Source organism: Lycium ferocissimum, chromosome 12 (genome assembly GCF_029784015.1).
Source record: "Lycium ferocissimum isolate CSIRO_LF1 chromosome 12, AGI_CSIRO_Lferr_CH_V1, whole genome shotgun sequence".
NCBI lineage: Eukaryota > Viridiplantae > Streptophyta > Magnoliopsida > Solanales > Solanaceae > Lycium > Lycium ferocissimum.
In genome coordinates, this window is record NC_081353.1 from 34,460,034 (window position 1) to 34,532,122 (window position 72,089).

At 34.0% G+C, this 72,089-nt stretch overlaps 3 protein-coding genes across 3 annotated transcripts; all 3 read right to left on the minus strand.

The window, feature by feature from the left end:
• Positions 1–2,581: 2,581 nt before the first annotated feature.
• Positions 2,582–5,525, minus strand: LOC132040518 (F-box protein PP2-B10-like). The gene is made up of 3 exons (XM_059431174.1): positions 5,197–5,525; positions 4,103–4,224; positions 2,582–3,125 (listed from the first exon to the last, which is right to left on the minus strand). The coding sequence occupies exons 1-3, from the start codon at positions 5,455–5,457 to the stop codon at positions 2,708–2,710; spliced, it is 801 nt and encodes a 266-aa protein (XP_059287157.1). The 5' UTR covers positions 5,458–5,525; the 3' UTR covers positions 2,582–2,707.
• Positions 5,526–16,774: 11,249 nt separating this feature from the next.
• LOC132041196 (pleiotropic drug resistance protein 1-like) lies at positions 16,775–25,376 on the minus strand. Its single transcript, XM_059432027.1, has 19 exons — positions 24,821–25,376; positions 23,702–23,822; positions 23,440–23,613; positions 22,897–23,056; positions 22,689–22,765; positions 21,741–21,794; positions 20,970–21,644; positions 20,346–20,662; positions 20,109–20,269; positions 19,923–20,026; positions 19,688–19,844; positions 19,430–19,605; positions 19,018–19,350; positions 18,607–18,897; positions 18,433–18,516; positions 17,991–18,352; positions 17,727–17,898; positions 17,186–17,440; positions 16,775–17,100 (listed from the first exon to the last, which is right to left on the minus strand). Exons 1-19 carry the CDS (start codon positions 25,183–25,185, stop codon positions 16,843–16,845), a joined length of 4,296 nt encoding a protein of 1,431 aa, XP_059288010.1. The 5' UTR covers positions 25,186–25,376; the 3' UTR covers positions 16,775–16,842.
• Positions 25,377–43,090: 17,714 nt separating this feature from the next.
• On the minus strand, positions 43,091–46,460 carry LOC132039239 (3-hydroxyisobutyryl-CoA hydrolase-like protein 5). The gene is made up of 14 exons (XM_059429770.1): positions 46,386–46,460; positions 46,190–46,273; positions 46,024–46,092; positions 45,881–45,944; positions 45,602–45,759; positions 45,368–45,452; positions 45,053–45,138; positions 44,763–44,884; positions 44,616–44,676; positions 44,064–44,162; positions 43,676–43,777; positions 43,535–43,576; positions 43,301–43,413; positions 43,091–43,190 (listed from the first exon to the last, which is right to left on the minus strand). Exons 1-14 carry the CDS (start codon positions 46,458–46,460, stop codon positions 43,091–43,093), a joined length of 1,260 nt encoding a protein of 419 aa, XP_059285753.1.
• Positions 46,461–72,089: the final 25,629 nt, after the last annotated feature.

Here is a 72,089-nt window from a genome sequence, read left to right on the forward strand (position 1 = left end):
AATGACAGGAGATTAGATATTAAATTTCAGTAGAGTTAAAAATACTAAATGGTTATTTCTTCCCACTTGCATGAGCTGCAGAGTTATCTGGTACTAGGAGCGGAGCTAAAGTGGGAAGGGGTTTAATTGAATTCTTTTGGCCCGAAAGTTATATTGTGCAAATAGGGCAGAAGTTGCTTTAATAGGGCAGGTTTTTTTTATTATTATTATTGATATTAAGGGGATTTAATGAGGGACAATTTTAATTTAGTGGTGAAGGGATTCAAAAGTTGCTTTAATTAGATCACATATTAAAAACTTAGGTGCGACAACCCGAGTATTTTCTTTAGGGAAAATTTTAGTAATGTCCAATTTAGCACACAAAATTACATTTGGGTAGCCATATTTTTAAATTACAAACCTATGACCCAACAAATTATGGCCGCAGCTTGTATATACAGCATTATACAACAATGTACAACTTTATACACTAATATCTGTATACTCCTATCGTAGACAATGTATAAACCTTGTATAAAAATGTATAATAACGTATAAGAGGTGTTTATACACACTTCTACGTTGTTATGCGTTATACGGGTTTATACGGTTATATAGTGTTAAAAATGTAACATAGTGTATGTGTTTTATATACACTTTACCCTTAAAAAAACACCAACATTAGAAAGAGATTTGGAAGGAAAAAATAGCATCTTAGAGTTTGATATGGGGGGAAGGGGGTTTGGCTATCTCGGGTAATAACTTTTTTTAAAAAATGGGATGAAGACTTAAAAATGTAAGAAAAAAAAACTATGGCCATTTCGGGTAAATACTTTACCCTTTCCCTTTTCTTTAATCCCCTTATATGAATTTACTGTTGTACAACTACTTTTTTTGTTTTCTTCAATGTACATATGATATGATCTGCGTTTTATACGAAAAATTATGTTCTACAACTACCTGATATTTACGTTGGTGAAGGGTAGCAAATACCTAATCAAATTCCATGCAAACTGACCTAAACACCGTCGTACAAAAAGAAAAAATCATAAAAAGTAACCACACAAATACCTAATTAAATAATTAAAATTTACACAAACTGACCTAGACACTGCCGTTACAAAATGAAGAATCATAAAAAGTAACCACACAAATACCTAATTAAATAATTAAATTCCACGTAAACTGACCTAGACACCACCATTACAAAAAAAGATCATAAAAAGTAACCACTTCAAGATAGGATTTTACCAGTTTGCCTCCATCAAGGAGAATGGGAGAATCACACATGCTAAAAAATAGCTCCTTTTTGGTATTGCAAACAGGAGGAAAATCTGATCTACCAATTATTTCTTGATAATCAGAAGGCAAAAATCTTTCCCAAATTTCATCTGATTGTATAGCAGCCTTGAATCCTTTTGATAAAATTGTTGATCTTACTGCATCTGCCGGAGTTGTGCGTGAAATAATCTCAAATATGCAGCCTTCTGGCAACTTTTCGAAATAATTCATTGGAGCAATGGACTTGGAAGAATTCATTTCACAATTTCTATATGAGTTTTTAAAATAAGGAGTTAAGGACAGTTTTTGATTCTGTAAAGAACTTTGTCCCAACCGTTTTATATATATACACATACAATTTAGCCATGAAGTATTGTTGTTATCAATGTGTAGCAAGGGAAGAGATCGTAGAAATCTATAGTGTCAATAATGTTGATAAAGTATAGATAAGCATATAATTATGTTTCTTTAATTGTAGATTAACTAAATATAATGTTTCTTTTATTGCAGATTAACTAAATAAGAGAGTCAAACTCATTCAAACAACAATAACTACTGCCACGTCAAAGGCGGAGGCAGGATTTGAACCTTATCAATGTTCGATTCTAATCTTTTTAAGTTACTGGGTTCTAAATTAAAAATCTGCGCATATTCAATGAATATTTATGATAAATACAAGATTTGAACCGAAGCTATTGAATTCATCCGAACCCGCAGCCTATGCCCTAGCTCCGCCCTGTGCTACGCCTCAAGTAAATTGGGATTGACACTATCAATGAGTCTTTGTTGTCCATATAGTTTCACTTAAATTCAATGAAAACAAATAGGTCTATAAAATAAATATAACAAGTACGAGAAGATCTCTATTTTGGCACATAAATCTGCGTTTGGACTAAAAGATTCCTAGAAAACGTTGGACCATAGCAAACGCACTAACACCACTAAAGCTTGTTCTCGACTCTCAACTAATTGGTATCACTATATGGATATATATTTTTTTTCATCATGTCCTGCTTTAGCTATGTTTAGCTATCATAACTTTCGAATTTCTTTTCATGTCATTTTAATTAGGTCTACCTCATATTCTTTTAATACCTTCATTCACCATGGTTCATGCAATAAAAACTTAATTAACTTATGATTTAACAATGATAAATTACCTATTCCCCACCTGGAGGCTACAAACTGATGCACAGGTTTCATACCTTTAAACCGATGCATCTAGCGGTTGACAGGACCAAACCATCTCATCTGTGTTACTGGACACTATTTGTTAACAAAAAACTTACTTTTTCAGTGGAACTAAAAAATAATAAAAAAATTGAGCTGAAACATTTCTAAAATCTTGAAATAAAGTAAGCCAACAGCCATAAAAAATATATACATATATCACTGTTTATATTCAAGAAAATAACATAAGCTGTGATAGAATTTTACAATATCTTCTTCATTCTGGTCTAAACTCCATTCCTTGAACAATAAGACCACCTTTTCCATGAAGACGCTTAATCTCCATCAATCGCGCTTCAACATCTCCATCGTCTCCTGTATCGTTGGAAAAACTTCCCAACTCTATTTCCATCCATCCATCAACTCGTTTCTGTGGACGTTTCATGTTATGTTTGCGTCTCCAAACTTTTTTTCCGACTAGAGTCACGACGCTAGCTCGTTCCTCAGCCTCTTTGTCGCTCACGCGATTCACAAATCTAACAACTGCATTAGCAATTTCTAGTCCCTCGTGTCCCTCTGCTAATTTGAACACTAAATAAGTAACATATTTGGTTCCTTTGGACAACATCTGCGTTCCAATTGTGCCTCGTATATCTAGCCAACTTACAGCCTTGAGATGAGCTACTTCTGAAAATCTGCAAAATAAAATGTATTGTCTCAATATCTGTACTTAATGAATGAAAACTATATATATCGTCAATGTAAGGAATTTTTGTATCGTCTTTACATGTCGTAGCGGGTAACTTATTTTATTAAGTAACATTTTAAGGATCTTACCTACAAATGTCATTTGGGAGCAGAGGCAAATCCAAGATTTCAAGAGGATGGGTTCACCATTAGCTATGAGATTTTTTGATTTCTTATGCCTTTGGTTCGTTGCAGCTTAGAGCCTATGGGATTTTTTGATTTCTTTTGCCTTTTGGGACTTGGGGTAATTAGAGATAAAGAAAAAAAAATTCATTAGAAGTAATATAAAAAAGAAACACGTTTTTTACTTTTGGGTAATTAGAATTATAGAAGAAAAAGGATTTAGAATAATATAAAAAAAAGAGTTAAAAGGCTGCTTTAGAAAATAAAAAAGCATAGAACGTGCAGGAGCTTAGGTTCGATGCCCAGTCCTTGAGGAAATAAAGAAAGCTTCTAACCAGTGCTCCACTCAGCCTAGTTTGACCATGTGTTCCTTCAGGTAATATTAGATATTTTTTCAGAATTATACACATAATATATCAAATTTAATCAAGTGACCATGTGTTCACGTGACCCAAAATTAACAACTAAATTCGCCCCTGTTTGGGAGGTCCTAATTGTGTGAAAAATTCTTTATACTGATAGTCAGTTGTGAAGTCAGGATTTCCGTCAAGAGGATTCAAGAAACAACAAAAGTAAATATGCAACGAAGCCTAGGGGATCCAAAATCTAAAATACATACATACGTTGAAAAACTTGACCTTTTATCCTCAGTGTAATTTTTTGACTAACAAAATTCAGATGAACCCATTTCTTCCTTGGCTCCACACAGGCCGATCGACAGTGTATATAACTCAAACTCGTTTATGATTAGCAAAGTATAAACCAATAAAATCATGAAATGAATAGAGAAATATAAAAGAACCTGGAGTCTGGGTGAGATATCCATTCCCAATACCATGGTGTATCGACTGCCCATGTAATAGCAAGTTCCCTTGCTGATATCATAAAACATTTCTTCCCAGTTTTCTTATCAAGTGAAAAGCTCTGTTTTTGACAAAATAAATAAATCAAATCACAGAAACAGAGCATATCAGAAAAGAATTAGCTGAAAATTCTTGTTTTCATGAGAGTAATATCCCATTTTAAAATATTCACGCTTTTATTTTTTGTCCATTAAAAAAAAAAGACACCTATTGATATAAACTTATTTAATTTTGCATTTTTCATTTAAATAAGTGTCATAATGGTGTTCATAGCCTATTGGCCGGCTAACCTGTCGAAAGCACATTATTGGGGGGTTTAGCACTTCCTACCGAGGAGGACTCTTATACAATTGGAAACCAACAACGGTGAACATACAGAACAGCCTCAATTAAAAAATATATATAAAAGAAGCATTAGAAAAAAAAAAACACAGAGAACTAAGAGTTGGACTCTATAATGTCAAGAGCACAAATTCCACCTGCAGATAAGAGGATATCAATCATAAAAGTGAATACAATGGCACATCTTGAAGCATAAAGAAAGCAAGCAATTGGATCTCAACCTGAATGAGTAAACAACCCCCCCCCCCCCGCTACCCCTACAAGTGATTAGTTCAGAACCGATCAACTCAAAAGGAGTAAAATTTCAAACTCATAACCTTCGAATCCTGGTGTATTTTAAGTCCCATTCGATACATAAAAGTAAGAGTTAATGGTCAAAAACACACATTAAGTATGATAGTTGTGTAAGAGTTTCCTAACTAAATAATCATCAATTTGTAAAACACACCTGAACTATTTCATTTTTCCTTTTTAAACTATTACCAACTAGTTTGCAAAACACACGAGAAATTAAAAAAAAAAAAAAGTGATACTTATCGTGTGTTTTTGACCCTTAACCCTAAAAGTAAGTTGACCACGTTATTTTTACGCAAAATACAACTTATGACTAAACAAAAAAAAAAAAAAATCTTTTTTTCTCAAGTGCAATTAAAAATAAAAACTAAAAAAGGTTATGGAAGAAAGGACATACCAGTTTGCCTCCATCAATGAGAACTGGAGAATCACATAGACTAAAATAAAGCTCCTTTTTGGAGGAGCAAACTCGCATGGAGACATATCTCGAGGCAATATCTTGAAAATCTTCAGGCAAAAACTTTTCCCAAATAACGTCTGATTCAACAGCGGAGTTGAATCCTTTGGATATTGTAGATGAAATTACTGCATCCTTTGGTGAAGTGAAGGAGAGAATATCAGATATACAACCTTCTGGTAGCAATCGAAAATAGTCCATTGGGAAAAAAGAGAGTTGTAAGTTTTGTTTACTTTGTGACTTGTGAAGTGTGTCTATATAGCAAACAAAGCAAACTGAAAAGCAGTTTTTTACACTGAAAAGTGGTCTGAGAGCTTTTAATATTTATAACCAAATTTCATATATTTCTTATTCATATGTCTTAACGGTCCAAAATGCACATAGGTCCGCCCCTGTTCATATGTCTTAACGGTTAAGTATTTGCTAGTCAATGACACACCTAACGTAGCAGCATCTTTCTTGAAATACTAAAATAAAATAAATAATTTAAAACGGAAATAAAATACTCCCATCGTCTCAATTTATGTAATATAGTTTAATTAGGCATGACATTTAATAAAAAATAGACCAATTTATAACACTATATGTATGTCTTAACGGTTAAATATTTGCTAGTCAATGAGACACCTAACGTACCAGCATCTTTCTTGGAATTCTAAAATAAAATAAATAAGTTAAAATAGAAATAAAATACTCCCTCTATCCCAATTTATGTGATATAGTTTGATTAGACCGAAAGTTTAAGAAAGAAAGAAAGACTTTTGAACTTATGCTCTAAAATAAGACATAAATATTTGTATGGCTGTAAATTATTTCATTAAATATAAAAATGCAAGTTTCAAGTTAAATTAGTTCTAAATATAGAAATGTATTATTCTCTTTGAGACAAATTAAAAAGAAAAGTGTATCGCATAAATTAGTGAGAGGGAGTATACACTAATACATTTTTGATATCTACCAGTTGGGAAAAGGTTTTTGTCCTGTTTGAGGACTTCTATTATTATTATTGTTATGTTATTATTATTATTAGTGTTATTGTTATTGTTATTGTTATTATTGTATTTATTTATATATATTTAACTTATTTCGACTTTTATTTCTATTTGGTGGGAAGGTGATTTGAGTTGAGCTTAAATGGAAAAGTGAGGATTTGTTCAACCAACTTATTTGGGACTAAAACGTAATTGTTATTGCAGATTATATTATTGCTAGTTTCCAAGCTTAATACAAGGTACAAAAACAAAAAAGGAAAATGCTCCTTTTGTTTCATTTTCTATGGTTATTTTACTACTTGAGAAGTCATGAAATATTTTTCTTTAAATTTAGTTTGACTGTAATATATTATCCCTTCCGTTAAATATTATTCTGGTAGATTGTAAATACAAGGGTCAACTTATTTAATTTTCGTTGTGAATTCAAATATAGAATCTGCAAGATTTTTAAGATAAAATTAACATATTTACAACAAAAATAAATAGTAGTAATTATAAGTTACAATAATTTATAATTCAAATATTTGAAAAAATTGTGGTAAAAAAAATTATTCTCGACCTTCCACACAGTAATAGTGTCACATAAAGTAGAACAGAGGCAGTAAGATTATCATTATTTTCATCTAGTTCTCACATATGTAATTTCAATTCTGAAAAAAATAATAAAGAATTTATGTCTTAATTAACATAAATTAGGTGTTTTGACTACATTTTTTTTTCCTCCAAAAATTTGAGAAAAAAAAAAAAGAAAGAGAGAAAATGCCAAGTAGTGGGGATGGGCTTAGATACACCGGACAAACAACTCATGTGGAGGAAGGTATGCCCAATTGAGTACTCAATTCCAAAAACACTTAAAAATGTTTGGTAGCGCCTAGGAAATACCTAAACATGTACTTACAATGTATGAGTTTGAAACTTTTTGTCATTCCTTTTTATTGAAATGAAACATGAAATGTCAGGAAGATACATATATATTGGGGTTCTCTGCATCATTTCTTCTCTAAACTAGGTAGTGATGGCCCGTGGCAGCACGGGCCCAACGCGAAGGAGATTATAATTATTAGCATTATATTGAATATCAGATAAAGGGAGTACAGTCAAACGTATTTGCACTTGAGTATTATAAAGTTAAATAGACTTCCAAACTCATCCAACAATCTTTCAAGAAAAAAATCCGTTTGGGATGCATGTTATGTTAACTGAATACCCTTAGAATCCTACTGCAAGAGATCACCAACAAAATGCACACACACCAAGGTTCAAAAGGCAAGTTTACTGCATATTAACTGCTCGGTACTCAACAAGATGTCCAGGGGTTTACAAGATCCTTATTTACGTACTATTTACGTATCAACAAAACGTGAGCGCATCCACTTAAAGATCAACTAAGGTGCGACGTTGTCAGCCTTGTTTGTTGTAGTCTCCGATAAAATATATTGGGACCTGTTACATGACGTAGCCAAGGTAGAAAATTACTGCCCTATGCCATGTGATAAGAAGTATATAAGAAGTTGGAGAAAAACTATGAATACATCAAAATATTGCTCATAGCTGCATAATAATTACGTGCAAGTTTTAAGTTTGATGTAGTAGCTTCTTTCAAAAGTATTAAAAGAGACTACACTTAAGCAAACAACTTTTTTATTCTACACAGAACATAAAAATACATAATTCAGCAAGATCACGTTAGGGATCTGAACATCCCAGTATAACAAAGTTCCACTAACTATTTCCATTCAAACTCTATAAACCCCTTGCCATTCCTTAAGCACTAAAAGTCGAACCTTTATCCTATATTATTAAAAGTGGGAAGCCTTTTAGTGAAAAGTCAGATTACTAAAATGCCCATCAGATGTTGAATGACCAATTTACCCTTTGCTTAAACACTAATCCTATAATCTTTTTGTACTAAAAAGTAAATTTACTTACCTTTCATTAAATAAAAAGTAAATGGTAAATAACAAAATGGTATAATTAATTTGGTACATTATTATGTAGTCATTAGGAATTGGAATAGAAACGTTATTCCAATGATTGGTATTGATGCCCTCACTTAAACACCATTAATGTATGAAACATGAATTCAAATTCAACAAATGATTTCAGAAAATAGACTACATTAGCCGAATAGTAGTTGTGTAGTAAATGATTGAGAGTTATTGTAGTAAATGTGGGTAGTGAAAAGTCTACCTAAGACATTCACCTTTAATTTTAATTTAGTAGTAAATGTGGGTAATGAAGAGCCTACCAAAGACACTCACATTCAATTTTATATATAGAAAATCTTTCATCCAAATCTGTGTCTTTTTTTTTTTTTTGTTTTTTCTTTTTTTTAAATCTGTGTCTTCATCTTGCTTTCTCCGTTTTTTTTTTTTTTTTTTTTTTTTTTTTTTTTTTTTTTTGCTTTCTCCGTTAGAATTCACGGTTGGCTGCGCTCTTTTTGTCAACTTTGATCCATATTCTGTCTTATCCGATTTGGTGAGTTAATTGGCGGAGTCACCAAACCATGCCTTAAGCAATAGACGCTTCATATATCTCTCCACTTTTGGGATGGTTAGTCTTCTCTATATCTCCAAAATTGAACTTGCCTATGAACCTTTCAGCTATTATTATTATTACAAGAAAAATAATCCTCTTTGCATGCCAGGAACTGGAAGGGTCAAAGGACTATGCAGGCATATTTCTATATGTATACTTCAGAATGATCAGGTACGAATCTTAAGCTCTGTTATGTTCGTTTTCTGTAATAATATCTCTAATTTTTGCTGGTTATTCATTTCCTACGAATGATTGTGGCTCTATACAAATTGTCTTTTGAAATCTGTATGTTGGACATCAATTTTGAGAGGAGCAACGTAGTTGACTGTATTATGATATGTCGACGGCACAAGCATGTGATAAGCCTTTTCGCTAAGCTTGGGCTTCTTGGAAAAAATACTTGCGCCAAACTAAGCTTGATTGGACGTGTCTTAGAGAAATTTCCAGCACCTAATGCTTAACAAGTTTTGGCAGATACAAGAGTTTGTTTTTTTAATACTAAAATAAGCATAATATTCTTATACGGTTTGGTCAATTGACCTACATATAAAACCAATTTGTTCCTCATGGCTTATATCCTTTTTTCATTTTCGGTTTTTATTTCTGGGTACCACGCATTGAATTGGGCGTGGGATCTGAATCTGTCATTCTTGGGATTACATGTATCATTTGAGATTAAATGGTGATGAAGAACATTAATTATACTGTCAAAACATTTGACATCGCCTGCAATCCAATCTAAGCAAAAGGTACGCTAGATTATTACAAAGAAACTTTAATTTCATTATTTTATAAATGATTAATCAGGGTTTCACGTGCAAAGCACGTGCACAAAAACTAGTCCAATGAAATACGCTCAAAACCATTTACTATCAAATTTCCATATACCCAAAAGCACTAAAATCTGTAGTCTCCTCAGCAGAACACCAAACATTTCTTCTAGCCATAAAATCTCTTTTAGAAATATGATATTGGAGCGAAATGTAAATTTCCACTGAACTACAAGTTCAATACTATTTAGTATGGTCATATAGTGGTGTAAGTTCAATTTTACGGGGACATATCACAGGTACAAATAACTCTAATAAACATAAAACATGTGATTTCTTATTGAAGTCAACAAATAGGGACATATGCATGTCCATGATCAGACAAATCTTAATGTGCTACCAGTGAAAAGAGCACCATACACTTTGGAAACTCGACATTTTAATGTGAGAAAGCTAACCGAAAAAAATTAAGGCCAACAGAACGGCAACACTTACCAAAAGGCTGAACACGCAGAAGAATATTAGCACGGACTAAAAGCTGAAACAAAGCAAACAGAAAACTCAATTAGCGGCTGACAAAGTCGTTCATGCCCACTCAAGCAAAAAAGAGAGAGCAAACAATCATCCATACATCTAGCCGGAAAATTCAAAACACAAAAAATGAAATTTGATGAAATTTACACAAATTAACTTTCCCTGAGCCCAGAGCTGGCACTTCAATGTAATCACAAAAGCACCATAATATTTAAATTCTAACAGCCTAACACTGCTACTGGTAAAGTGGTACTAAATGTTATAGAATGCTTTTTCCTTATGGCTTTACATAGTTATTTTATGCAAGACTGCTCTAACCCACTGATTAACTGAGTACTTCCAAATTTTGAACACCAAACACATCAATAGCCCAATAAACACATGCAGTATATCACCAGTCATTGCTCTACTCAAACTTTAATCATCAAATTTTTGCCTTCATTATGTTCTGCGTCTTCCTTCACCATCTTGCAGCTCCCATTATCCCCATAATTGACCTCCTCCACAATCCTTATTACCTCTTCAGCCCCACCAATATACCTCCCTTTAAAAAACACTCTTGGAGGTATTAATTCACTACTCTCTTTACCCTTCATCAGCTCCTTCAATTCTTCCCTCTCAGGATACAAAACCCCAAGGCCCTCAATCGCTGATCTCACAACATTACAAGCCTCACAGAGAATTAATCTCGTGCTAAAGAGCACCATTCAAACTCCAAAACAAAGTCGAGGTTGAAATCGTTAAAAGTCATCCCCCTTAGATTCAGGTGATAATACCATATGTACTTGCACTTGGACAAACAAAAAATTAAATTTTAAATTACAAATTTGAGTCTCTCTAAATTCTCTGTTGACTTGTGATTGAAATGGAAAAGTTTTTTTTGCATATATTGGCATGATGAACCGTGTTGAAAATTTTGCATATAAACTTCAGAGAAACATAAAGGATATATGAATATGAATGTATCATCGGAACAAGAGAGTGGTTCTAATATTTATGGAAAGATTGTGTTATTAGTTATTACATCTGTATTTGTTTCGTTATTGCCCATCTGATTCAGTTGTTTTGGTGAATCTACACATTTTGCTATCAGGGATCTACAACTTGAATAATATTTCAATTTCATCTAATGCTCGTAAATATTGTTCCAGAAACATGATGGAAGAGATAAAGTGAATACAGAAATTTTCAGGAGCAAAAATTGCAATGCTAAATTGTTGCGTTAACAAATATTATGACCATCAATCCCACAGGTCACTGCTGGCATCATGCACATATCTACTTCTGCCTTTTGATATTTTTTAGATTGAAACTTAGCAAATTGTTTACTCCACGTACAGTTAAAGCTCAACAAAACAGCTAGCAAAGTTTTGAAATCATTCAATTGAAAGACTCGCCTTTACCATTTCCTCCTATCTGAATCCAAATATGATCCAACAACTAAAATTTACGAATTATTTAACTCAAAAGACTTCACACTTCTCAGTTTCTTTTTTTTGATGAAGTAAGTGGTTGTATTGAAAAGCATCAAGTATATGCAAGAAAGTTACAGAGAAAAAAGTAGGTGATAACTCCAGAACACAAAAAAATAAGTAAGATCTGGGAGTTAAAACCTATAGCAAAAATCAAGGCTGTTAAGCCATTGAGAGGGAACTAAAGAAATTTAAAAGGGAAATTGCATCATTGACAGGGGAAAGATTGCTCCAGCTAAAAAGATACAGTAAGCTTCTCAGTTTCTTTCTAAAGCCCGAACCCAAACAATGACAATTTGGTAAAAATCACAGAAACTATAAGCAAAGTAATAGCACATGCATTTAATGCCAATTTAGACATTTATATGACAGCATAACATACATAAATCTAGATAAGAGATGCCCTGAACATATGGTAAGTTTGCAGCCGCTGCTACTGTTTAGAGGAAAAAAAACTGATATGGTGAAATATGTTTGTTTAACCTTAAAAAAAAAATATGCTACATTATTCCAGAGCTTTTTAAATGAAAACAACGACAGAGCAGTAAGAAGTTACCTTGTACCATCCTTGGACAGTTTCTTGAAAGAACCAAAGTCTTTTGTTTGTTTTCTGATTTCACACTTTTTCTCTTTAATAAGAAACATCTGCATTACATTGATCCAAGAATGAAGTTGAAAACTCAATTGTAAATTAATTTTTCTAAACCTACTGAAAAAGAAGAAAAATGCAAAAAACACAAAAAAATATAGACTATTAAGTTGGATATAAAGTGTATACATGAAAGATATTCAACCTAGACATTATCAAAGATCCGAATAAGCCGACAATGATTTTTAAATTTTTACAATTTTAAATGTGGATTTCTTTGCATTCAACCCAGAAGTACGCATACACACACATTGGATCCATAATAAAATCCCGATATTTCGCATACATTACAAGGAAAAATACAAACCTGACAATGGAAAATTTTACCAAAGCAACTAAATAGGTGTCTTCAATCCGATGTTCTGTGACGTCCGATGATAAACATACAACATATATACAATGATGATATTGGTATTTTCCTGAATTTCTCCTCAACATAATTATTAACGCCTTTAGGTATGCTCTTCATTGTGGACTATGAAATTCAACAAAATATTAATGAATAAACGACTCCTCAGGTGGAAAAGGGGGGGAAAACTAATTGCATTTAATACTTATTAGTAGTAATATTTTTAAGTGCATCGTGAAATCCTAGCAAAGAAGTTCACATTTAACTTCACATGTAAGATCATAACCAAATTGAATAAAAGACCTTATCTACTTCCATTTATCTTTTTATTGAAAGGTAAGGATCGACGACTTGACATCATTTATCACCCAAAAATCTTAAAAAAAACTAAATTTCATGATGAATTCCTAACAAAAAAGCAAGTCGATTTTAATTCCTAATTTCTAACAAAGTTGTGGATATAGAAAGTATCTTCTGAACCAATGTAGTGGTGTAAAAAAGAAATTTGTTTTCTTCTTTAACTCAACCAGCCCTCATTCTAGGAAGGACTTAAACATCTCTAAACATTAAAATCTCAACTAATGACCCATATTCTCAAGTAAAACTCCCTACAAAATAAAAAAATAAAATCTCAACAAAAACTAAAGAAAAGGGAATATATTTCTAAAAAGAATAATCTGATTTGAAAATTATTATTAATCATAAACAAACGTAAAAGAATCTATGTTTCTAGACTGCCAAGAGGAATACAGGCAAGATTTAGCTGCGATATCAGTTTCTCAAACCCATATCAAACAATTGATCACCATTGCTTCCATAGAAGAGCAATTCAGATCAGACTTGATAAAAAAAATAAAAAATAAAAATAAAAAAGAGCAATAATTCATATCAGATTAAGAAAGTCTGTAAAAGTCAGTCAAAGAGCATCATACAAAATGATAACGGAAAAAATAAGAAGATTTGCCTAAAATTGAAAGAGTAGCTAACCTGAAAAGCACATTGTAGCACATATTTCGTACTGTTAGCAGAAAGGTTTTGGCTATAAGTATTACGTCCATTGAGTTACATTGCGGGCCTTGGTACTTTTTCACATCTGTACATTTGATTATTTGTTTGTACTCATTAGTGATGGTTCTGTATTTCCTAAATAAACATGGTATTTGAGTTTATTCATGGATTCTAGTTTTACCCAATAAACACTTTCAAAGAACCCATTTTCACCTTCACCTTCAACATCTTACTCGAGAAAGATTAGAAAAAAAAAAAACTATGTATCACAAGCACACACTTTTGTAATTACCAAACAAGAACTATGGAAGGATTACAAATTTAACATATACGAACGAAATTCCTTTTTTTTTATTTTTATAAATCAAATGAAATTATTATCGTGATAAGTTTCTTTGCTCTATCCTAAATACCCAATTTAAAATTCCAGGTAAACTCTCAAAAGCCAAATAAGTACATTCACAGGTTCAATCTATAGCAACAAAATAGATCATAAAACTAACTTTGAACTATTACCTTGAATAGAGCAAAATTGGAGCTTGAAAGTAGCTGACCAAAGCCCAATTTCACGTCTCAAAGATTTCTTGGATTTTCATGGAATCAAATTTCATTATTCTAAGTTTTGGAGATAAATCACCAGGAAAATCAAAGAGATAAAGAAAAGAGAAGCTAAGTGAGATAGAGCCAGATCAAATGGAGGAAAATCAATAGCAAAAATACAGGAGTGATGAGCCTAGAAGTTGATTAGAGAAGGTCATACGTGGGTTTCTAGATGTCAGATTCAAACTGGAGGTATATGTATAAAAACTAACATCAAAGCTTCCCCAAATTCCAATTGTTAATTGTCTAACCATGAGCTTTCTTCCCCACCATCTCTGGTGCTAAATAATCAAGAGTTCCACACGTCATATGTCGATTCTAGGTTGCACTAACTATCCAAAATCAGAAATCTTCAAGACGACCTACATTTACGTAAAATAATGACTGAATATCTCATTCTTCTTTTAGTCATGTCCTAAATATTATAGAAATGTAACGTGTCATAAAGCAATCAAGGAAGTAAATCCAGTTAACCACACCATCCAGGTTAATAGTATTTTATAGCACTTAGGTACACAATAAGGAAAATTGTAGAAATGAAAGAACAACTTGTCAGGCTAAGTTTATCCCACAACACAAAACTTAAAGATTGATTTCTCAAGTTTTGTGATATCAATTGACATACATCTAACTTAAATGTACTCTTCTCCTTCAATTTTTTTAAAAGTTACTCTTCTTCTTTTGATAGCCTAGATCTTGGATTTAGGCTACAACAATGTGGAGTATCACTTAAGGACCTCGTAGGGTTGCCGGTCAGATTGATTACATGATTTTGTTCTCCCACTATCATTTAAGACTTTCTGATATCAAAACACAAGGAGAATGGTTTAAGCTGGAGGAAGATGTAAACTACTTCAAACTAATGTAATCACAATTACGTATTCAGAAATAAATGTAAAAGAAGGTCTTTTTATTTCCATGCTATGTTTGCGATAGGAAGGTCAATATGTTCATTTTTTAGGTTGCTCCCTGCAACGTCCATCATGGTTGACGGCAATAGAGGGTGGATTGATTTTTTTTTTTTTTTCCATTTAAGGGAAAATTGATAATATTAGAGGCAGAATGAATAATTTTGGAGGCACTATCCTCTAAAACTTCCTAGAGATTATAAATGGAAGTAAAGTATGGTCTTGCACTGGATCGACTAAAAACGTTTGCTCAAAAGTTACCAGATGCAAAACATAGCTGTTGCGAGAAGATCTAAAACATAATATAGTGATAAAAAAGTTAATTTTTTCAAGCAGGAGCAAATACTGAAGAATGAATGAAAGAAAAAGTCAATATTGAGCCTGTATCGAAGTAAATCATCATTATTGTAAAAGAGTATGCCAGTTGAAAAAAAACTACCTATTACTGTAGATACCCCTTTGTTTATGCTCCTGTAGCATTGTAAAGTAGCTTCGACAATAGTAGATGAAGTAAATTGGTAAATAAAGCTGGGACAAAAAAATAAGATAAAGCAGAGAAAACTATTAGAATTTTATTGAGAACTCTCTGATATCCATAAAATTTCAAATGCATCAAACACCCTTAAAAAGCATAAAAATCTATGGGGAACACATGAGAAATTCATGAAACTATGAACTTAGAATTGTCATGTGTGTACTTACTATAACTAAATTGATGCATGAGAAGCCCAATCTTCTAGTCCTCTTCAAAGATTTTCAGGTTCTGTCAATGCTCCAAAACCTGTTTCTGGTGATTTGTGTTGTTCAAGATACTCATGATCTCAGAACTGCAAATGAAAGTAGCTTTGTAATCAGAGTAACAAAGTCGTGAAATTTTTCAAAAACCACATATGAATACAACCCATCACCTCATATGCTCATACCCATTCAATTACCAGAACTAAAAAGGTAGGCCCCATGTACGATTATTCTTATCAGATTGATTAAAAAAAAACATGATTTTGTTCTCCAACCACAATCATATATATATATTATATCACTTACAATTGAAGTGAACTAACAGGGACAAGAGGATAAACAGTAAATCAGTGACAACATTTGATACTGAAATAGAGAAATTGTTTTTGATCAGGACAAAAATAAAGATTGAGAAAACCTGCAATTTCTTTAATCAACAATAATTGAAAATAATATGACCAAACTAATTAAAGAGAGAATGAATAGAAAGGAAAAGCATAAGCAGCACATCGACAAAGGAAACTATGGACAAGATCCAGCTGAAATAAATAATTGAACAAAGAGAGTAAGAAGAAAACACAAATCTGAGCTCCAAAACGAATATGAATTTATCCGAAACAAATGAACTTGTACCAAAACAATCTCTAATTCTCAAGCGGAAGAGCACCAAATCTTATTTATTTATTATACAGAGAATTGGAAATCTGAAACCTACTCATCGAATTAAGAAATCAAGAAAAGGATAGGCCAACAAATCAATACTTGGAATTGGAATTCATTAAGATTAATAACAGAACATACACTTGTTCAAGTGGAAATCTATATACAGTAATTTCAAAATCAATCTCTCGCCCGTACTTGAGGTCGAGAAAAATTCCTTATACTGACCGAATCTTCCCCATTTCACGAGCAGTGGAAACAATGCTTTCACACCTTGCCTTCACTACTAATCAATCACACCTTGCCTTCACTACTAATCAATCTTTTCTTCAACTTTCGTCGTAAATTTTCAACAGGTAAACGTCTTTTTATCTCGTCTGGAAGTTGAACGCCTTAATAGCGAAAGCAAATGTGAAGCCAAAAACAACAGTGTATCCAACAATCACAACTGCAACTATTGGAAGAAAATCATGCTCGAAGCCAAAGTAACGTTTCAAGAATTGTTCCACTGTTTCTTCATCACTAAGTTTATTCTGGAGATCTCCAAACTGTGATGCAATCAAACCGTATAAGGTCCATGCAACGGGACAACACCAGTAGTACCATCTCCACCATATGGCCATCCGCTGTTTTTCAATACGAAAACATGTCATTTTCGAGCTTTAAATCAATTTTGATGTAACAAAAAATGGAAGTGTTTCAATAACTTACGGGTCGTGGAATGATGAATCCTGAGAAAAGATTCCATACGCCATAGAAGAAGGAGCCAACAACTTGAGCAACACTTACATTTGGTGTCACAGCAACGGTCATCATACCGTAGAAAGTGAAGTACATGAGGGTGAAAAACAGGACAAACAAGTACCAAATGAACTTTGAGACTGTCCATTCAAATCCAATCATAGCGTACATAATGGCACCACAGAAAACAGCTTGCATAAATACATACGGGATTTCAATGAAAATCTGCAAGATAGAAAAAGTTTTATTAGTAATTTAGAATCTTAACCTAAAATTGTCTAGGTAAATGAACTTGTCCGACTATAACAATATACCTATACATCATGGTGACTTTACTGCTATAATAATGGATAATATTTTGTGACTTTACTGTTACAGAGGGTAAAGTTTTGTTACTTTAATAAGATCTAGAACAGTTTTATGACTTTTACTGTTAAGAGTGGATAACATGAAGTTACTTTAATGTGACAATTTATAGTGGGTAAAGCTCTGTGATCATATGTGTGCTCACCTGTCCAAAGGCATAGGGTATTGCAGAATACATTCCAGCAGCTCTTTCTCTGTAAAATACTGTACGTTCAACGGCTACAACAGGCTGTACTGATGATGAATTTTGTGTACCGAGGAAGAGAACAGTAGCATACATGCATCCCATTGCGTTAAATAGATCTTGGCTCTTACCCCTGTAACCAAAAAGATAGGCTTTCAGCATCAAGAATTCAAGGTATTTTCTAGTTAGTGTATTTGTCTTCTTTTTTCATAGTTTTTGACTTACACTCTACCACCAAGATCCCAGAACATTGTTCCGAAAACCAAGGCAATCAAGGTTGTGAATAGAAATCTGACAGCCGTATAAGCAGGATTACGCCAGTATGACCAGTGTTGCTTCCAGAGGCAAGCCATACATTGGGTCCAAAATGGTTGTGAGTATTTAGTATCGAAATACAGGTCTTTTGTGCCAGGGCGAGGCACACTCAATTCACTAATCAATGCTTTGTTCCTTTTGTAAAGGTCTGATTTCTTGTATAAATCAGTAAAATCAACCCCAAACATCATTTCCTGAGCCGAGGTTGTGACTTCTAACATCCAAGTTGCTGGATTGTAGCCATCTTTAATTTTACTTACTCCAGGCATTGACTGAACACAAGAAAACTCAGCTTAGTATTTGATCGTATGAACTCGAAAACGTAAAGCTATCTTTCACTTAGACAACTTACCTCAAAGTATTTGATCAAATGACAAGAATGGCGACCCAATGGACCAACATATATCTCTTGTCCTCCTCGTTTCATCAGAAAGAGCTGCAAAGTGGTGTTTATATTAGTATTCGATGACAAAAGTCAAGGAAAAACAATTAATAGCTTGATTGAGATTAAAAATATCAAACTCACCTCATCAAAGGCTTCAAAAATGTCGATACTAGGCTGATGGATGGTACAAACAACAGTTCTTCCTGTGTCAACAGTGTTCCTAACAGTTCTCATAACAATTGCAGCAGCCCTTGCATCTAACCCTGAAGTTGGTTCATCCATGAAAATGATAGAAGGGTTAGCAACTAGCTCCACCGCAATGGTCAATCTTTTACGTTGCTCAGTTGAGAGACCGTTGACCCCTGGCAAACCAACTAAGGCTGATCTTAATGGTCCAAGCTCCACAAGATCCATAACTTCCTCAACAAACATCTGCACAAGGATAAATAAATAGGAAATTTTATATGAATTCAGCCTTCTTTATGGAGTAGTGTTTAACTGATCTTTGGGCAAGATTCATGTTATGGAAGAAAAAATTTCATAAGAACCAACCTTTCTGCTGTTTTTGTCAACATCATGAGGTAAACGCAGCCAAGCTGAGTATACTAATGACTCATAAACTGTAACATAAGGTGAATGGATGTCATTCTGCTCACAGTATCCAGATATACGTGCAAATGTGTCTTGCTTCTTAGGATAGCCCGAAATCTTGATGTCACCCTCAATATATCCTCCTGTTTTTCTTCCAGCCAATACATCCATCAATGTTGTTTTTCCAGCCCCACTAACTCCCATCAAAGCCGTCAAAACGCCGGGCCTGAAAGCTCCACTTACACCCTTCAGAAGTACCAATTTGTCTTCAGTGGCACCCTGATCTATCATTTCCTGCAAGTATTGTGGAAATTTAGTAACATATCTGTTGAAAATGTTTCTGATCAATAACAATTCCTAGCTAGTTAGTTACCTGAGGCATGTCGACAGAGTAAATAACGTCATCAAAGGTGATGGAATGTGGTTCAAATGGAAGAACCATTCCTTTTTTCTTATTTTGACCCTCACCATTGGAATTCTCTTTCTCGTTGCTAGTTGTTTGGGCATCTTCACTGTCTTCCGGTATCATAGCTTGCGGCTTACCGAATGCTGTAAACATTCATACTAAACGTTTAATCTTTTTTTTTTTTCTTTAGGGAATAATACATGGAGAAAATCAAAAGATACTCACGGTTGAGATAAGCGAGTGCAACACTGTAGAAGAAGTTAAACACGATTGTGAATCCAATAAGTGCACCAACGCCTATCCAGTACCATGATGCATCTGGGAAGAAGCCTCGACCTTTTACAACAGCAGCTCCAAGTGGCTCAGTTCCATTTGGTGCAATCTGGTTTTATTAATTTGAGCTTCAGCATTAATATAGGAAATTAATTATTTGCACCCTGCAGTACCTAGAGAAACTTACTTTTTTCCACCTTTTTCCATCAAATTCATTCACAAGGATTGCATTCACAGAATACATCATAGGTGAAGTCCAGTAACCCCATATCCACCATTTCTTCACGTTATCTACGGTAGATAATTAACAATTTAACATTAGTCGGTTTAAGAAAGCAAGAGAATCTGCAGACATATAAATGACCAAATATACCTCGTGAAAGAACGAATCCACCCAGTGCAAATTGTAAAAGCAGAGCAAAAGATCCAATTATACTAGCAACTCCTAGGGTCCTGCCAACTGCCCCGATGAATCGAAACAACCCTGATGCCATCTGGCTTACTATTATGAGTAGCAAGAACTGTTTGAACAATCTGCAAAAACAAACTCCTGATTAATAATCACGGAGAATGGGAATCTTTATTCTGCATCATCTTTTCTTTCATGTACCTTGCGGGGTGTGGATCAAATCCAATGACATAGTAAGTGAGAAACACCCAAAGAGCAGTTTCAACTAATGTTACTGGGATTTTGAGTATCCATGAGGGAATTGCATAAGCCCATGAAGGGAAAAAGAGAAGGTCTCTTTGCTTGAAGAAGACGGGAAGTTTATAAATTATCAACCCGAGCTCGGACATCCCATTGAACATATTCATAATGACCACGAAAAAGAGAGCACCGGCATATATCCCTCCATCATCCATAGTATCTTGGTGCATCTCAGTTCGGAAAAATATGGTCATCGTGATGAGTGCCATAATTAAAAGCTGAAAACAAATCAAAATGAAGAAAGGCATTAGGACTTGCAAGCAAATATTATAAGACAAAGACTTGAAAAAATCAATATTCCCTTCATCCCAATTTATGTGAATGTGTTTGACTGGGCACAGAGTTTAAGAAATAAAGGAAGATTTTTAAAACTTGTGGTGTAAAATACGCCATAGATATTGTGTTGCTATAAATCATATCATTAAGGGTAAAATGGGTATTTTAAAGTTAAATTGTTACTTTATATAGAAAGGCGTCATTCTTTTCAAGACTGGCTAAAATAGAAAGCGTCACATAAATGGTTACCTGAAAGAATTTGAAGATGTAAACAAACGAGTTCCTCTTCATTAGCAAGAATTCTCTTTCATTGCAGACTTTGAAGAGCTGTTTCTTCCCTATACCGTACTTTTCAGTTGTCAGAGCAGCAGGATGGCTTTTGCTCTTGTCATATGAGGTTGCGAGCTCGTCCCCAAGTTTCCTCCCAACATGGAATGCTTGATATGCCTCAGCAAACTCGTTTGATGTGACAAACCTGTAAGGCTCATCCCTCCTCACCCAATATTGTTGTTGATCCTTCTTTGATGTCACTTCTTGCAAGAAGTCGGCCACGCCTTTTCTATCAGGGCATTTGAAACCCATGGATTCGAAGAAGCCAATGACGTGTTCTCGAGGGCCCTGATAGACAATTAGACCATCTGATAACAAAATAATGTCATCAAACAAATCGTAGGTCTCCGGTGCTGGCTGCAAGAGAGATATCACAGCAGTTCCATTCAAGATTTGCACAGTTTGCCTTAGAGAGTTCACAATGGAAAAAGTGGTGGAACTATCCAATCCAGTAGAGATTTCGTCCATGAAAAGTGCCTTTGACGGTCCAACAAGCATTTCACCCGTTGTCACACGCTTCTTTTGTCCTCCTGAAATACCCCTTACCATTTCATCTCCCACCATAGTATCTGCACAAATGTCTAGTCCCAAAATCTGCAGATAGAATTCACAAATCACTTAGTTATCAAATTTCTTCTGCCTTTTAATTGTCAAAATGTTAGAGAAATTATTAGATATAATTAATGTTACCTTAAGAACATAATCGGTAACAACATTAGCTTCTTGTCCCTCTGTTGCTGCTGCCTACATTGTCATCAAACAATTAAGGTCATAAACATTTACCTTGATGATAGAAAATTTTCCATTTTCACCTTGAAGCTGATTTTTTGTGTTATATTTTCCTTTTGCTATTTTAAAATAAGACTTCTGGTCATCCTTAATTAGATGTTATTTTATTAGGAATTAGCCGAGGGTCTATCAGAAACAGCCTCTCTACCTCCCAAGGTAGGGGTAGGGTCTACGTACACTCTACCCTCCCCAGACCCCGCTTGTGGGATTACACTAGGTATGTTGTTGTTGTTATTTATTAGGAATTACTAGACTATAAAAACAGAATCTTTCATAAATGCAAGGTAAGACTGCTTTACAATAAACCCGACATAGTTAGATCTTAATGCATCGGACTGTCCTTTTGAGTAGAATTCTTTTCTTTTCTTCAACTTCACTCTTTCTACCATTGCTTCATTTTCAACATAACAAATAATGAATCTTATATTTAAATGGAAAAGCGAGTTACGAGACCAGCTTTAAAATCTGGTGCAAGTACAGGTATCAATTTAGGGATTCTGCTCATTTGGTGGTGGATTCAATCCCCTTTGCATTAAAGGAGATAATTATTTTTCATTATCTTCCATGTGTTCTGGTTTTTATGTCTACACCACTTGATTTTATTTATAAAGTTCCAAGAAAAGCAAGTCCCGACATCTTAATAAATTCATGAACAATATTTGTTAATTCAGAATAGTGCGGGGGTCAAATATTAAAAAAAGATATAGTCTTCAAAGGTGGGCGGGGAGAGTATTTTAAAAAAATCACATGCAAACATGATCCTATACTATTTTATAACAAGAATTCAGTCTCATCTGTATAAGTGGGTGGGGATAATATTTAATACTTCACATGAAAAGATATTATTACCTTCATATAGATATCAATATCAGGATCTGGCTTGATATTGGCTGCTTTCTCTCTTCTTGACAGTTCAGCCAACATTTCTGTAAAACATTTCAAGAAACATCAATCAATATAGATATATATATTAGTTAAATTTCATCATAAAATGATTTTTCATTGAAGAAGTATTTTGACAAAAAACATTTTTTTTTTAATATAAAACAATGCTAACCGTAACGAGAGCCAACTCCCTGGCATCTGGCAGAAAATTCCAAAGTTTCTCTCACAGTCATTTCTCCAATGTGTAAATCATGCTGGCTAATATAAGCAGCAGTTCTTTGTGGCACAAATTCATTCATTTCATGTCCATTATATGTCACCTTCCCACTAGCCTGATTTCCGGAAAAAAAAAATACACAATCAGGTCACTTACAAGATAATTACAGGTAAATCTCTACGTTAAGCATTACTGATAACCTGGTAAAAATGGTTGATCTGCTGTCACAAGTTATAGTACAATTAATAATGTAGAAAATTTTTTACACCGTCGGTGTATTTTAACTTAAATCCTTCTGGTCTGACGGTGTTAAAAAAAAATGTGCATGATAAGGTCACTTATAGGTTATTGAACTTAAATTTCCAATACAAACATTAATTAGTAACATGACAAATATGGTAACTACTAACTAATCTGCTAACTAAATAGTGTAAAAAATCTTATAATGTCAGTGTATAGAACTTAAATTTGTATGGTATTTAGTACAAATGAACTTACCCTAAGTTCAGCATCAAGCTTTCCAGCTAAAGCTAATAAGAGAGTAGTTTTGCCAGAACCAGGAGGTCCCAAAAGCAAAGTCAATCTGCAAGGCTTAATGATACCACTCACATCATCAAGAATAGTGAGCTTCCTCTTTCTACTTGGTAGGATATGGAGAGCATTCAACATTGGCTACAACCCAAACGGAAAAAGAGTTAGTTTTATCAAACACTTACTTTTAATCAAAATTTGGAAATCAAAATTTTGGTAAGATTTTTACCTCAATAAAATTAGTGATGAAGTTGGTAAATGTAGGCAAAGCACTGCTTCCTACAAATGCATCTGCCTCAATTTTTAGATGCTCATATCTTACTTCTATTGTTGGCAAATCAAGCCCAACTCTGTAAAAAGAAAAAATATGTCAAACCACTAAAATTTTAAAATAAATTTAATAACAACTACTCATAGATGAACAACGATACCCAAAAATAAAATAAAAATCGCAGGGTCATGTCCAAGATTTGAAGTCTGTGAGTTCATAAGGAGTGTGATCTTATTACTCACTCTGTCTCATTTTTATGTGATCACGCACTTTTCTATGATATCTTTCGTTATTTAGAAAAAATTTAACTTTAAATTTCTCGGTTTACAATCATATAAAACATGTTATGACGTGTAGGTTAGACCACAAACTCCAAATATCTTTTTCTTCTCTCAAACGCCATATCCAGTCAAATACTCTCTCCGGATCAAAAAAAAGTCCACTTAGCCTTTTTTTTTGGATTAAAAAAAGAGCACTTATCAAATCAAGAAAGAATTAATTCTATTTTTTCATATTTGCCCCTATTAAGTGTTATATGATCAAATTTCAATGCTTATTTAATTAGGGTTAATTTAGTCAAATTATCTATTTTTGTCAAGAAGTTAGTATTTTTATTAAAGGTGTAAAATTCTTCAGTGGACTCTTTTTTTTTTTTTTTTTTTATCCGGAGGGAGCACATGCAAAGGTGGACTTAGGGAGTAAGCTACGGTGCATCTAATCTTAGTAGTTTCGGTCTAAATCCTATTAAAAATACCCAACAAAAATCACAAATAACATATTTTGGCCCCAGCCCCCAGTAACTTAGATAGGATATGGTAAAAGTTTGGATTCCCACTTATAAAATTCAAATCTTGAATATGCCTCCGAGCTAGGGGCGGAGCTATAACTCCAACTTTGACTATGGGTTTGGCAAACTCAATAGCTTTAGCTCAAAGTCTGTAGTTGTGTTTAAAAGTTAATATATATAAATAATTTATTAAAAATTCAATAAGTTGTATTTTTTTAAACTCATAAACGCAAAATTCTAGTTGTGCCTCAAAGACGCACACAGAAAAATAAAATTAATCATTCACATACCTGTCAATTCTATCCCTGAGTTTCCTCAAGAACTTCTCATTATCTTCATCAGCAACTTTAACAAGCCTATCAATCAAATCCTTACTTTCTTGATTTCCAAGATCATTTATATCAACTTCATTAGCTCCACCACCTTGTGGTCCAAATAAAAGACCTTTTCTTAATCTATCAAATGTTGGTAACTTTTCAAGTGCAGCCCATTTAAGTGCCTCTTCATCATCTTCATCTCTTGATGAACGATTAAATACATTATTAGCTCTAAATATTGAATTACTATTATTTGCTCTTAAACTACCCCTTATACTTCCTCTTACACTTGATCTTAAACTACTCCCTCGAAAGTCACTTAAATTTAGTGGCTCCATTTTTTGGACCAATCAAAATACAACACTCTTTTTTTCCCTCCCTTGTAATATTTTTTTTGTGACCTTTTTGAGTTTTGAGAGATGCCCAAGAAATTTTCTTGACTTTTTTTGGTCTCTCACACTTTGAAAATTTGGAAAGAAAGAGAGGAATTGAACGGAAAAGTTTAGAGCTGATGCAAAGGTGTAAAAGGCTAAGGGTATTTATATAACATGGAGAATAGAAAAATGGCGTGCTATGAAATGAATAATTTTAAGAAGCTGTTTTTTTATTTAACTGAAAAGATATGTTGAAAGATACTGGTGTTAAAATAACAATAATAATTCCAAATGCCACGTTGTGTGATCAATAAAGTAGTTCTATTCATGGGTTATTTAACTGAAAAGATATGTTGAAAGATACTGGTGTTAAAATAACAATAATAATTCCAAATGCCACGTTGTGTGATCAATAAAATAGTTCTATCCATGGGTTGTGCTGAGTTGTTTAATTATTACTTACTTACTACTCTCTCTATTCTAATTTATGTGATATAATTTAATCAGGTGCGAAATTTAAAAAATAAAATAACATTTTTGAATCTTGTGTTCTAAAATAAGCTATAGATATTTGTGTGGTTATAACTCGTTAAGCGTAAAAGATAAAATTTAAAATTAAATTATTATCAAATTAAAAAAATGTACTAAAAAGAAAAGTATATCACATAAATTGAAACGGAGAGAGTAGTAGAATATATATTTTTATAATATAAAAATGGGAAAGAACGTGTGTTTTGATGAGGTCTGGCCAACCCCATTTGACCTGCTAGAACCCCAGCTGTTAACTGGAGTGTTTTTTTTTTTTTTCTCTCCAAATGCTTCTTGTTTTTCTATTCTAACATGACTTAAGTTTGTCTCATTTACTATCTTTACTTTCAGATATAGATCTGTTAATATATGGTAATAATAATTAGATACTCAGATAAATATCTATATACATTTAGCGAATTTTTCAATACATATATAAGATACGAATAAAACTTATTAAGTTCACTTGAACCTACTTATTGTGAATCTGCCACGGTTTACACCCTCTATCCTACTTTATGTGATTCTTTGACTGAGCGCGAAATTTAATAAAGAATTTTTTTTTGAAAATTTATTTTTCTATCGATTTATGTATGACTTTTAAAACACTGAGTCAAAAACTATTAAAAAAAAAAGGGGTATTTGTCCATATTTCAGAATTTGACTAATACTTTAAAATTAGAATTTGAACATTCAAAAACTATTTTGAAAAAATTACTATAAATTGCAATTTTTCTCATATAAATATAATTAATTTATTAGTCAAAGTTTACTACTTTGAATCTTCAAAACGGAAAATGTCATACAAATTGAGATAGAGAAACAAATATATTAATCTATTTTATAACAAATAATAGAAAATTATGTTTTTGAAGATAAATTATAATAGAAATTATGTCACATAAAATAGGAACAAAGAGATTTGAAAACGCTGGAAAATTGATAAGCATGTTGATAGTTTTACGGAAAAGAATTAGTTTTTCTACTTTTGGGCACTCCTTGTTTGATTGGCTTTGTCAATTCTCATTGACCATAAATAATAATCAAATTAGAAGACACGCATAAGCAAAAGATTTTTTAAGACTTACTCGTTTAGGAAACATTCCAGAACCTCAACAAACTTTAATTCCTGTGTTCTAAATGATAGAGCCATCTTTTGTTAGCAAATATTGAGGTAATTTTATAGATGGTGACTCAATCTTTATTTTTATTGCATCAAATTACTAAACTACTTTTTTCTTATAAAGTAAAGTTGAGAAATTTTTTATTTAAAAAATTGTTGTAATTTAATAGTTTTAGTACAACAAACTAAAATTAACTGATCTCGTATAATTAAATCTAGAATAAGCATCATATCTCATGCGAAAAAAAGTCAATACTCTACCCTTTTTTGGGGCACTATGTCGAGTAGGCCGAAGTATACATGTCAGATACTCAATCTTGGACCACTACCATTTAAATCGTACTCGTAGTTCGTTGAAATTTATAAGTCTACCCATTTCATAACAAATTTTAGATATGTAGTGTTTAAAATTTTATATGATTAAAGTTTAAGCACATACGAACCGAAATTTAATTATTTTTGTTAGAAGTTCGCATATTTTTGTTTGAAGTTAATGTACATATGGTTAAAGTTCAGTTATTTCCGCCATTGCAAATTTTTTTGATACCATCAGGTCATCTTTACCTATTCTAGCAGGTAACATATCTTATTTATAAAATTTTAACTCTTACTTTTTAAAGAGGCTTACCTATAGTTATCTTTCAAATTAATTGATGGTAGTATAATAAAGATAAACAACTCAAGATAGGGCACATTTTGTTCGCCACCTCACTAGTTGGCTGGTACATTAGCCTTAACGTAACAAATTCGAGAGCAGTATATCTCGTGACACGCATTGCGAACCACTTGACTAATCTTTTCATAGTTCTTCCATTATGATTTGGGAATGGCTAGAACTAATAAGAAGGGTAAATTGCTTTACCCTAATAGCTGATAAAAAATTTCCCTTGCTTTTCTTTTTGTTATGTCCCAAAAAGCGTATCTCTTTTTATATTTGGTATGTTAATAACTCAAACATCCTACGTGGCAATTTAAATTCACAAGATTCAAAGGATATTTTTGACATTATACACATTTTTAATTTAGTACCACAAGATTGAAAAGTCTCGTTATAGTTCTTATACTCTCTCCGTCCCATATTACTTATCCACTTTTTCTTTTACACCCCCTTTAAGAACTCATAAATAAAAATGTATTCTTATTTCTTACTACATTACCCTTATTTCTCTCCAATCAATTGCATTCTAATCAATATTGGTTGCTTAAAAAAATTAATGTTAAGGGCAAAGTAGAAAAAACTTAATTGGTTCTATCTTGATTTTGTGCGTGAACAAATATTTTGGAACGGATATTTATAGTAATGTATACAACTAACATGAGACGGAGAGAGTAATTCGTGTTCAGTTAAATTAAGACACTTAAATTAAAAAGCAGGGAGTAAATTCTATTTCGAAAATGTTGTAGTACGAAAACTGAAGTGGGCCTACACCTCCAGCAAAGTTATCCATTTGTATTTCTCTGCAATAAAAAAGATTGTCTACATTCTTTATTAGTTTATCATCAAAAGATTGACACACTTTTATATTTAGAAACAATTTAACTTTATGAGTTGATTTACAGCCACACAAATATCTAAGGTTTGTTTTGGACGACACATTTTCAAAATGTTCCTTTATTTCTCAAGCTTCCTGCCAAGTCAAACTAAGACGATCTTTTTGGGACGGAGAGAGTATCTAATAAGGGAATAGTACTAGCATAAAGCTATCAAGTACAACATCCACTACAAGAAAAAATTATATTTGGCAACAATTTTTTTTTTGATTGCAAGTTGATTTATTGTTGCAAAGATTTACTTTTGGCAACAAAAAAAAAATTGTTGCATGAACTTTTCCCAATTGATATTGCAACAACGTGCAACAACTTTTTTTTTGTTTTCAAATAATAAATTTTAATCTTAAAATATTGAGTTAACAACAAAATTAAATTCTTTGACAACAAAAAAATCATTTGCCAACAATAAAACTAAGTTGTTTTCAAATATAAATTTTTTTGTTGCGATTTCTATACTTTCTTATAGTGATCTTGAAAGAACAAAAAGTTTGAAACATATTATCTATGGATAAGCAAGTTGATGGTAAATACTCTCTGTCCCTACAATTTATGTAGAGACTTTTTGCATCAAGCAAATTAGGAAAAAAGTGTTAGGGTTTTGCATGAATTTTGATAAATATTTTAATATGTATTTTTCAATCAAATTGATATGGGAAAAGTTGCAACCTATAGTACTTTTCATGTAGTTTTCAAATATATAAATTTTAATCTTAAAATATTGAGTTAATCTAATCGAATTTAATTTCAAAATTTAGTCAAATTGACTCTCAAAAAATGAAATATGCCACATAAATTGGGACAGAGGGAGTATTAACTCCCACTTATAAGGAGTGGTAAGAATTTGTTTTTCAACTTTGGGCTGTCCTCATTTGTCTTCGTCAATTCTCATTGACCTTTTTTTCCATAGATAATTAGATTAAGAGGCATGCATAAGCAAAATATTACAACAACAACAATAATATACTCAGTGTAATATTTAAAGTGGGGTTTGGGAAGGATAGGTACGCAGACTTTACTCCCACTTTGGGAGGTAGAGAGGTTGTTTGAAGATAGAATGAAGAGACTGAGAATAAAGCAATAACAAAGCAGGTTAAATAGGAAAAAGTGTTAGGGTTTTGCCATGATTTTCTTACCATATTTGAGTTTTACTTTTCCCTGAAAGGAAAATATAATTCTCTTCCATATTTGGCTAGTCCTTTTCTTGGAGGGAAAGGTTTTGGACCTCTATAAATTGAAGAATCCTTCTCATATGACATAACACAATAGCATCCACAATGTAGTCGTTTAGAGAGTCTTGTTTATGGGGAGATTATTCTCTCCACAGTTTTATGTCTTTCTTTATATTAGTTTTCGATATGTAGGTCAATTGACCAAACCCTATTAAAATATTATGCCTTTTTAGTATATTTTCATTGTCTTCTGATTTATTGTCGTTTAAAGTTTGCAATTATTAGCTTCCGCATGACGCCCTGTTATTTCGATCCCAACAAAAAGGAAATAATAACTACAACAAAACAATATGCTAAACAAAGAACAAGAGACAGTAAATAATAACAAAAATCGAGGACAAGAAATTATAGGAGAAATACTATGACTCCTAATATAGAAGGATAAGTGACACAACGTTCTACTATCTACTAACCTTCTACCCTAATCCGTGTTCTTCACAACTTTTTATTTAAGGTCATGTCCTCTGTAAGCTGCGTGCATAAGAAAAATATTGTGGAACATTTGTTCCTAAAGAAAACTTCTACAACTTAACCTTTAATTCCAGTATCCAAGATAGTAGACACATCTTCAATTAAAGCAGACATGGAGTAAAAAATTGTACCGAAGCCACTAAACTATTTCTTATAGTAAAAAGGTCACTTAATTTCACGAAATATTTTCATACAATGAAAAGGTCATTCAACTTTGTATGGGTACATTATCGAAAATACAATTTTTGTTTCCTTTTGTGATCTTCTACTTAAGTAAAATTGAGTTTTTTTTTTCTTGTTTTAAAAAGTAGTTTAGTACTTATCATATTTCGTTCTTAAGTAAGGTTAATCATCTTTTCCATTATAAGAGCATCACTCGATCTTGTGTTAAGAGTGTGTGCATATATATCCTGTGTTTGAATTAAGAGAAATGAGTCCAGTATGAATTGACAGGCTTTGTTGAAAGAAAGAAGTTCAGAGCAATAGAAAAATAATTAAAGAGAGACAAACTTAACAAGCTTTACCTGTAATGTCATATTAAAATAACATGAACACCTTAATACCTTTAAAAATCCTTACACAACGATGTGACAGAATATATTCTTTAACAACTCAAACTATAACTACGCCGTTAACAATTATTCCTTGCAACAACTTATTAATATTAAAATCCTCCAACTTGTAATTATTGTTTGAAATCAGGAGCTCTTTTGTCAAGTTTAGCCTAATTAATCACCATAAAGTAACGTGTATATAGCTCACTTGTTTGAATTGATGTATTTTTTAGTAAAATAACATACCTAAATTTTTAAAAACACATGATCGGGATTGTGCCTAAGCTTTTAATTTCTTTTCTTTTTTCCATGTCGTTTGGTTGTGAATATTTTGGATTATAAGTTTATACGAATCTCCTTGTGTCCCACATGCATGTGAATTGCACTTAAGAGTTGTCAGCAATTAATCTGCTCACTAATTTAATAATATGCTCGTGGTAATAAAGATTAGAACTTAATCATAATAACTTGGAAACAGTGTTTCCTGATTGATACTTTCTAGAGAAGTAGGGATTTAAGTACAAAAAGTAGAAAATATGAGTTGTAATCGGTATAAACATATTTTCGGATATGTGTGCAATATTATGGACGTTATTTAAGTTACTTTCATTCTTCATATTTTTATAGAGAAATAAAACTTTTATCATTCATTTATTTAAAAAAATTTGAAGGTCAACAACTTTAATTACGGAATTGAACACATGATTTGTGTAGAAATTGTTGAGCAAGCTTCGAGCGTTGAACTTTACGTGTATTAATTACGCACGATCAGACAATTGAAGCATAAGCCTCACACGTGAATCATAATACGTTTTATAAGCGCCCCGCCTAGGGACGAGCCCTGAGCAAGTCCAAGAAAAAAGCTTTTCATATCATATTTACGACTTATAAAGTTTAAATATTTTTCTAGCTCAAGAAACAAAGTATGAAATTATTCATAAAAAATAAGAAAGCGTTAATCGTTAATACATCTGAAAAGTACAAGTGTGAAACAGATGCAGAAGAGTAATGGAGTAGTAAATATATTTTATTTTAAAAAAGCAACACTGGACGTTTCTACCACGGTAATATAAAAATTGGATAAAGTTCACAAAAGTCGTTCATATTGGAAACATCGCTCTATCTTTTCTATTTCATTTGACCAACAACAGCAATTATTCAGAGAGTCCAATAATTGAGACTTAAACGCGGATTTCTTTTTTTCATTTTTAATTTGATAGATATTTCAAGGGCAAACAGTGTTCTAGAAGTAATAAATAATCTTCTTATTATTATTTGTTTTTTCATTTGTTTAACTAAAGTCATTAGATAGTTAGGATGAGTGAGGCTGAGAAGTCCCGGAGTTCCATCTCTCCTCTTTAAAAATAAAGTCATTACATGACTGAAATTGTGTTATTTTGTCATTAAACTATCCTTAGAAATACCAATTAAATAGATCATAAATCCTGTGATTTACTAAGTAGTAATAAGCAATGAATTTGGGGTAAGAAATTGAACTCCTTTATTGAAAATGATACTGCATAAATAATAAAAAAAATATTATATTATTAAATCACTTAATATAAGAGATGTAGGTATTCAAATTCCTTTTTTTTTTTAATCCTTCTTATTAAAATTACTGGCTCCATCATATACAAGCAATACACATGAAGGAGACAACTTCTCAAAATAGCGATGGGCTTGCTAACATTAGAATCAAAGGTCTATTATTATCCCTTTAAAGCAAGGAATTGACCGTGTATAAGAAATTTCAATTATAAATCACAATTTGATTCTTTTGACCATCAAAATTCAAGACCTTATCTATTCGATAAATTAACACTCATTTGGTCTCATTTTAATAGTCATGTTTGTATTTTGCATGCCCCTTAAAAAAATATTAACTAAACAAATAATTTGACTAAATTATCTGAATTTATTCTTCGACCTCATTTAATGTTATTCTTCCTTGCACAACTTTATTCTCTTTCCACATTTACTATAGTTAGAATAAAAGTGAAAAATAGTTATGTTATCTTGATTTAATGACTGTTATAAAATAATAAAGCAAGCAAGAAGAATATTGTGGAGAAAGAGAAAAGAGAGGAGAATTCTTTTATTTCTCTTGTTAGGGATTGATTTACAATGAAGGAGAACCTCTATATTTATAGGGGAAAAGTGACTTGATCCCAAAGTCACTAACCCTAATATTTCTCCTAAAGATAGACATCCATAATTAAATAATATTTATAACACTCCCCCTTGGATGTCTATTTGGTAGATAATGTGCCTCGTTAAAACCTTACTAGAAAAAACCCAGTGGGAAAAATTCTAGTGAAGGGAAAAGAGTACACATTTCTAATAATACGCCATTTGGTTGCCTCATTAAAAACCTTACAAGGAAAAACCCAGTGGGACAAAAACCTTGAAAGGGAAAAAGAGTACAACGCGTATTAACTCCCCCGATGAGAACTTCAATCCAAAAACTTGAATCTTCACATCTCAATCTTGAGCACCATCTTCTCGAAAGTTTCAGTTGGTAGAGACTTGGTGAATAAATCAGTCATATTATCGCTCGAGCAAATCTCTTGCACGTTGATATCACCATTCTTCTGGAGCTCGTGTGTGAGGAACAACTTTGGTGAAACTTGCCTTGTGCTTTTATGAATCCTCTCTTTAGTTGGGCTATGTATCTTTAACGCATCTTCAGTCTTTGGATAGAGTTGTTGCATTGGTATATAATATTATTGAAATCACTCCAAGTGCATTTCTGACTTGCTTTATAAACAGATGTTACCTTTATATGATTTGACTGTCATGTAAAACAACATCGTATGACTATAATCCCTCATAGTCATAGCAAAATATATAAATGCATTAATTGCATAAAGATATGGCACTTCAGACAAAAAATTCTGCAAGTTTCTCATTTCAACTTCTTTCAACAGATAATAAATTGCTTTTGAGAACTCTTCAAGAGTTTCAATAATATTCAAGTAATCAACTTGCACCAATAATATGACAGATTTTGATTTTCACAAAGTCATAAGGATAAATAGAGTCATTTGTGCCCTTAGTCAGTAAATATTCATTAAGGTGATAAAATCGCGTTCACCTTGCTTCACTTAATTCATATGAGAATTATGAACAAATTTCTACAACTTGTATATGCTTCAGGCATTTAAAATTCTTCAGGAATTTTCATATAATTTTGTCAAGTAATTCACATAGGTTGTGACAACATCTATTTCTATTTAAATATGTGACATCTTCTGGTGTATGAACAACATGTCCAATAAGCTTTACACTTACCAAGATGCGTCATTTCACTTGATAATAATTTCTACGTTAGCATGCTTTAATAGACGTAGAATTTAGATCCTCACAATCTTTTACAATATTGCGCTATATTGTACCAAAGATATCGTCGACGATATATCATTTGTATCGGTTCGCAATGTGACATAACTTATTGAGATCTCATCACTTTCATTATTTTAGGTACCTAAACCTCTCATAAGGTTTCATGAAGTGTTATGTCGTATGCTCTTCAAGAGCACATTGCCTCCTTATAATGATCATTGATCATTTGCTCCTCTTTCTTTTCAATGATTATTGCATTTGGAACCGATTAGTCTACCACGCTTCATGCATGCTATAGACTCTGTCCTTCAGGGACATGAATTTAATAGGAGCATTTTGCGGTGAAATTAAAAATTAATTTTGGGTCAGCAAATGCTTCTAGCATTTGAGTTGAATTATCTTTGGAATGAGGATCATACTAATGATAATTCATAACATATTCCTGAGCTGCTTATTCTCTCCCCCATATGTTAGAAAAACTAACATATATCCCATCTTCTTTAGGGGAATCCATCTTTGTGCATCATGGTAGATTAATTAATCATATATCACACATAAAAAACTGTTAGATGGAAATATCTGGTTCCTAACCCTGAACCAATTGTGAAGGAAGAATTATCGTAATTTATTGGTTTGAAGCATACAAATGATGTTATATACTATATATCATATCTCAGACCAGCACATGAAGCTTTGTTCTCATAAGCAATGGTTTAGCCATTTATCGGAGGCATTCAACGCCAAACCAGCTTGGTATAAACTAGCATTAACAAGATGAATTATCTTAATTACATAATCTAAAAATTGTGCTCTCAACTCAATTATTTTGAGCAAGTAACTTTGCATATGTCAAACTGCGGGTTGACAATAAACGCACATGTGACCGTCTTATCGATGCATCTATTTAAGACATCACATAACAAGTGAACGGGCCCATATTCACCTTTTATATTTTTCCAGAATTTAGGGAATTCAATCCCAACATTAGCCAGTATAATCAACTTATCATGAGAACAAGCAACAAAAATAAATTCTTGAAGAATCTTCTAGTTCTTCAATATATGTCAAATACTCAATTTGCACATCATATTTGAATCGGGATGGCCAAACCGCTCATGCCGACTAATAAAATTATTTATACTAGTAAACTTCAAGTTTACCATGCCATGTGCTATTTGTTTTAGTAAACTTCTGGTTTACTATGACATGATTTTTTTTTTTTTTTTTTTTTTTTTTTTTGTATCAATAAACTTCTGGTTTACTGTGACATGTGATTTCATCATGCTTATATTTGTGTAGTACAATTTGGAGAATAAAGAGGGTAACCTTTCACATACATATTTCTTACCCACTATGATTTTGAAGATATTTAATCCTCCAATCATTTATAACTTCAATATGATAGCCATTTACTTTAGTAAACTTCGGGTTTACTACAACTTGTGTTTCGATCATAACAACTTCGTATATTACAATCTAGAACGAATGACATAATAGTATATAAGCTCTTCAGGAGCCTTTAATTTATTCTCCATAATCACATATTGTTTGGACACTACTAGTGTCATGATCTTCTAGATAAATAGTTAGCTCTTTTGGAGCTCTTAATTGATTTTGTTCTATCAAATATTTCTTAGATACTTCTGGTATCATGAAAAAAAAATATTGCTGGTGTCATGAAATGAATAATATCAAATGAACATTTAAAAAATTCATAAATAACCAAAGTAAACATTAAGTTATATAGTCTTTAATAATTCTTCATGATAAATATCTCCTTCGGGGAGAATATCCCATTAATATCGAATATTTTGTATCAAATAATTTATCTTTCTTTAAACAATTGCCATATGAGTACTATACCCTTATTACTTTACTTTAATTACAAAAAACAAATATATTAATGTGGTAAAGCAAGTAGAAAGATACATAAAATAAGTATTAGACAATGGCATTCATACGAATCAAAATAACATTTATATCCTTTGTTATTTTATCTTTTCGAGATGTGTTGTAAGATTATTTTTCATTGTTGTTTAAAACTTGATCAATTTAAATGAGCTTTGTACACAACTTTTAGCGTCTCATTATTTTACTGAATGACGGAACAATGTAAAATATTGGTGAAAAGCATAATTGACTTCTAATCATAATAGAAATTATTATAATGTTACACCATAGTCGTTGTACAATTTTGAATAATTCTTATATATAGAAGGTTGATGATTATTTATGAAACAATCTTCTTAATTGCCTCTATCCATAGTAATAAAATAATGCACAAGCATATTATATCTATCAATAAGAACTTATAACTAGAAAAAGAAAAAGCATTAATTTACACTCAAAGTAAAGGTCTACAACTTTGTGATTAGATTTTTTTTGAAAGTCTTATAAGTCTGATAAATTCATAGTAGCCTTAATCCTCTTTTCTTGAATAATAGATTAGACAAACTTCAGGAAGAGGTCACTAATAAAGATCCCAAACAATCATTTCATATTTTCAAAATTTGAAATATTAATTTCATACTTACAAGATAAATGAGAGAACGATGATTTATTATCACTAATTTAGCACTTTAAAAAACAAAGCTTCGAAATCTAGACTTGAAGCAAATTCAAAAATGGTCAATATAATATTGTTGTATGAAATTTTAATTACTTTCACTTCAAATCATTTTTTTTTTTCTAAATAAAACTAATAAACATAACATGTGATTTCTTGATTAATTGCCAATATTTAAGTAGACAAGTCCAAAATACACAAAACGTTTACACATTAATTCAAATGGTTAAAAAAATATGAAATTACAAAGTCTTATCATCGGATAGTAAAATATTAAGTAACTAGGTCTCATAAAAAGAAAGAGATTCCGGACATAATAAACAAGAACAAACTTTTCGAGTAAATATATTTTAAGTTTACCTGTTTGAGAGTAAATTAAAGCTTACTTTTGCGGAGTAATTTCAAAGTTTACTATTTCGGAAATAAATTTCAAAGTTACTACTTCAAGAGTAAATTTTCAAATTTTACTACTTTGGGAGTAAAGCATAGAATATTTAGAATATTTTTTTTTCAATTATTCTACCTCTTAGGAGGTGACTCGTGATATCTTCACAACCAAGTGCACGTCCGTATTTATAATCTTTACTAAATATCATCACATTCACTTCAAGGAATGGATTTGTATTTGTAATATTTATCAAAAGTTCTCATTCTTCAGGAATGGAACATAATCATTTGAACGTGCGTTAATCACATCAAATTATGATCGCTTACAAACTCTTCTAAAATGTTGCTACTTCAGGAGCAAAGCGAGGCATACATATAGTGTAGAGAATTCTTCTCTAACATATCTTCCTTTATAATCACAACAAGTATATGAAAATATTTTCACTTTTGGTGGTTATAGACCGAAATGAATTTACTAATAACGAAATTTAAGAAATATTATCACTTACGGTGATCATATATTTCTCAAACTCTTATTCTTTGCCATTAAGAGATATGAATTAATATCATAATCCCTCTTAAAATATTGTTCTTCGGGAACAACTTGGTCAATTAACCTGGCCAAGTGTAAATATATCTAATTCATACAAGCTTTAAGAAAATTTCTTGAATCATCATTGGTGGACAAATACGTTTGGCAATAGAATTATGGGTAAGATTATAATCATGGAAAGCCATAGTTACCAACATGTAACAATATTTATGTGCATATAGTCATGGCTAATTAATTAATATATAAGAAATCACTTACCTTGGTGTCATATGTGGATTTGAGATAAACCAGACAACTTAATATTATAGAAAACAAATTTAACGAGCCATAAAATATTGTTAAGCAAAATGGATAACGTGTTATAAAATAAAAAATAGAAGAAAATATTGTAGAGAAAGAGAGAAGAGAGAGACATATCTTTTATTTCTCTTGTTAGGGGTGTTAACAATGAAGAGAACATCTCTATTTATAGGGGAAAATTAACATCAAAGTCACAAACCCTAAAGTTTCTAAAGATAGACATCCATAATTAAATAATATTTATAACACAAACATTATTTTCTAAAAAAACTTGGACAAACAAGTATGTAATCTCTTGTTTACAGTTCTTTTTTTTTCAACTTTTTAACTGAATACAAACATCTTGGGGTGACTGAATAATATTCAAAACTAAGATGCACGTCCGTATTGACAAATTATTAAATATTGTCATCTTCCCAAAAAATTGCATACGTTATTTAATAAAAATCGAAAAATTTTTATCCTTCAAATGAAATTTTGCCCTTTAACAATCCACTTTGCCTAAAAGACGCTTTATATTATGATGTGAAAATATATGATCGTTTACAGAAACATCATTTGTTTTGGGGCAATTTGCACGATTACCCTTCAAACGGACTTGTCTTTAACTTTGCACCTCATATAGTGTAGAGTCTTTAATTTTTGTCCTTCTTAAAATGGTGGCCGAAAAATACCCAGTTGTAGCTCGAAACAACCATATGAAAATAATTATAATTTTGCAAGGCATAGGTTTCTATGAACCTATGCCTACTTGGGCGAAGTTACATAGAATCTATGCCGGAGACGGCAGACTTTGCCTTGTAAGGACTTTTAGTATTGCCGCCTTGCCTTGCGATTTATTTTTTTTACTGAGCGGGGGTTCAAACCAGAACCTTATTTTCTTTGCGCGGGCAAAAATTAAAAGAGATATGGGACGAAAATTACCTTATAATAAGGACCATCTACGCAAAAAGATGTTTGTTATGAGAGGCTAAAATTAAACGGACAATTTGCAGGATTGTCCTTCGCTGGGGGTGGTCTTTAATTTTTGTCCCTCAAAAGTGCTTTAATTTTTGCCCATTATTATTTTAAACGATTTGGGCCTTAAAGGCAAAATTTACATGGCTCAGAATTTGCAAATTTCTTGAATCATCATCGGGGTATTGTTACACCCGTATCTAAGAACTAAAGTTAGACTCATATCATTAGAGTTTTAGTGGAAAAATTGAAGGTTTGAACGTTTTGCGAAAATGGTTGATAGGCCCACTTCGGGAAGTGATAACTCTTTGATTAGTTGGGAATTTGGGAAAGTACCCTAATGAAATTGTAGTACATAAAAATAGATTTCTAACGATATGGACCAACAATTAGATTAATGAGAATGATCATCTCAATATGGCTAATAGTAAGGCGTTTAAAAGTCTATAGAATCGGCTAAGTTTTTGAGATAAACGTGAAAATCCCTTGGGAATTTGAGGAAACTTAAAACATGAAAGTTGTAGCCCTTTGAAATAGATTTCCAACGGTATATTATGGGCCTTGAACAGAGCTATGTACAAGAAGTTATGCCTATTTTACCGTGCGCAAAACCGACACAACGCTTCTCGTTATAAAATAATAAAATTCGCGGGCCGAGAACATGAATATTTGAAGAATGTTGCGCGATTCACCCGCAGAGGACCCATGTGAAACGGGTCGATTTTGGGTCAAAAGTTGGATTTCGCATTTTAAGTTATATTTAACCTTGGAGTTTATTTTCCTAACAACCCTAGTGGAGAAAAATTAAAGTCGGGGGAACAAAAGCCTCGAGAACCCTCCAAGGTAAGTTTTATCATGATTCTAGATTGAATTCAAGTATAATTTCTTTTAAATAAATTTAATCCAAGTTGTGATTGGAACATTATTGTTGGATGTGGAAAACTAGGACAAATTCAAGAGGATTGAACGTAAAAAAGGTAATCCTGTTTACAGTTTTATCATCCATAATAGTGAATTGATGAGTTCTTGGGAGAATAGTAAATGGGTTTAGTAAGAGAATACAAACTATAGTAGGGTTTTGGATTGTTGACTTGAGATTGTTATAATCATATGGGTGATGGAGAATGATGTTAATTACACCTAATTGAGATTGTAGAATCACTAGAAGTAATAGAATGGGGATTGGGTGAATGAAAACACCATTAATGAAGGTTGTGGAGCTAATAGTTTGATAAAATGCTTAGATGACCAAAGCGTGAATATTATTGCTAATATAGAATCCCTTTGACTTGTATTGATATAGATCAAAGTTGAAATTGACGAACATTGTATTCGCTCAAATGGATTAAGGTATGTGAGACTAACTATCTACGTTAGGAATGTCCAATTCTCCCTACGCCTCATTCTTCATACTTGTCGGTAATTTGACTCGAGAATATAGTTTAGCCCTAGTTTCATGATATGATATAAAGCGCATTATCTTCTAGGGTTGCGATTCTGAGAACATCGTTCATGGTTGTCAATTTGAATATCATGAACCCGTAATCTTTATAGACTTATGTATTGTTTGAGTCTCGGTCTAGAAATTCGGTATGCTTTAAACGATCGGTGTTTTGTCCTTCGCTTATGTCTAATTCGGTTCGACATTGTTCATTGTTATTATGGTCTCGAAATCCTTATTAATTAACCAAAATTATACATAATTTTGCCCAAGGCATAGGTTTGTGTATACGTATATGCCTACTTGGGCGAAGTTAGCGTGCATTTATTATTGGGCGAGCCCCGCATATACAAACACGGATAATTTGATGATTGTAAGGGCTTCCATATCTCCGCCTTGCTATTGCGATTTTTTTTTATCGAGCGGGGGTTCGTTTCGGTATTTTATTGCTTGGGTTTACATTTCGGCAATTCAAATGTCTTGATGTTTTTATTGTGCAGGGGCAAAAATCTCGCGATGCGGCAACGATATTCGAGGTTGACGAAACTCGGCTCTTTAAATACACGTATCCCCAAAAGAGCCCAAATTCCTTCGGGGCATTGTCGGCTATCTATTTCGGTTCAAAAAGATGTTTGTATTCTTAGAGGCTAAAATTAAACGGGACAATTTGTATATTTATTATGTTAGCCTTGTTGGCGGTCTATTCGATTGTTTTGGTTTCCCATGTTGGCTACGTTCGGAATATTTCGGATTTGTCAAAGTATTTGCCGCATTATGATTTCGGTCGGACCTTTAGTATATCGGCATGTGTTTTGTTGTTTCCAAAGGTTATGTTTTGCGTGTTGATTAGAATTCGCTCGGTCACGTAATTTCGGGCGCGGGGCGGGGTGTTACGTCCGAGCCTGGTTCGGGCGTGACAATTATGCCCATGCAAATTCTCCCTTAAGGCAGAATTTTGCAAATCTGCTCATGAGGCAGAATTTGGGCCTTGAGGACAAATTAAAGACCACCAATTTGAAGGGCAAAAATTAAAGACCACCCCAAATAAAGGACAATCCGCGCAAAAAAAGAAATTAAAGATCAGCACAAACTAGGGAATTAGGGCCAATGACCCGTTGAGTATCAATATGTTGGGTCAAGATCAAACTGCCAGGCTATAAATGGACTCTCTTTTAACTCGGTGGGCTGGGCTAAAGATTTCAATCATAAGTGGGCAATTTGCATGATTGTCCTTTTGGGGATGGTCTTTAATTTTTGTCCCTCAAATTGCTCGTCTTTAATTTTTTCTCTTTGCCTAAAATAACCCGAGGTTCTGGGTTCGAACCCCCACTTAGTCATAAAAATAAAATAAAAAATCGCAAGGCAAGGCTTCGCTAAAAGTCTGCCTTATGCGGCAGACTTTGCCTTAAGGCATAACTAAAAGTTTGCCGGATACAGCAGACTTTGCCTTATGCGGCAGACTTTTAGTTATGCCTTAAGGAAAAGCCTGCCCTATGTTGTAAACTTTGCCTTAAGGCATAACTAAAAGTCTGCCGGATACGACAAACTTTGCCTTATAAGGCAGACTTTAGTTATGCCTTAAGACAAACTCTGCCGCATAAGATAGACTTTTTGCAAAGCCTTGCCTTGCGATTTTTTTTTTTTCAACTGAGCGGGGGTTCGAACCCAGAACCTCAGGATATTTTCGACTACCTTTTTAAGAGAAGGGAAAAAAAAAATGAAAGACCAGCAATTTGAGGGGTAAAAATTAAAGACCAGTGCCTTTGAAGGATGATCCGCGCAAAAATTGATCATAAATCTCTAACAAGAAGAAATTGCACGTTTATCTCTTCAAAAGGAATGGTCTATTTGTTGAGCAATTAGCACGATTTCCCTTATTCGGGGGTGGTCTTTAATTTTTGCCCTTCACTAAAAATTTCTTGGTTCCGGGTTCAAACCTTGCTCAGTCAAAAATTTTAAAAAATTCTCAAGGTAGAGTTTGGATTTGCAAGACAGAGTTCTGTTACCTTTAGGTAGAGTACTCAAACCTTGTCAGGTAGAGTTTGAGTGCAAACTCTACTTAAGGCTGAGTTTTACCCTTATGCTTGAAGTCAAAACCTGTAGAGTTTTGCATTAAGGCAATTTTTTTTTAGCTCAGTTGGAATTTGCAAAACTTTGCCTTAAGGCCTAATTTTTGCCCGAATAGGCCTAATTTTGCTATGAAACTTTGCCTAGCGATTTTTTTTTGACTGAGCCGGGGGTCGAACCCAAAACCTCATGGTATTAGGCGAAGTTCAAAAATTAAAGACCAACAATTTAAGGGACAAAAATTAAAGACTATTGCCTTTGAAGGGCAATCCGCACAAAAAAAAAACCTATTTGTCTTTAAAATGGGTTGATCTTTAATTTTTGCCCTTCAAAATCGAGCTTATGCCTAGTGGTGCACAAATTCTTCAAGGCCGGTGCCGACATAACTTTTGAGATATTATGATGAAAATATAAACTTATGCCGCATGAAAAAGTTATTTGCTCTGAGGGGCAAAAATTAAAACAAGCACAAAAGAGGGAAAAAGTGCAAATGGCCCACACCTTGGCATAAATAGGTGTATCATTGGAGTTGGGTTTTGAAGAAGCAGCCAACCAGCAAGGAATTTGTGTTAATAGAAGTATTGCAAGAGAAGTGTATATTAATCTAATATTGGGTAATGTACAAAAATCTGAAATAAATTTAATCCAATACTGGGTAACGTACAAAAATCTGAAATAAATTTGCAGTCACATTTTCCCAAAGGAATATTTCTTCTACTACGTACATATATATCACACGGTGAGTACACAAGAATCAAGGCTAGACACTTGGATGTATTTTACTAATAACAGAAAATAGATTATATAAGTACGCTTTCACGAGTTGTTGATCGGGACGCCTTTTGAATGTTCACTTGGTTAGGACGACAATAACCCGAATTTTCATATTGTCCTCCCCACCTGTTAGTTATCAGATCAAATGTAAGATTAAAGTTTAATTAACAATTTTCTTCAATAATGAAACTTTTATTTTTTGCTAAAGTGCAATTGGTATAGGAATTCATTCGGACCTGCATCCTTCTTCTTTTATAGGAATTTGAAATTCTAAGTCATGTTCTTCAAATGGCTTGAAGATCAAGTCGAGCTGCTCGTCGTGCACTTTGTAAAGAGTTGAAGGGTTCCACTAGAAAAGGAGTGAACCGTTTTATCAGTACTATTTTAATAAACATATTAAACGTTTATTATCGTTATTCAATACTGACAAACATTATGTGTTTAATACTTGAAGGAGGAAGGGAGTATACCTTTGGAGACTTATCCTTGTCAATTATGCAAGCCCTTATGCCCTTTATAAACAATTCAATGAACTCTCTTTAGATTTAAGTGTACTTCTGCATATAAAATACTTAAGAATACATTTGCTTAATAAGATTTGAAAATTTTACCTCATAGAAATCACTAGATATTATGGTTCGTAGTATGTTGATCGAAATCCGAAATTCTCTCCTTAAGCATTCAGATAGGGTTTGTGTCCTTCCTTCTCGTATCTGGAAAATTAGTTTTGGAAAAATGTAAGATTCTTTCTCGTTTCTCTTCCTCTTGGGCTAATTTGGTCAAGAAGTTTGACTTCCAAAACTAGTATTCCAAATATTGTATATGTTAACTTTTTAACAATTTATATTTTACTGTATTTGGCTATACCGTCTTTAACACCTAATTCATTCATAAATTTGATTATAAACATATGGACACATTTGGTGATAATATATAGAGTACCTAGTGGTTGGTAAAATTCTTTAGCTAGTTTAATATGCATAATAAAGGACTAATTACCGATCTCAATGTTATTTTCAATCCTGTTGGAGATGCTTTCTTTAGGCTTTTAAGCACTGGCATAATCCAAGCATTTCCTCTTTTGCTTGCCTCGGCTTCCTGAAAAGTTAAGCAGAGGAGAAGTTATGCTATATAATTATATGCATGAACCATTCTTATAAATCATCATTTGTCTAGCCTAATGTTACTAATTTCAATTCATGTGACAACATTTAATTAGAGATAGAATTTTAAAAGTTAATGTAATTACTTTTTATTTATATATTAAAAATGGTGGAAGAAAATACTTAAAATTGTGTTCGAGAGAAAAAAAAAAAGTTATAGTAATTTAAATTAATAACTTAAACGAATTTATAATTTTTGATTTTTTTTAACGTAGTGATCCTATGAAAAAATATTAGTTTTTGCTTAGTATGCATCCGATATTTTGAAACATTACAAAATTTTAAGAGTACCATACAAATAAATTAGAGGAAATTAGGAGTAGCTCTTTTTTTTTTTTTTTTTTTCCCAGTAATTAGGAGTATACGTACCTCTTTAATTAATTCTTACAAGTGACTCCACTATCTCCTCCACCGAATCCTTGGAGAAACACTTGTCGATTATGGACAACCTGCACATGAATCAGAAAGATAAAATGTCACTCATAATATCGACTCAAAGCAAAAGTTCAAAATAATGATTTATAAAATACATTACTTGTTCAAGATACTTCTTTCATCAATATGAACATTTGTGGAAAATTCATTGATGGCAGATCTAATAGCATCCTCTTCACCACTTTTTATGCTAAGCAAGCGTCTCTCTAGCTGGAATAATTTCTGACATTTGAAGAAAGTGTATAATATGTAAAAATCACTGCTAAACTATGATAATGCTCTTTATAATTAACATTGTGAATTACTTGCTTATCATGTTATTAGGGGTATATGGTGTAATTTTTGAAATAAAAGGAAAAGCTTAGAGAAATTGTTGAAGCTTGGACCCACCTGAGAAGGAACAAAATGAGTGGCAAGTCCAGCGACAACCACTTCTTTACCCTTTAGTTTTGCTCCTGTTAAGCCCAAGTATTCCCCTACATACGTACATGTAATTAGCAATATAATTAACCAGGTCTTTTTCAATCACTTTTTGGAGAGGTTAGGTTACACAAAGTCACAAACCTCTTGTACATGTATTATATTTTCGGTTATTAATACACGAGGTTGGAATCAAGTCTAACCCGCACTTTCAAGGTGGATTTTGATTTTAAAAAAACTCAACTAGTAGAAAAATTAATTACATTTTCTTTCATAAGCACTTACCAAGTCGGCCTGGAAGGCGCGAAAGCAAGTATGAGAAGCCGCAATCTGGGTGGAACCCTAGACTTGCTTCAGGAGTGGAACAAAACTGCAATGTTCGATTAAAAAAAAAGGTAGACTTGAAACAATACTTAAGTTCTATGTACCGATGCTATAAGAAAACTATTTATACAATCAAGTTATTTTTAAGGTAATTATAGATAAATTTCTTTTTGATAAGCATTAATTGATACTAACCGATTTCTCTGTGACGACAGAAAACTTCATTGGAACCATCAAGGATGCACCTCCACCAACTGACATCCCGTGGACAAGAGCAATATGTGGTTTATTGTAGGTATGAATGTGGTAGCAAAGCCAGTACATTCTATAAGCAGCTTCAAGACAAGAATCCCCTTAAAAGAATACACATGTACTCGTGAGTTTAAGTGAAGATGTAATAATTATTCAACAGTTCTTTTTTTTTTTTTCTTAACAAAAGAAAAAAAAAACAAGAAAAAAAAAAAAACTAGTTACTTGTGTCTCGGGCATCATAGAACATTTTCAAGTCCCCACCAGCAGAGAATGTACGGCCAGCCCCCTATACGAGAATTTCAAGAAATGGATTAAACTTGTCAATTAAGGGAACTAAGCAAATAACTAACACATATACTAATTACCTTGATGATTACAAATTCCGCGTTATCATCTTTCTCATATTTCTCGAATTTCTGCCCTAGCATTAATGCCTAAGAAAGGAAATTTTGTAATTAAGTGAACATGCAATAGCCATTTAAACTCTATATGTATTCTTCACTTGAATAAGTAATTGTAGCTGCTATATACCTCTTTGCCTGATATATAATTTAAATGGTTAGGCCGATTTAAGGTGAGCACTCTAGCACGGCCAATTTCCTCAGAAATAACAACCTGATGAGAACCAAAAATTAAGCTACATTTTATTAGACATGAGAGATATATCGGAAGAATATTTCTGATAGAATTAGAAGTTTTCGTGACATTGAATTAAACTTGAAATTACCTCTCTACTTTGTTTCAATACTTGTTGAGGCATTGGAAACACTGTGGTGCTACTGGGAATAGATGTTATGGCCATAGCCACTAAATGGAACTGGAGAGAAAATGAACACTAGAAGTTAATTATTAACAATTCTGAAAAAAACCATCTATGTATAACGGGTAATTGGATGATTACACTTACCAGATTAAGTGATTAACCGACGATTTCAAAATTGATTTCTAAAACAACGAAATGAAAGTTGAAACACACTGATAATAGAAAATATGTGCAATCTAGAAGATATGAAATGAGTTGTTTCTCGACACTCTTGGTTTTTATAACTTTGTGCATGGGAAAGGACTTTATATTATACGCGTTAATTCGCACCATCCTTAAAATAATATATCTCTTTCTGCCATGAAAGAATCATTATAATAGTATTAAACTTAATGAATCTAGTAATTTAACTCCAACTTAACTATAATAATTGAAAAAAGCAACAATAGAATCTTGATATATAAGTTAAATAATTGAAAGAGTCAACTAAACTGGACTGGAAATGGAATGAATGATTGAATCCTTTAAAAAAAATAATGAGAAAAGTTGGCAGTGATTGGGAATGAATGAGTCAACTAAATCATTCGCTTAATATTAGTGAAAGAGTCAACCAAGTCATTCGCTTAATATTAGTGAAAGAGTCAACTAAATCATTCGCTTAATATTTGTTTTCATTTTTTTTTTCCCTTGTCGAGGATTTATTAGATTTTAAACGTGGCAAACTGATACTGTCTTTAATTACAGCGAGAGAAACGGCTTTGAAATAATTATAGGTTATTCCTTGGGTCTCCCTTTATATGTCATATTCTTTAATTTGTTCCGAAAATTGTTATATTCTTTTTAGAAATAATTTAAACTTTAAATTCCTTTTACCCATTATGAGAGACATTTATAGTCACTCAAATATTGTATTTTGTTTTAGATCACAAATTTTATAAATCTTTCTTTATTTCTGAAACTCCGTGCCAAGTTGAACACTGTCAAATAAATTGGTATCGAGGGAGTATACATTCTCTTTTAATGACATGGAAAACCACAACATGGTGTTGTGATGCAGTTGTAATAGTTTAGGGTCAAAGTGTAGTTAGCTAAACTAGGGAGTAAATAAGTGTAGCTAGTATTAGTTAATAACTAACTCAGTTAGTTAGTTGACGTGTATATATGCAGTAGTGCTACCTTTATAATAGACAGATTTGCTTATTCATTCAATATACATTTCTTCTCTCTACTCTAATGCTCTCCTAAACATGGCATTGATGATTCTCAACATGGTATCCGAGCTAGGGTTAGGAAATTGATAGTTAGCTTCATTTTTCTTTCGACTTCTCGATTGCAATTGCGATTTCTATTAGAATTTCTCTACTATAGCGATGTTCTTCGTCAATTTATCGCTCATAAAGTAGTTAAATTCTTATTGATTAACTGCAATTGTTGTTGAAGTAGTTAAATTTTGTGAGATTTTTGGTTTTGCGAAGTTCAGTAGTCAAGTTGCTATTGATCTACATCAATGGCGGTTGAAAATGCAAAAACGAATGGGAGAACCCTTTGGAACAACTGCAAATGCAACTGGTGATGGTGCAACTGTGATTGATCATCACCATCCTTTGTTTCTACAAGCTTGTGACACTTCAGGTAGTTCTCTTGTAGCTATTCAATTAACTGGTTTTGAGAATTATGCTTCATGGAGTAGATATATGAAAATAGGATTGCTAGGATAAGGGAGATTAGGGTTCATTGATGGAAAATGTGGTAAGGATAAGTTTGATTCCTCATTACATGATCTACGGGATAAATATAATGCAATTGTACTCTCATGGATTATGGTGTTTGTTAGCAAAGAACTACTTAATGGAATAGTGTATGCATCAAGTGCACAAAAGGTTTGGAATGATTTGAAGGAAAGATTTGACAAGGTAGATGGATCTAGAATCTTCTACCTACACAGAGAGATTGCTACCTTGACTCAAGGTGTCTCATATGTTTCAGCCTATTTCTCTAGAATGAAGGAGTTATGGGAAGAATTTGACTCTATAATGCCTTGTTCTGGTTGTCCCTGTCCCGAGTCTAAGACATATGATGAGCATTTTGAATATCAGAGATTAATACAGTTTTTGATGGGCCGGAATGGCTCATTTAATCAATGTAGGAGTCAAATTATGATGATGTATCCTACACCTAGTGTTAACAAAGCCTACTCTCTAATCATCTTGAAGAGTGCCAGAGAATTCTAGGAAAGTTTAACTATGTTGACAACGGAGGAGCACATGATGGAAAGACATTTTTTGGAAGTAAAAGCAACATGAACTTTACTAGATCTAGTAGCAAGCAAAGTAATATACCATCTGATTCCTTTGGAGGTAAAGGACATATGAGCTATAGTGGAGGATATAGAAGTAAAGGAAATTCACCTTCTAGCTCGGGACATGGTAACATAAATTACAGTTCAAACTTTAAGGTAAAAAAAAAAAAAGAAAACCTATACTGTGATTGTTACTGGAAGGCCAGTGACACATAAGGGAGACTTACTAGAAACTTCATGATTATCCAAATGATCTCAAGGGCAAGAAGAAGAATCACTTTGCACCTGCTAATGCACATTATGCAGGAAGTGTGGTTGAGTCAACTGGAAATGATGTTTTTCAGTCTGGTTTTGGTGGTCAATGTGGTCAATTTCAGACTGATTTTGGTGGTCAGAGTTCAATAGGTGGTAGCGGCTCAGGAGGTGATCAAATGATCAATACACAACATCTGCAACATGCTCAACCATGTCCTTACTTCACTCAGGATATGTAGCCTAAATAAGTATATATATATATATATATATATATATATATATATATATATATATATATATATATATATATATATAGTCGACCCTCTTTTCTTTTATTTCTTTTCCTATTATGAATAAATAGTTTGGTAAAAAATTAATTACGTTTTTCACTTCTTTGCCTGGAAATTGTCCATGTTTCCAAGCAAAGAGGGGCATGCTGTGAACACCTAATTTTTTTTTTACCAAACCTAAGGTGTTACACTGTATGTATATATATGTGTGTGTTTTCTTTTAATTGAGGTCTTAATAAATAAGCTAGTAATGATAGTACTTTCTTAGTTATATTTTATTTAAATTTTCTAAATTTTATTAAAGTCTAAAAATAGTTAGCTAATATTTTTTATTATTATTATTAAATAAAAACGAAATAAAAAAGATAAAACAAGAAAAGTAAAAATGTAGTAGTCAAAAACACATCTCTAACATTAAATGCATTATATCCTTGTTTAAAAAGTCGCTCCAAACATATCCCCCAATTCCCTCGTAGGATGATTTTTACACTCCTTTAATTTCCTATTTTCACACTACACGTTACACACACTTCACTCTTTTCTCTTACTACTAGAAGCAAGTGTCCGTGCTTCGCACGGGTGTGCCCAATTATAGTAGTTAAGAAGATTAGCTTGCTTGAACTTTAAACACCATTTGTAATTCATCAGTAAGTAAACAAAAGTTGCGATAATAAAGTCAAATACCAAAGACTACGTGTTGGTTGTTCTTACAGAGGCGGCCTTAACCATATCTTCCCATAAACCAAATAAATTCCACCATACATTTGTAAAAAAAAAAAATCTCCCATATATACTCATCACTATAAAACGTTAACACCAGAGGTCTAATAAACCAAGACATGTGAACTTCAAAAACTGTACAGTAGTAGACTTCCCTTCAAAAATACATCTAGTTTCTCCCATTTCACAAACCCCTTGCAATGCAGACTGGTACTCTTCCTAATACTTTTCAGTTCAATTCTTCATGGACTTGCATTCCGCCTAGCTGTAAAGGAGGTCTTTTGAGAGTTGCACATTCATCCAACTCAATCTAAAAGTAAGTCCAACAGCTTTCACAACTGAGTTGCAACTCTACAATCGATACTCCAAAAATTTATATCAGCAATTTATTCAGTTAAATCTGCCTCCTTTTTAGTTTGCTTAACACAACATGCATTTTAAGACATAAAACTTATGAACCTCAGAGGCAACACATTACTCACATAATAGAAATCACTAAATTGCAAGCTCAAAAGTAGAATAGTATAATACCTCAACATCAACTAAATTCATTTCTCTGATAAAGTTGTTTCCTTAAGCTATTAGCCCGTCTTACTGTACCCATATCCTCGAGAATAATATACAAATGTTCCTGGGAAATCAGTAAGTACTCATTAACCTCTTTCCCTACATTAAAACTTTAATATCCCAATTAACAAAATATTATGACCATCCATTAAGTAAAATTAAGTACCTACAGAAACTTCTTATAGTTTTTACCTAGGATTTATGAAGGTCATCCCTCAGGTGCCAAATAACTCGCCTACAAATCCATTAATGAAGACCTTGTATATATCTTTAATAAAGGACCTTGCCTAGTGGATTGTTCACTTTGGGAAAATACTAAATGTTTGATAAAATAGATTTCAATAACCATATATTATATCCTGATTATGGCCAATTGACTATTACAACAGTCCACATCATCGTCAATAGATTAATAAGATGATCTGAATTAAGACAAACAACTTACTAATAAAAAAGAAGACTTACGACCTCAATATAGAAACTTCATCCTCGAAAGTAATAGTGAGGCTCAGCACCCTAAATTGTTGCAAGCTAGAACTAAATTACATGCCTGAATATTTCAAAAGGATACAACCACTTCTAAAGGACCAACGCCCATGTCGAACGTAATAATATTCAATTGTTGACCTACATATGCAATTACAACAACAACAACGATAACAACAACATATGCAATTTCCTAATCTATCTCTATAGAATAGGAGAGACAAAAGAATGATAAGATGACAAGTACCATCACCATAAAAATCATCATTTAAAAATATAAAATATAAAATAAAAAATTAAAAAAGTGCAACAATTAAAAAAAAACTGCAAGAAACAAATTACTCGGTTACAAAGCAGTTACTCTCTTTAATTGAGCAGAGTAAAAGCAATTCAAATTGGGATCCTTTCTCTTTTCCTCCTCTTTCACGTTTCATCCAGCAGTTACTCCTTCTTCCTCTCCTATCATGTTTCAATTATATACTTTTTTCTAAGAATTTGAGATCCTTTCTGTTACACCTTGGACTTTTTGTACGTCAAGCTGTGAATAGGCTAACGCGAGCTTAAGGGGGGGTATGGAGTCCATATGGCCTTAAGGAGAGTACTTGATAGCATCTGTTACGCCCTATTTTGAACGGGTCCAAGATAGTTTACAACTTCCCAGTTTTCTAACTGGTTTAAAAAGGGTTAGAGTCGCCACCTTATTTTTGAGGAAAAACGGAAACCTATATGTATTTGTGTGTCTACTCCATTTTTAGTGCGAAACGTGAGATCCCAGATAAGGGTTTTATTTACCGAGGGAAGATATTAAGCATCCCTCGGCACATCCGAAGACGGTCCTTAAGCTTAGTTTGCTTGAAAACTAGAGGAGGATTATTTATCTGTTTATCATTATTATTACATGTTTTTCAAAATGTATGGCTTAATGAAAAGCTACACTGGTGATAATATACTAAGTATATACGATGTATAAAAATTTATTTCTATCAAGTATCAAGTATTTATAAAGGATGTATATTAAAAAAAGAATATATAAAGAGTATAAAGAGAATGTACCTTGTAAGTATAAAAGTGTATACGTTGGTTTAAAGAGCGTATACCGGTTAGTAAAGAATGTCTACAACTATATAAAGAATGTATAAAAAAAAATGTAAGACTATGTAAAATAAATATATCAAGGATATAAAGAATGTGCGTCTATGTATATTAAAAGAATGTATGTATATTAAACATATAAAGAACATATAAAGAACATATTTCAAGTATAAAATAGTGTACATCAAACCTAAAATGCATAAAGAATTGTATAACTAGGTATATTAGTGCATAAAGAATGTAAAAATAATTTACGAATATTCATTGGTGTAAAGAGTTTATATAATGAAATTATTCAGAAAAGTGAAGTTTATTTGACTTGCTTCTACCATTTAGTTAAAAAGAGTGTTCGTTTAATGAATATCCTATCACAAGAATAAGGAACAAAAGAATTGTAAAAAGTATTGGTAAAAAAAAAAGTATAAGGAATTGTGGATAAAAAAAAAGAGTGAAAATGAGTAATGCCTCTAAAGAATAAAAGATTTGTAAATGGACGACTTAATATTTACCTAGCGTCAAAATGTGGATTTAACTTAATTAAAATATGTATTAGTGTACACGAAACAATATAAAATGTAAGTTGTATTAAGAGTATATAAAGAATATAAAATAAAGGATGGACTAGTATTTTTGCCTAAACGTCAAAAGTGTGAATTTATTTAACAAAGTATTTATACCAAGTCAATTTAATCTAGTTACGAAAGTATTGACGGCCTAAGTACTTTAAAAGCGAATGACAATTTTAAGTTAAACAAACAGGCGACAGTAAATAAATATATCAACCCGTCATTCCAAAAATAAATTTTCCATTTTTACTATGAGTTTATGTTTTGTACGGTTATAAAAAATACGGAGATAAATACGAAACGATTGATTATGAGAGTGCGGGATGTATATAAGGTACACTTTATAAACAACATAGTAAAAGTGTTAGTAAGAATAAATAACCTCGAATGAATTAAAGAAATAATGAATAAAACTTATAAAACGTCTTTTTTGTACGAAGGAGGCCTTGGAAATCGACGGAAATTTCTTCATCGGCCATTTGGGAGTAGTATTTGTCCAAATTAGTTTAATGAAATGAAGCGAGGGGTGGAAGTGTCAACAATAGTCTCGGGAATAGCGATGGTAGCGAGTTGGCCGAGGAGTGGCAGTACAGTACCGTCAGCCATGGAGTAATGTTTTTCGGTCACAAAACCAACAATATTTAGCAAATATAATTTAAGAAGTAGTCTGATAATAGAAATAGGAGCAGAAAATCTGAGCAGCAGCAGTAGTAACGAAGGAAAATCAGTCGGGTTTGCCAAAAAAAAAAAAAAAAAGTTCAAACAGTGCAAAATCAATACAAAGCGAGAAGCAAAAATATAAACGCGAAGATTAGTTAAATACGCAGACAAATCAATGATAGAATGGGCCCGTTACCAATAATAATGTAAACAAACTTACCAATAATCAATCAAATCACAAAAATTAAAACAAGCCGGAGAAGCCATAACTCAAGCAAAAACGGAGCAGAACAGTACATTTTTCGGTGGTAACGGCGGAACAGGGGGGAAGGGGAAAGGGAAGGCTAGCAGTGGCTATGCGTGGGCTGTTTTTAGGGCTTTAGAGATGAGAGAAGCAAAAGAGGAAAGGGGATGGGGGTTTTCTTTGTGTGTGTGTGAGGTTGGGCTGGACGGAGTGGTGAGGAAGATGAAGGGCAGTGTTTTTTGTTTGTGGGGGTCATGGTGGCTGTTTCGCGCTGGTTCGTTGATATCTCCGGCGCCGCGAGTTCGCCGGAGATGGGCAATGGCGTTGGTGGTGGCGGCCTCGTATTGGTGGTGAGGTTGAGCTGGATGGAGTGGTGAGGAAGATGAAGGGCAATGTTTTTTGTTTGTGGGGGTCATGGTGGCTGTTTCGCGGTGGTTCGCTGATATTATTGGGCAATGGCGGTGGTGGTCGGCGCTAATGGAAGGAGAGAGGGAGACGAAGTGGGGAATGAGAGGCGTGACTGTGGTGGTGAGAAGTTCACCGGAGCTCGGAGGTCCGGTGTGGAGGGTCGGTGGCGGTTTTGGGAGAAGGAAGAAGAACAGAGGAGGTGTTGAGCATAGTGGGTGGTTTGGTGGCTGTCTTGGAGAAATAAGGAGAAGGAGATGCTTTTAGGGCTTTAGAAGAGAGAACAAAAATCTGAAAATTTGGAGTGTTCACTGTGTGTGTAAATGAAGACAAAAGATGAAAAAATAACATTAAACCACCCAATCTTTTATAAAATAAAGTGATCATTTTAGTCCAAAACCTAAGGCCATGCCCTTGTCCCCTCAATGCTCATTTTAATCTTTTTATTGTCCAGGGGATTTCAGACCTTTTTGACTTAGCCAAAGATCTGAATTTTTCTCATCTGTCGACTTTTTAAAAAAATTAATTATTTTCGCTACGATTTAAAAATTAATTGCTGCGATTTTCTGACGGACTATAGTAAAATATAGTTAATTAATACATGTATGAATAATAATGTAAGTATAAAAATATAATAATGTATAAGATATAAAAAATGTAGTGCTATAAAATAAAGAGACAGTTATTAATTGCACAAAATGGTAGTATTACGCTGTATATGTGCAAAAATAATGATTCTTAAAAATGACAATAAATTGATAAAATTCCTAAAATAAGGATAATCATCAATAAATTATCGAAAAATGTAAAAATGTGTAAAAAGCTATTTCGTGCTCTTTAACGAATCAGGACCACTCGAAACGTTAATTTCAAGCACGGCGAGCCATAATTAGGTGTCCTTGACTTGTCCTTCTTCGACGGAGACGATGAAAGAGTTTTCGGACGAGAGCGATTGACGTGTAGCCTATTTTGGCTCGACGGGGATTACTAAAGGATATGTACGGAGAAGAAGCCGGACGTTGATAGAGTTTTGACAATACTCTCTCAATCGTCGCCGGGGTTGTGATAAAAAAGAAAAAATAATAAAAAGGGAAGGATTGTTCGGGGGCGAAAAACATTCGCGTACCCACGTCATGGCTTCAGAAATTGCCCGATGTCGAGCTTCACGAAGAGACGTTGGGGAGGGTGCAAGATTGTATACTTGTGGGGTAAGAATGATTCTTGCCACGATGTGGCCGAACTCTGTAGAACTATACGTATCATATCGATAAATCGGTGCAGAATCAAATTCGATGTAGTTCGAAAGGTGATAACTAATGGGTGTTATGGCAAATTTTAATCGTCGAACAAAATTTTGCCCGGTGTTCTTGGAGTGGTCTATGCAAGTGTAGGATGAAATACGGTCGTGCTTGAATTCGAGCTATCTCTATCACGAGATGGAGTCGGACGGAGTTGTAGTCGGGAAAACTTGTTGGGAGGAAAATGATTCATTGCTGAAGGGGCGATCAAACTCGGAGCCATGGATTGAAATGGACTACAAAGTTGTATGCGGGACACGATGAAAACATTGGGTTGTGTGCCAAATCTCACGAATGTAGAGGGGTCCTAGATTGTGTGTGAGGACCTTGATGCATACTGCGGTTTGTGTGCGGGCAACGAAATGAAATGAAGTCTCGTGTTGTGTGATGAGATCACGATGCATACTACGCCTTTGTGTGCAGGAGCTTTGAAATGGAATACCGTATTAGAAGGTGGCGCACAGCCCCCGAAACTAAAATACCCGCGTTAGAAGATGGTGCAGGCGAAAATTAAAATACCGCATTGGAAGGTGGGTGCCTAAATGAAATTAAAATACCCTTATTAGAAGGTGGGTGCCTGAACTAAAATTAAAATACCCGCATTAGAAGGTGGGCGCCTGACTGAAATTAAATTACTCACATTAGAAGATGGATACTAGAATAGAAATTAAAATACGAATTAGAGAAGGTGGGCATTAGAAGGTGGGTGCTTGAAATTAAAATAAACGTTAGAAGGTGGTAGCTGGCTGGAGCAAATACCGCGTTAAAAGGTAGGGGCGCCTAGCGGAATTAAAATATAGCATTGGAAGGTAGGCGCCGAAGCCCGGAATTGAAATACCGCATTAGACGGTGGACGCTGATAAAATAAAAATACCCGCGTTAGAAGGCGGGCGCTGGCTAATTAAAATACTCGCATTAGAAGGTGGGAAAAACTGTTGAATTTTAAAATACCGCGTTAGAGGTGGGTGCACAAATACAAGGATTGAAATACCCGCATTAGGAGGTGGGTGCCTAAAGCTGAAATTAAAATACGCATTAGAAGGTGGGAACTGATAAAAAATTAAATACCCGCATTAGAAGGTGGTGCGACTAAATACAAAATACACTTATTAGAAGGTGGGCGCCTTGTTGAAAATAAAACCCGCATTAGAAGGTGGGTGCACGACTAAAATTAAAATACACCGCATTAGAAAGGTGGGTGTCATTTAAATTAAAATACGCGTTAGAAAGGTGGGCGCCGGGCCCGAAATTAAAATACCCAAGTATTAGAAGGTGGGTGCACAATTCACAAATACCCGCGTTAGAAGGTAGGTGTCGGAATTTAATTTAAAATACCCGCGTTAGAAGGTGGGCGCCTAGCGGAATTAAAATACCCGTTGGAAGGTGGGCGCACGAGCTTGGAATTAAATACCGCATTAGAAGGTGGGCGCCCTAGCGGAATTAAAAATACCAACATTGGAAGGTGGGCGCTGAGCTGATTAGAAATACCCGCATTAGAAGATGGCGCGCTACTTGGAATAAATACCCACATTGGGCGCCTGATAAAATAAAAACACCCGCATTAGAAGGTGGGCGCCTGATAAAATTAAAATACCCGCATTAGAAGGTGGGTGCCTGACTAAAATTAAAATACCCACATTAGAAGGTGGGCGCCTTGACTGAAAATAAAATACCCGCATTAAAAGGTGGGTGCCTGACTAAAATTAAAATACCCGCATTAGAAGGTGGGCGCCTTGACTGAAATTAAAATACCCGCATTAGAAGGTGGGCGCCTTGACTGAAATTACAATACCTGCATTAGAAGGTGGGCGTCTTTTTTTTTTTTTTTTTTTTTTTTACTGTAGTTTTGTAAAAGAATGTTACAAAATGAAGAAGTGAAGAAAAGAATCACATCTTGACTTGAGTTGTTTAATAATTAATTTTGTGCATAGAATTCGATCATTTTCTTCTCGGCTAACTTGAGATTGACTTTAGGATAATTCACATGGCTTAGTATGGTACCTCGGACATACACACGTATCAATGAGATTTATTTGTCTTGCTTCGAAACAAAAAAGGTTTTGAACAACACCTTTCCCGCATTTCAAAATTCTGCCCTCACTAGAAAGAAAGTCACTTTTCACGCCCATATTATTTTGAACTTTGGGACGTCTAGAGAAGTACGCTCGTACTCGAGAAGATGTTGACGCGTACGTTGTGATACCATAAGCTTGGTCGTCATGTAAGTATCCACTAATGTGAGAACCCTTGGCATAGGATCACGTAGGGCTTGTTATGGGTTTGTATTGTAGGCTTGGGAAAAGGGGGCGGATATCATTTGGGTAAGGAGTGACTAATCCTTCCCCGAGCATTTGCCTTATGTACGTGCTTGGTATTTGTGTGCTTTCCCCAACGGCCGATCTACTTAATTTAGTTGTCACTTTCTTTTGTACTTGTGCGACTTCTTTTGCCAAGTTGGAGCCTTTTTTCATTTTTGGAGTTCGGGTTGTAGGCGGGACTCTTTACAGGGATAGAGAATGAACCTGGGTCGTATGCCCGAAGTCACGATGTTAGTCACGGGGTTGTATGCCGGAGTGTGAAAATAAGAGGAATGATGGGTTGTATGCAGAATCTTTGAATGATGGTGATTTTTTTTTTTGGATCCTTCTTACTTTGGAGGTCATTTTTCGTCTTTTTTTTTTTTTTTGGGGACTTTTGTATCTTTTTTTGCTTTTGGCAACTTCAGCTTGGATCTTTATCCATGGTTGCACGTTTCTAGTGTGCTCAGGGAGGTTGGGCCAAGAGAGAGATAGTGCGTGTAAACACTCAGAAATGGTATAGGCTTATGATGTGGTTGTCAAAGAAAAGGCTTTAGGCTTAAAGGGGGAATGCTTAGGGATAATGTTATTTGGTAGGTTAGAAAGGTTCAAACGAAAGAGAGGCCTACGATCCTTTCGCATGCCAGTGTTGCTAAATAATTTAAGCCTTTATTTAGACGAGGTTCTAGATGACAATGCAATGCAATTGAACGTTGTCTAAAAAGCTCGCCACAATGCACATGAAGCAATAGATTTGTTTTGTTCTTGTCTTACAAGCATGCGAATTTTTCAATTGTCACTTAAGGTGTGAATGAGAGGTACCAAAGAATCTATGGTTTATCAAGTCGGTCCTCTCTATCCTATCGATTGTCGCTTGTTTCTTTCCTATGCATTCTAACTATGTTAGTACCAACCAAGTCAAAGATATGAATCTAAAAAATATTTTTTGTATTTTTGAATAAAGAGTCTGCAAGAACCCCGAAGGGTTGCCTACGTATCTCATCTTTGATGAGAATCGAATGCGCGTAGTTCGTTCGAGAGAGGGGTAAGAACAAAGATTTTTTTTTTTTTTTTTTTTTGTGATTTTCAAATAATTTCGGACTTTTTTTTGATTTTTTTTTGAATAATGAATCTACGAACCCAAAGGGCGCCTCATTATCTCATCAAAGAAGAATCAAGTGTGCGTAGTTTGCGAGATAAGATATAAGTCTTGTAGATTGAAGGTGGAGTTTGCAAGTACTCAGACGGACGAGCGAAGGAGTGTCTCGTAGGCACGGGGCTGAAAATTATCCGAGGAAGGGACCGATCATTAGGCTGACTTGGGGCAATACTAGCGGGCGGTCGAAGAGAGGATGTCAAAGTAGATGGAGCCTTGACATTACTCGATGCTGATGACAAGATTGTTATGGAGGAGAAGGTCGGGCGTTAGCGAGCTTTGACCTCTCTACATCGTTGGCATGGTTGGCTATGAGGAAATTGACGTCGGCGGACCTTTAAAACAAATCCGCGTCGCATTGGCTAGGTGATAAGAGGGGATGCCTACTTTTGAGAGTTTCTAAAAATACTCCTAAATCGGTCAGATTGCAATGATTGGGTACCAAACTATTTGCGGAGCTTTGACATTACTCTTGTCACTTGCTTGAATTATTGTATAGTTAGGGAAGGATTTGCCAGTTGAACCCTTGGGGTTGAAAATAAAAGGCGACACGCCAAAGTTCCTTGGCTGTGATGCTTGGAAAGAAGAAAGAAACTTATCTCCCGAGATTTTGGGGCCAAACCTTTGAGTGATGGTAGAAATTAGGCTGGTATTAGCCTGTTGGGTTTTTGAATTTCAAGGGATTGATTGATCTTTCTTGCAGAAGACTTTTAGAGCATCTTTTAGGCTGATCCAAAATAATTATCCCAGATTTTTATTCGGTGAATTATTTTTGAAACGTTGAGAGCGAACCATATGTAGGGTTGCGTATCTTGCCCAGGGATAAGAAATGGTCAGAACGTAGTTAGGGAATTTAAGGTGTTGTATGTGATTTGTATGATTTAATGAATTGGTGAAGGTTGTATTGAACAAAAGTGAGGCTATGAATAAGAGTTGAATGCGAAAAAGTGTGTTCAGAGGGAAAGAATGTACAGGCTATTTTGTATTAAAAAACAATGGTAAAGTCAAAGTGATGGTAGCAAAGACTAGAAATGGTATGAAAAATAATGTGTTGTGAGGGGTGGTCGTAAGACCAAAAAATGGGTGTGAGGGTTTGGAAAGGTTCCAAACTTGGCCTGTAGTCAACCAAAATTGTGCGATAAAGCGAGATGAGGCGGAATTTATGTCTAGTATATATGTACAACTAAGAGATATGCATAAATACGACCATGTGAAATAAATAAAGAATATGTAATATGTAAAAGATGCTGTAGCAAATAAGAATGTGTGACAAATAAAGAATGACAGAGGTAATTGACTGAAGCGGTGATCAAATTATCATTTCTTGACGGCCTAAAAATTCTAAGTGGGTGCCTAAGTGATAAAAGAATATTCGGATGCGCTGACGATGACAATGATATAGAACTAGCCACCAATCTACGAAACTAAGGAGTTTGAAGAAGGTTCGGAGGAGTGCAAGCACAACTCACGTGCACAATGTGTGTATGTGTACGGCCAAAGACTCAATTGAAAGTGCGATGACGGTATAAAGAAAGCATTAACATGTAGTGTCTTAAAACAAATAAGGAACACAATTTTGGCTTTGCTCGCGTCCTTTCAAAGATAATATTTTAGCAGTTCACGATATATATTACAAGTAATAATAATAAAAACAGATAAATAATCACATATCCCTCAAGTGCTCACTTAAACAATGTATTAAGGTCAAAACCTAGGTAATCCCCCGGTGAGTCGCCATTACATTTGCGCCTTTATTTTGAACGGGTCCAAGATAGTTTGTAACTTCGGTTTTCTACTGGTTTAAAAAGGTTAAGTCACCACATTATTTTTGAGGAAAAAAAGGAAACCTATATGTATTTGTGTGTCTACTCCATTTTTATCCACGAAACATATGAGATTCTAGATAAGGGTTTTATTTACCCAGGGAAGGTATTAAGCATCCTAAAGGGCTTTGTCCAGAAATGTCCTTAAACTTAGTTTAACTAAACACTAAAGGAGGATTATTTATATGTTTATCATTATTATTATCTGTTTTCAAAATGTATGACTTCATGTAAAGCTACACTAGGTGATAATATACTAAGTATATACAGTGTATAAAAATTTATTTCTATCAAGTATCAAGTATTTATAAAGGATGTATATTAAAAAAAAAGAATATATAAAAGAGTATAAAGAGAATGTACCTTGTAAGTATAAAAGTGTATCTGTTGGTTTAAAAAGCGTATATCCGTTAGTAAAGAATGTATACAACTATATAAAGAATGTATAAAAAAAAAATGTAAGACTATGTAAAATAAATATATCAAGGATATAAAGAATGTGTGTCTATGTATATTAAACATATAAAGAACATGTTTCAAGTATAAAAGAGTGTACATCAAACTTAAAATGCATAAAGAATTGTATAACTATGTATATTAGTGCATAAAGAATGTAAAAATAATTTATGAATATTCATTGGTGTAAAGAGTTTATATAATGAAATTATTCAGAAAAGTGAAGTTTATTTGACTTGTTTCTACCGTTTAGTTAAAAAGAGTGTTCGTTTAATGAATATCCTATCACAAGAATAAGGAACAAAAGAATTATAAAAAGTAAGTATAAGGAATTGTGGATTAAAAAAAAAAAAGGAGTGAAAATGTGTAATGCCTCTAAAGAATAAAAGATTTGTAAATGAATGACTTAATATTTACTAGCGTCAAATGTAGTTTAACCAATTAAAATATGTATTAGTGTACACGAAACAATATAAAATGTAAGTTGTATTAAGAGTATATAAAGAATATAAAATAAAGGATGGACTAGTATTTTTTGCTAAACGTCAAAGTGTGAATTTATTTAACAAAGTATTTATACCAAGTCAATTTAATCTAGTTATGAAAGTATTGACGGCCCTAAGTCTTGCCTAAAGTGAATGATAATTTTTAAGTTAAACAAACAAGGCGACAAGTAAATAAAATATATCAAAATAAATTTTCATTTATCTTATGAGTTTTATGTCATTCCAAAAATAAAGTTTCCACTATATTAAAAGTGTTAGTAATAATAATGTAAACAAACTTTGGCAGCCAGAAAATCGCAACTCCATCCAGAAGCAATCAAATCAAAAAATGCGGAAAGCCATAACTCAACAAAAACGGAGCAGAACGTACATTTTCTGATGGTCAGGGGGAATGAAAAGGAATCTATGCGTGGGCTGTTCGTTGGTGGGGACTGGTGACGTCAAAATGAAAAAAAAAACAGAGGGAGATGAAGTAAGATAAGAGAAAAGGGGATGGGGGTTTGCGTTGGTGGTGGCGGCGTCGTGGTGGTTGGGCTGGACAGTTGAGAAGATGAAGGGCAGTGTTTTCTATTTGTGGGGGTCGTGGTGGCTGTTTCGCGGTGGTTCATTAATATTTCCGGCGCAGCGGGTCGCCGGAGCTGGGCAGTGGTGGTGGTGGTCGGCGCTAATGGAAGGAGAGAGACAGAGAGAGATGAAGTGGGGAGTGAGGACTGTGGTGGTGAGAGTTCACCATAGTGGGTGGTGTTGGTGGGAGAAGGAGAAGAAGAGGAGGTGACATAGTGGGTGGTTTGGTGACTGTGTTGGAGAAATAAGGAGAAGGAGATGCTTTTAGGGCTTTAGAAGAGAGAACAAAAATCTGAAAATTTGGAGTGTTCTCTGTGTGTGTGTAAATGAAGACAAAAGATGAAAAAATAACATTAAACCCCCCAACTTCTTTTATAAAATAAAGTGACCCATTTTATTGTCCAAAAAATATAAAGCCATACCCCTTGTCCCCTCAATGCTCATTTTAATCTTTGGGTTATTGTCCAATGGAAAATTTACCCTTTTAATCAATGTATAAAAATCTATTAATCAATGGATCAAGAAATGACCCATCACCTTAAATGTCAACTTTTTAAAAGGTGACGAGTCCTTGACTTGATCGAATTTTTGCTCTGCGTTTAAAAATTAATTGCTTTGATTTTCTCTGCACTGACAGACTATACTAAAATATAGTTAATTAATATATGTATCAATAATAATGTAAGTATAAAAATATAAATATTAATGTATAAGATATAAAAAATGTCTTGCTATAAAATAAGAGACAATTATTAATTGCACAAAATGGTAGTATTACGCTGTACATGTGCAAAAATAATGATTCTTAAAAATGACAATAAATTGATAAAATTCCTAAAATAAGGATAATCATCAATAAATTGTCGAAAAATGTAAAAATGTGTAAAAAGCTATTTCGTGCTCTTTAACGAATCAGGACCACCCGAAATGTTAATTTCAAGCACGGCGAGCCAAAATTAGGTGTCAACAGCGTCAAAGAGTATACAACAAGATTTTGAAGTTATACGACTTGGAGAAATTAAGTTCGTCGAAGGAAGTGAAATATAAGTTGTGTTCGGGAAGATTTCGTAACAACCCAGCTAATGTTGATTTAGTAACGCCTTAAGGAGAAGTTATAAGGCTCCTTAGATGGTTAATGAATTATTATACAAGTGTCAAGAAGGTTCCACAAGTATTGGAGGTCAAGTGAAACAACGGGATCAACTTCGGAAAATGTGAGTTATACGGCCACTTATACGGTCCGTATAGGGACCCGTATCTCTTTTGTCAGAAGAGGGGTCTTTCATTGGAGGTATTATGCGGACCGTATAAGGGTCCGTATAATCCTCGTCAGGCAGCCTTTTAATTTCATAAAAAGAGGACCCCGAATTCATTTCTCTCATTTCTCATCTTCTCCAACTCTCTTAAAACCTCTAGAAACTTCTCCAAACCAAATCAACACATATCCAAGGAAAAATCAAAGATCAAACACCAAGAATCAGGAGAATCAAGTGTATGGATGCTCACTAGGGTAGATACAAGTCAAGAATTTCTCTAGTATTGAAGTTAGGGTTTTCTTCAAGTGAAGTATCTTCATCCAAAGTTAATTCCTACATAATCAAAGGTGAGTTTTGTGTTTATTTCATGTTATTAAGAATATTGAGTGGTTGAAAGACTTAGATTATGGAAGAAAGTGGAGTATGAACGTAAATATGGAAATAGTGGTATTCTTGAATAGTAACCTCACTTGAATCATAGTTCTTGATATATCATGAATGCAATCTTGTTATGAATGATATTAAAGATATTTGTAGAAACATTATAAGTGAATGAATATGATGTTGTGTCACGATCACGGTTATGGATGACATTGAAAGGGATTTTGAGAATTGAATAATGTCTAGCTTGGTGAAGTTTATGGATTATGATATTGTGGGTGTTGTTATTGAAGTTTAGGAGTTGTTTATTATATGGAGGAAGTTGTTGAAACAAAGGAGATCTTCTAATTTTTCGTTAGCTCTTAGTTGTGCTAGTTGAGACCTAAAGTATGATTAGGATTTATCTAACCTTAGTACGAATCCTCTTGAATGTAGAATAGTGAACTTGGAGGGAAGCGTTTAGTCGACAAGGTTAGAGAGGCGTAAAGGTATGTAAGGATATTCCCCCTTCTTTCTAAGGCATGAATCTTACAACGTGATTTCCCCTACTTTTCCATGACTTTCTTACATTTCGAAAGTTACAAGTCTATGATTATTAAGAGCTTCTCCTGAGATAAATATAGAGATGCATTATGATAATGATGATTCTATGTCAAGAGATTATAAAGCTTATGAAAGGATCTTTAGTATGAGATTAATGATCTTGATGTATGATTTCCTTGATTGTTATTCATTATTGATAGTCTCACCTCATAATGCTAGTTCTTTAAGGCGAGACATGATGATTATGATGGTCCATAAGATAATCGAAGGTTACCGACCTTACGTCACTCCGATAGAGTTACAACTTTTTTACTTGAGCTCTTATGCATGCTTCATGTTGAGTGTATAATGATGATTACACCGTGCCTAGATGGTCGGGCGCCACCGTAAGGCGGGCGGCTTATTACACCGTGTCTATATGGCATCAAGGGCGGACACCGCTAGTGGGCGGCGTGAAATGATTATCCCGGACACGGGCTAATGATGTTATTGATTCAGACAGCTTATGTATGCATATGTGATATGTTTTAAAGATAAAAATGGGCATGCATGGTTCCGCCTCAAGAGGCAAGCAGTTGTAGTTATACTTTCTTCTTATGTTTCTATATTTCCTTATCATGTTAACATATATGCCTTACATACTCAGTACATTATTTGTACTGACGTCCTTTCTTTTATGGACACTGTGTTCATGCCTACAGGTAGACGGGGAGCGGTACAAATTCATAGGAAGCATATCTCAACTACATAGGGCACTCACTACTAGGAGGTGCTATTTATTGATATATTATTTTGTGCACATATTTGGGGCATGGCGGGGTCCTGTCCCGTCCTTATGACTCCAGTACTTCAGTTAGAGGCTCGTAGATACTTATGTGTGGGTTGTAGATGTTATGAGACTTCTTCAGTGTATATTTTGTACATCATTTTGTAGCCTCGTGGGCTTATGCATATATACATGTTTTGGGAAATTTAGAAATTGGGTTATGACAAGTTTTATGTTGAAAATGATATATGTCCAGGTTAAGTAAGATAGATAGCATGATGCGTGGTGCTCGGTAGCCAGCTCCGGGTACCCGTCATGGCCCACTAGCTGGGTTGTGACACTTTCTTTGCACAAACATAACCATATTTAAAAGATTCTCTCATTCTTATTCAGAAATTTCACTGTAATTCTTCAAATCTCTTCAAATTGTTAAACCCCTTTGAATCATTTCTCTCATTCATAGAAGATCACAATTTATTTTGGTAACGTAGCTTCTGGCTTTTCTCCCATTTTTAGTTCAACAAGTTAATTTTCAAAATTCTTTTTCAAAATTTGTTCAAGATTCCACTTTTTCAGGAATTTTGCTAATGCATTGATTGTTAGTGTTTCTTTTTGAGAAATTTTGAAGGTTCCAAGTCTCTCTCAATTGTGTTGTTTGTGTTATTTTTATTTAGGCATTTTGAATAAAGAAGTTGGGAGAACTCATCACCAGCAGTTTAGCGTATGTGATCTGTTTTTTGTCTTCTTCTTTCTACTATTGCTTTGATGGTTCCTTTTGTTTCTGCCTTTTGAATTATTGGGCTTTATTGCTTTTTGTTGGTGGCGTTGGCTAGGGCGTGTCATATGCATTATTTTTATCTGATGCATCAGAATTATTCTAGCATTATATGTGTTTTTATTTTGTATGGTATATCATGGATCATTTCTTTTCTTTAGAAGGACCATAGTTCAAGACACATTGTCAAAATCTAAAGTAATTGTGAGATCCTTTATACATTATAGGCTCAATTCTATAATGTCCGTATTTATATTGATGATTGGTAACCTTAGGGATGTGTATAACAAATTTGCAAGTCATTGTTGTCATCTTTGATTTACTTTGCTTTGTGAATTTTTTGCAGATTGATTCTTGGATATGCATATCCTGCTTTTGAATGTTTTAAGACTATTGAGAAGAACAGAGTTGATATTGAAGAGCATGGTACAGAATATCTTTCGAATGGAGGGTAAGAATTTTGATAAATAGTACTACGCCTAGCATACCAACCTATTAGATGCCTTTGACGTTCATCCTGAGTGGTACAAATGTGACTGTGTTGCCACAGGGGAGGACCTACGGTAATGGAAGGTCTCTGAGGCTGGGCGGAGGGCGTAAAAAAACTTGCTCAAAGCTTTGCTCTCTGGCTTGATACGAGATTATACAAAGGACATACACTTTTAACCTTTTTTTTTTTTTTAGTACTTGCATTTAGGCAATATTAAGGAGTAATGCTGCATAGATATTCAAAATGATAAACATGAATGAATTATGAAACCATAACCCTAGAAGATAGCAATTCTACAATTATTCATGAAACTAGGGCATAACTATGTTCTGAGTCAATTTACTAATAAGCATGAAGAATGAGGCGTAGGGAGAATCATGAACATTCCCTAACGTAGATAGTTAGCTTTGCATACCTGTATATGCTCCAAAATTGTATCTATTGGTCTGAACTTGAGAAGAATCTCAAAAGCCTAAGTCTTGAACCCTTAGATGGGTTTTCTTGGAAACCCTAAGTTAAAAACAATGAATTCTTGCTTAACATTCATTAACATGAGTTAGAATCCACTTGGAATGGGTTGAGATTGCTTACCTTAGTGTTTTTGGTGATGGAGGAGAAGAGCGGTTCGTCCTAGGGCTTGGAGAATATGGAAAGTGAATTTAGAACTGAACTCCTTCTATATATAGTTTCTTGTGGACATGGAGGAAGTACGGGCTCCATGTACAGCCCGGCCCGTACATGGCGGGCGTACTTTGCGTAGAAATTCCAGAACTCACTGCTTATCTGAGGTCAAGTACAACCCGTACCTTAAAGTACGGCCCGTACAAATTAAGCGTACTTTAAGGTCATTTACCAGTGACCTTAGCCTTTCTCCCCCGCAGAGTACTGTCATGAAGTACGGTCCGTACTTCCAACACAAGATGCACTTTTACCATTACGAAGGAATTCTTCAATTTTTCAACACTATGTCTTGGTTTCTAAGTCCCCGAATCATGAACATAAGCTAGTTAGGGGTACGAGGTGTTACAGCCAAACATATTTCGTTTCGCAAAATTTTGAATGCAAAACTCTACCTGCAGGCAGAGTTTTGCAAAACTCTGTCTGCATGTAAAACCCTGCCTGAGGCCTAACTTTGCTAAAAAGAACTCTGCCTTGCGATTTTTTTTAACTGAGCCAGGGTTTAAACCCCAAACCTCATGGTATTAGGCGAAGGACAAAAATTAAAAACTGCCAATTTGAGGGGCAAAAATTAAAGGCCACCCCAAAATAAGGACATTCCTGCATATTGCCATTGGGACTTAAGGTATTTTAAACACTTTTGGGCCTAAAGCCCAAACCTTAAGGCAAATAAACGAAGAAAAATACACTTAAATCCTTGTTTGAGAAATAAGTTGGCTTTGGTTGTAAGATATGGTTGATTAATCGAGCTTAAATGGACTAAAATAAAATAAACGAAACCTTTTCTTTGTTTTATACTTACACAAAACCTATACTACTTTTATAAAGAAGATATACTCCGTTTATTTCCCGATATGTATGTACAAAACCTATAAGGAACAAAATCACGAAATTAGGACCAAATAGCGGAAACTCTACTAAAGATAAATCTTAAGTGTGTTTTGGTCTGAAAATGAAGTGAATTTAATCTCCTTATACATTTTTTCCCAAAAGAACCAACTTCTTCTTCCTTCAAGGATATTTTTTTTGCCAAAAGTGGAGTTTTATGATTAGCATGACAGTTTTAGCAAAAAAGTAACCATTTTTAGCAAATAATCACATTAATCACACATGAAGCTCGAAGGTCAACCATATTCTTCAAATCCTTAATATTACGGTGCTTAGAACCTTCCCTAGGGGATCACGTAACCTTTACTTCGGACTCTAGTTTAAAAGGATTTTTCTTTGTTTAAATAAATCCCTTTTACTTGGTTTTCCTAATTTCCATTATAAAATTAGGTGGCGACTCTAAAAACATAAAATCCAAATAGAGTCCATAACCTCTTAGTAACACACCCATTCTACAGAAAAATGTATTTCTGCTGACATTATATTTGAAAGAAGAATTTACATTCGATAGAATTGATCCTAGCTTACCTCTTTGATGAATGTTGATTATTTTGATAGTTGGAGAATATTCTTTGTCACACCCCTCTTTTTCCACAACTCCCGAAAAATCATTTTGTACTTTATCTAAGGGCTTCAAGATTTAAAGTGACAAAAAATCTGTTTAAAGAAGAGATCTATTAAAACAACGGAGTTGTACCTTAGCAATGAGTTCTGGTGTGCTAATGCGCAATAAGTCACTGTTTAAACACATATCCCTTTTCAAAATGAGTCCAACTCCAAAAACTGGTTTGCGACACAAACTCCGGTTAAAAAATTCAGTTGAGCGAGGGGATAGTGTTAGACACCCGTCGAGTATGTGGCTTTAGCACGGTTTGATCATATCGACTTAAAATAGAAACTCATCGGACAAGCTCACTAACAAGGAAACACGTGTGCAAAAGTATATAAAACATTATCCGAACTATTATAATCGAAAATAAAGAGAAAGTGTGAAAACAATAAACCTACACTACCAATGCTATCCAAAACTTAGCTATCCCCGATATCATAGGGTCTTCCACGAATGGCCTCCGTTTTTATAAATACCTTGGGGCATTTCCCTGGGAAACAAGTTTAGAGGTGCTTTAGGGCATTTTCCAAGAAAATGGATACATTGATTGAAAGCGGGTAATCAAACAAGCAAGCAAACGAGCCTAATTTTTGCATCTGGAGCCTAGCATGCACCTAACATATAAATAGCCAGAAGTAACGAAAATTCTTTCAAGGTTGTATACGGTAAAAACCAAAGTGATTTGTATGCAGTAAGAACTGGAGTAAATATAGCAGCTGTCCGGTACGAGATCGGAGAAGAATGAGGTCGTTGGCTATCGAAGGTAATGAGCACTGAGGGGTCATAAGTTCATTTAAATGAGTGTCAAAACCGAGAGTATGTTGATAAGCAAAGAAACCCGAGCCTAAAGCGAACACAATCAACATTGGCTCGGAGTATTCGTTATGGGTCAGGCCATGCGTCATCTGACCGTTTCGCCATTTGCACTGACAACAGTACGAATGTCAGAATGACCGTACAGACACTGCCTTATCCATTTTAGGGTTTTCTTAGAAAGACTTTTTTAAGATTGTACTAAGGCCTATCCATTTTATAGCTATAAATAGGGGTGTCCCCCCTTCATTTCAGGGTTAGATTTTTCATTATTCTTCATACTTGTAATCTGAAAAGAAGGCAGTGGAACTTTCTTAAGTGGTTAGCTCGGTTAAGGAAAGAAATCTCCAAAATCGGACCAGTTCTCAAAGCTTCAAACTTAGTTTCTTAAGTTTTGTTTACTATAATTTATCAATATGTTATCATTTGCTTACTATTGTTATATGTTATAAATTAATCTAACCATATATCCTATCAACAATTTACAACTTTAATTGTTATCCATTTTCGAAGGTAAACAGTTTGGCGCCCACCGGAGCCTAGGATAATAGTGGTGATTAATTTACAACCTCCTCTTTCACTTGTTATTTTTAAAAGCTTGTGTTTTAGATTTATCTCAAGATGGTAAGCAGTGGTCAATTAGGGCATGTGAACAACAATAAGATAGTCGCTAAAAACGACAACAACACCGAGTTACCAAACTTGATCGCGCCCCTGCTGACCCAGCCAACCCAAATGCCGTTAACTTGACCGAAGGCCTTAACCATAAGACCGTCAACTAGGACAATGCGGCCCTTCCAGCCACAGATCCTTTAAATAGCAACAATTCAACTGCTTTGCTTCGGGCACAAGCCCGAAAGACGCCGGATGTTGCAGATGAAATTAGCTTACGTTTGATACTTGAAATGTTGCAGGAACAACAGGTGGCCATAGCTCAGCTCCAAAAGAAAGACAAAGGAACAGCATCGGCAGGGCCGAACCGGGCTACCGAACCAAGGCGAGAGGAAGCTCGGGTAGTTGATAGCGATAACGGATCGGGGTCAGGTGCATCTACCGAGGTCCTGAAAATTCTCGAAACATTGGCTAAACGGGTCGAAACCATAGAGAAAATGGTGGAAACATACAACTCTCAAGTGGACCAGATCCCGGGTGCACCCCCCATCCTAAAAGGACCGGACTCAAAGAGGTACATTCAAAGGAATTTTCCTCCGAGTGTGGCCCCGAAGTTGATCCCGAAAAGGTTCAAGATGCCGGATATCCCAAAATATGATGGGACGACAGACCCGCAGGAACATGTGACCTTGTATACTTATGCCATAAAGGGCAATGACGCCGAAAAGGATGAGATTGAATTAGTATTATTAAAAAAGTTTAGTGAAACACTATCCGAAGAAACGCGACCTCGGTACGACATCCGCTCCGAGCACTCCATCACTTCTTTTGAGATGCTCGCAGATGCGTTTATCAAAGCCTATGCTAGAGCCAAGAAGGTGCAGGCAAGAAAAACGGACATTTTCAGAATCATACAAAGAGATAATGAGTTGCTTCGAGAGTTCGTGAATAGGTTCCAGAGAGAACGAATGGAACTTTCTCCGGTCCCGGAAGAATGGGCAGCTCAAGCCTTTACAAAAGGTCTCAATCCTTAAATCTCCACTGCCTCCTTTAAATTAAAGAAAAAATTTGTTGGAATACGAGGCAGTAACTTGGGCCGATGTCCATAACAGATATGAATCCAAGATTCGAGTAGAGGATGATCAACTTGAACTCCCCCCTTCCCCCCCCGTCCGATAAACAGAGATAAGAATTCTGAGAGGTCGAGGAGGAATTTTTAAACCGGAGATAAGGCCATCGAAATATAGGTACCGACCGTATTCTCAACCGGAGAAATCCGCCTTTAGGATAGATAAAGAAAGAAGCGGTCCCAGTCATCTTTCGAGTAGAAGTGACAAGCGACATTGCGGATCTAGCAGCCGAGGTCTGCTGTTAGAGGTGATACCGGTGGGTCAGCCAATAACGGCGATAATCCAAGGTTATCAGAGTACAACTTCAACATTAACACCACTGATCTTATCTTGCCCATTGGCCATATCAAGGATGCCAGGTGGCCGAGACCATTAAGATCCGATCCAACTCAAAGATATCCAAGCGTGATGTGTGAGTATCATGGGACTCATGACCATAGGACCGAGGACTGTCACCAATGTGGCTTATGAATCTAGACAACTTAAGGCTCACGAGAAGAATTATTCAACTCATGATCTAGAGTTGGCAGCTGTGGTCTTTGCACTTAAGATATGGCGTCACTATTTGTATGGAGTGCATGTGGATTTTTTCACTGACCACAACCTGCAGTATATTTTCAAGCAACGTGAATTGAATCTGAGGTAGAGAAGATGGCTTGAATTGCTTAAAGACTATGATGTAGATATTCTCTATCATCCCGGGAAGGCAAATGTTGTAGCTGATGCTCTCAGTTGGCATTCCATGGAAAGTTTAGCTCATGTTAATACAGATAAGAGGATTATGACCAAGAAAGTTCACCGGTTAGCCAGTCCGAGGATGATGGTGTTGTTGTTCAAAATAGATCTCATTCCTCCTAAGTCGTTGAAGTTAAAGAGAAGTAGTTTAGTCATCCCTATAGCCATTTACCTTCATTTAGTTTTTATATTTTTGATACAAGGTCTGACAGAGTTAAAATCTTACTTAGGGAATACGTTTTTTTTGGGAACATTGTGTTGATCGTGAATGAGATTGCTGCTCTTCAATTGCCCCCGAATGACATTC

What these genes read in the sequence shown, in the direction of transcription:
- LOC132039239 (XM_059429770.1), bottom strand. Translation starts at nt 46,460, where the DNA reads ATGGCCATAACATCTATTCCCAGTAGCACCACAGTGTTTCCAATGCCT. An exon ending in CTATGATGCCCGAGACACAA is followed by an intron (nt 45,760 to 45,880) that starts GTAACTAGTTTT and finishes TATTCTTTTAAG; the next exon opens with GGGATTCTTGTCTTGAAGCT. An exon ending in TGAAAATAACATTGAGATCG is followed by an intron (nt 43,778 to 44,063) that starts GTAATTAGTCCT and finishes CTAATTTTCCAG; the next exon opens with ATACGAGAAGGAAGGACACA.
- LOC132041196 (XM_059432027.1), bottom strand. Translation starts at nt 25,185, where the DNA reads ATGGAGCCACTAAATTTAAGTGACTTTCGAGGGAGTAGTTTAAGATCA. An exon ending in TTTGATCCACACCCCGCAAG is followed by an intron (nt 20,270 to 20,345) that starts GTACATGAAAGA and finishes TTGTTTTTGCAG; the next exon opens with ATTGTTCAAACAGTTCTTGC. An exon ending in TTGACAAAAACAGCAGAAAG is followed by an intron (nt 18,898 to 19,017) that starts GTTGGTTCTTAT and finishes ATCCTTGTGCAG; the next exon opens with ATGTTTGTTGAGGAAGTTAT.
- LOC132040518 (XM_059431174.1), bottom strand. Translation starts at nt 5,457, where the DNA reads ATGGACTATTTTCGATTGCTACCAGAAGGTTGTATATCTGATATTCTC. An exon ending in TCATTGATGGAGGCAAACTG is followed by an intron (nt 4,225 to 5,196) that starts GTATGTCCTTTC and finishes TGTCAAAAACAG; the next exon opens with AGCTTTTCACTTGATAAGAA. An exon ending in ATATCTCACCCAGACTCCAG is followed by an intron (nt 3,126 to 4,102) that starts GTTCTTTTATAT and finishes TTTATTTTGCAG; the next exon opens with ATTTTCAGAAGTAGCTCATC.